The sequence below is a fragment of the Macaca nemestrina genome, chromosome 9 (assembly GCF_043159975.1).
Source record: "Macaca nemestrina isolate mMacNem1 chromosome 9, mMacNem.hap1, whole genome shotgun sequence".
Taxonomy (NCBI): Eukaryota; Metazoa; Chordata; class Mammalia; order Primates; family Cercopithecidae; genus Macaca; species Macaca nemestrina.
In genome coordinates, this window is record NC_092133.1 from 54,090,409 (window position 1) to 54,162,497 (window position 72,089).

Below are 72,089 nucleotides of genomic sequence, written 5' to 3' on the forward strand. Positions count from 1 at the left end.
TCAGGAGACAGAGGTCTCGCTGTGTTGACCAGGCTGGTGTCAAAGTCCTGGCTTCAAGCGATCCTCCCACCCCGGCTTCCCAAAGTGCTGGGATTACAGGCGTGAGCCACTGTATGGGGTTCTAACTTCTTTAATAAGCCCACTGATGTGCTTTAAATGCTTGTCTCCCCCAAAACTCATGTTCAAATTTAATTGCCATTATAACATTGTTAAGAGGTGGGACCTTGAAGAGGTGATTAGGCCAGGGGTCTATGCCTTCATACATGAGATTAATGCCCATTATAAAAGGGTGAGTTCTGGCCTCCTTGCCACCTCTCTCTTTGCCTTTCCACCTTTCTCCAAGTGAAGAGGAAGATTTCCTCCCCTCTCAAGGATACAGCCTTCAAGGAGTCATCTTGGAATTAGAATCACCAAACTTGCAGGTGCCTTGATAAGTGATTTCCCAGCCACCAGAACTATGAGCCAATATATTTCTATTCTTTATAAATTGTCCAGTCTGTGATCTTCTGTTACAGCAGCATGAAAGCAACTAAGACACACACTAGTCCCATTCATGATGGCTCTGCCCCCATGACTGAATCATCTCCCAAAGCCCCACCACCTAATATTATCACCTTGGGTATTAGGATATCAGCATGTAAGTTTGGGGAGGAAGCAAACATTAAGACTGTAGCAAGACCATTGAAAAATGCTTTGTTTAAGTTAATAGACTTTTTAAAGTGGATTTTGGGTAAGCAGTTAAAATCAGAAGTAACTAAAGGTCTTATTTTCTTAAGATGATTCATCATAAGAGCAATTAAAGCCAATTAATGGCCTTCCATGATGGGCACAGGAAGTATACCTACAAATCATGCCCATTTCTTTATTAAGCAATGAACAATTGCATAAATCATTGCCAAAATACCACAAAGTTATGGTAAAATTCCAGGATATAAGAATGTGAAAATTGACCCAAAGAACCACACTAAATCTTTCTGTCTCCTCAGTCTTCCTCACTGTAAGCCATCTTATGAAGATCTGGATTTCTCCCTCCCTTATCTTCCTGCTTGTTCAGTCTTCAGAAGACCACATTATAGTTCATTCATCTACTGGGTACCACTGATAGCGGTTAAGAAAATGAGCTCTGGAGCCAACTTTTTCAGTTGAATCCTATCTCAGCTTTGTGACCTGAGCAATTTACTCAGCATCTCTGAGAATGATACCTATTTTAGGTTTATTGCAAAGATTAAATGAGTTTCTTACATGAAGAGTGTTTAGAACAATGCCTGTCACACAGTAACTGCTGTTGTTGCTGTTATTGTTGTTTTTACTTTATTTTTTAATTCTGCTTGTTATTTCAAATCAAATATAAACCCTAAATCATGATTTTCAAAGTCCTACTCTTCCCTCCATTTATCTTGATCATCTAGTATGCCCTAGCTTAGTAGTTTTCAAAGCAGGGTTCCAGGGAGAAGGTACTTATGGGAACCACCTAGAGTACTTTTGCCAACCACTCATTTTGTGTCCTCATTCCAGACTATGAATCAATGTCTCAAGAAAGAAAAAAATGGCTGGGCGTGGTGGCCATTTTGATACCTGTAACTTTAGCACTTGGTACAGCCAAAACAGGCAGACTTCTTGAGCCCAGAAGTTCGGGACCAGCATGGACAACATGGAGAAATCCTATCTCTATAAAAAATACAAAAATTAGCCAGGCATGGTGGCATGTGGTCCCAGCTATTTGGGAGGCTGAGCTGGCAGGGTTGCTTGAGCCCAGGAGGTCAAGGCTGTGCTCATACCACTGCACTCCAGCCTGGGTGACAGAGCAAGACCCTGTCTCAAAAAAAAAAAAAGAAAGAAAAAAAAATCTCGTGAAGTAATGACTGGATATACGTGTTTTGAAAAAGCTCCTCTGGTTAAAAATAAATGTGACATATTCAATTGGCAATTCTAAGGCTTTGAACAAATAATCCTTTCATGAAAAATAGTTTATCCTCTCATCTTAAGAAATCAGGCAAAGCCTCATTTGAAATGCTTTTAAGCATCACCACTTCTGTGAAATCATCCAAAGTGAAACTCATTTCTACAAAATACTTTGTTTACTCTATTGATTCCCAGGCATTTCTGTTCTATTAAAGCTCACTGTATATACACAATAAACTTTTCCTATGGCAGTCAGGGCTCACAGACTCAAACACCTGCAGGAGCTCTGCCAGTAACGTAAATGAGTAAAATACACCACCAAATTGTGAAAGCACATGACCTTCAGCTTCAATGTCAGAGATGCAGTAGGAATTCTCAGGGATTGTGACAGAATAAAAAATGCAAGAAACTTCTATAAAGTATGTATTGGTCCATTCTCACACTGCTATAAAGAACTGTCTGAGACTAGACAATTTATAAAGGAAAGAGATTTAATTGACAGTTCCACATGGCTGGGAAGGCCTCAGGAAACTTACAGTAACAGTAGAAGGCAAAGGGGAGACAAGCACCTTCTTCACAAGGTGGCAGGAGAGAGAAGAGCAGGGAAAACTGCTCCTTATAAAACCATCAGATCCCATGAGAACTCACTATCACAAGAATAGCATGGGGGAAACCACTCCTATGATCCAATCACCTCCCACCAGGTCCCTCCTTTGACACATGGGGATTACAATTCGAGATGAGATTTGGGTGCAAACACAGAGCCAAACCATAGCAGGACACTACTCAGCTCTAACAATTGTTTACTGACATGTGGGAAGGGGGGTTCAACACTGCTAGAAATTCCAGTTATTGAAGAACTGTAAATCTGGACTATTACATTATTTTTGCATTTTAAAAAGCCATTAACAACTAAATCAAATTTAAAACCCTGTATGGGCAAACACCATAGACTCAACAATGCATACCTTCTAGCAAAAATCAGCCTTTGAATTAACAATTATAATCCGGCTTTACATGTTCTTCTTCTTTCACAGAACATAAGATGCTTAAAGGCTCTCTGGACACTTTCTTCACAACATTCCTCACACTGAACATTGCTGTTTAATAACTGTCTTGCCACTGTTACCATAAGGAAGGAGCAACTTCTGCCTTGTCTACCATTTTACCCACAGCGCCTGTCTCAGTGCTGGGCACAAAAATGGTGCTTGATACATATTTGTTGACTGTCTAATGAAGTCAGGGCCTCATCTTTATCTTCCTTTGTTAATTCAAGAGTATTTAACATAGCATTCTGCATATAATACACACTATAGAAGTATAGAAGGCTCACATCCAAATTGAACATACATGGGACACTCATCAATAATGCCCTCTGGTGAGTATAATGTAAACTTTTGTTATAGGACCAACAGATTTGTATACTCACTGTGCAGTAACAGTCCAATACCGTGAGACAGCAAGGATTGCAGCAGAGAAAGAGTTTAATGATTGCAAGGTGCCAAATGAGGAGATGGAAGGAGATCATCAAATCCAATTTCCTTAACCACAATTTAGGGCTGTGGATTTTAGGAGGATTATGGAGGGTGAGGGGCTGAAAAATTGGGGTTGTTAATTGGTTGGAGCAGGGGGTAAGGAGGAGGAATTTATCAGGATGTGGAAATTTCATTCTTTGTTGAGTCAACTCCTCATTGAGTCCTTCATGGTAGCTGGTGTCAGTAGTTTCACTGGTATGCAGTATCTGAAAGAATACCTCAAATGGAAAACAACATTTCACAATGTTCAAATTGTTATCTACAGAGCTGTTAAGGGGAACTATAATCTTATGACAGAGTTTGCATGGTTCTGAAGCAACAGGCCACAAACAACTATGACAGAATGGGTCAGAAAGCAAGCTGACCTAATGATTAATGCTGAATGTACTGCAAGTCTGGTTTATTTTGTTTTTTCCCCTCCCTTTTTTCCTAATTAATTTTACAAAGTTTATAAGGACAGTTTTACTTTTGGCTATAAAAGCAAACTGGAAACTAGCAGAATTTGAGCAAATACTTGAAAAACCAAAGTCAAAGCTAATCTACTTTGGAGGTGACTTTCCTTGATATGCAAGGAGTTCTTGGGCTCTCCTGCCTCAATTATCAGAACCTTGCCATTTTGTATATGGCAATCCTCCCTTCATCTGGAAAATAGATGTTCTTAATAACTATCAACAAAAGTACAGGGTACCACAAGGATTAAGATGGTATTTTCCTAAGAGACAATGCATGTAAGTCAAAAGGAAGGAAATGAAATAATGAGAAAATCTTCAAAATCTTTTACATCTTGTATTATATCACGAGAACTTTTGGATTTTTGCTTCCTTGTAATAATCTGTTAAGAAAGAGAGAAAGCCTGCATTTGGTGCACCAAATAAAGAATGGAAAGTTGTAGCTGATCTTACATAAAACAGGGAGTCAGGTCATCCCTGTCTGCAAGGAAGCAGTGACCAGGTTATACAAACAAAGCCAAGACTGGAGGTAAAGGGAGAAAAAAATGGGAATAAGTTTGGCCTTTAGAAAGAATTCAAAGACAGAAACCACACAATTAAAGAACTGAAAAAACAGTTTAGTTACGTGTAATTACTAACAATAATATATTAAAATTCTTTTTACTGATGTCCACCCTAGAGTGCTAATTTACAGAAAGGACTAATATTTAATTAAGGACCTGAAAAGAAGTTCTCTTCTGATATTAAGTAAAAAATTTTCCTAAAACACTTGCATTCCCTTTGGCTATAGAGACCTAAGATGATGATAGCTGACATTTATTTAGAACTTATGCCATTTAATTCTCACAACATTCCTATGAGATGGTATTAATCCAAGTTCACCTGTGCTCTGAACCATTCCATTCAACTGTAATTTCTCTATGTGAATTTTTAAAAAGAATTGCTAACAATCTGTTTGAAGAACACATTTAACATTCCTGTTGCCCCAACAAGATAGATACAGCAGTGCTGACATGTAATTCAGCCTGTTTTATAGAGAAATTGAGTTTTCCACTATTGTTTTCACATTGGAGACTTTTCATTGGTATTAAATATTAAATTTAGACCTTTGATAACAAGAATAATACATTCTTTTAAAGAAAAGTCTGCTTTACTCAACTCTACCTTTTTGTAATTTTCCTGAGCATTACTAAAAACTCCCTGCAAATAGGACTTGTATTCATTTGCTGTTGTTATAAAAAAAATTACTACAAATGTAATACCTTAAAGCAACAAAATATATAAGCTCACAGTTCCATAGGTCAGAACAATAAGGCTAGATTCTCTGCTTAGGGTTTCACAAAGGGCTGTGTTCCTTTCTGGAAACTCTGGAGATGAATCCACTTCCAAGTTCATTCTTGCTCTTAATAGAAGTCAGTCCCTTGCATTAAAGGACTGATGTCTCCGTTTCCTCATTGTTTGTCAAACGGGAGCCACATTCAACTTCCAGAGGCTGCCTACAGTCCTCTTCATATGGCCCCTTCCATCTTCAAAGCCAGTAGCAAGAAGTCAGCTCTTTCTTGGCCTTTGAATCTCTCTTACTTTCTCTTCTTTTCATGAACCTATGTGATTAGATCAGGCCCATCTGAATAATCTTCCTACTTTGAGGCCAAATAATTTGGGATTGTAATTACATCCGTAAAAATCACTTCACTGCAGCACCTAGAGTAGTGTTTGATTGAATAGCCAAAGGACAGGGATTTGGGTGGGGGTTGGGCACAGGGGGGCAGGAAGGAGGCATCTTTAGAATTCCATTACCATAGACCTGTGTGTAATTTTCTCAAGCTAAACTCTTTGGCAATAAGATGCTACTCTGCAGAATCTGGTCATCATGTTTAACAAGGCTTTTACTAGAATGAGTTTTCAGATTCTTTACCAAGGAAGGATACTTACTGTGACAAGGTCAACAACTGACTCACCCCATCCACCTTGCCCCTCATGCTGTTTCCCTACCTCCAAGCCATATGCATAGCCTAGAAATGAGGTTCTGCCAGACTAGTGGTACACTGTGTCTGAAAATTAAGTGAGTATTCTACAGAGAGGGCAGCAAGGAGCAGCTATAGTCAGAGCCTCATCCCAGCTCCCATTTCTACCTTCATGGTCTTCTGCATATCTTTGGATGACTTTTTCTCCTTTGGTGCAATATGGTGCCTCTGTCCAGGATTTCTGCCTTCCCTTTCCCTCTCCTCTCAGTTTTCCCCCAGTATTTTTTGCCGTTGCAAGAAGCACTCAGCTTTCTGGTAAATTGTGCAACTGTGCAAAAAATATCTGGGAAGAAAACAATTCTTCTATAGAGCCTCCCTCCCTCTTTCTTCTTTCATTCAATTCTGTATACATTGTATGCGGTCAAAAAGGGAAAATTAATTTACACATCAAAGGAAAACGAGATGCCAGGTATCCTAGAATTTGAACTACATAGTTAGAGCAGGAGAACCTAAAATAAGCAACAGGCATGGGTCCCACAGGTTAAAACATGACATACATGAAAGAAGAGCTAAGAAGGCTGGTACCAGGATTGTGAAATTTGCAAGTACTAAGGTGGGTAGGGAAGCATCAATTTCCTTCCTTCCCATTGCTGCTTTTTCCATCCAGACAGGGCCAGCCCTGCACTGAGAAATGAGGACTAGGAAGGACTTTGTTTTCAGGCAGCATTAGGAATGACAACTTATATTCTCACAAGGAAGTGGATTCATGTTAGCACATCTCTGCTCTCAGGTTCTTAGGAATTTGTTCATGTCTGAAAGACACATCCAGATCAGGGACTGCTACATCAGTCTGGCCTTGTTCAATTTCAAATCAGCTCAATGTTCAAAGGAGGATCTGATACTAGCTCTGTGGTGTGATGAACAAGTATTTTTCTTTGAGGACTTATAAGTCATTTTTATTTTTAATTGATAAATAATATTTTAGATGAGCTCGTAGTGCTTGGATGGTATCTCAAATGTTCCAACTGCAATTATGAGAGGGGAAAAAAAGTGGAAGTCTGAGGTTTATAGGCCACGTCCTGAGAGGGCAAGCAAGCCTCCCATATACCTAGGAAGGTTTTCTATATGTCATACTTCCTAAGATATAGTTCTGTTTTTTTCTAAATGTCATACTTTCTGAGATTTTAAGTTTCTAAAGGACCAAGCAGGTGGCAGTAGTCTTGGACTTCCTGTGGGATCTTACCACATTCTAAAATTCTATACCAGATTTCAGCTTCCCAAAAAAAATTAACACTTTCAGCAACACAAAGTTTCATTTTTCTCCTTCTTTAATTGGCACACAAGAAACCAAAGAGAAAGTAAGCACTCAACACCCAGGCTCCGAAAGAGGAAAACCATTTGATCTGTTGGTTCTACAATGGATAATGGCAGAAAGTGACCCCATTGCTTCTTGGTTCATCTTCACCAAGGGGAATTAACTACAATTAGGGATTCATTTCTAACTGCTTTATTTATACCTAAGCCTATTCATATGAAAAGGCAAAGGTGACTTTTAGTTGTGAGAGGGTGAAAAATAGCGCCAGCACCTGACGGGTAGGCCTTAATGTCTTCAAGAAAACTAAACAACTTTTGTTCAATATGAACAATAATTGAGCAAGGCAAGGCTGTACTGTGAGATAACACAAGACAGAGACAAGGATGCTCCACAAATACAAAAATATCTGAACTTCCCTTTGTGCTGGCTCACACAAGTGACTACTGTTTCTTTACCAATGAATAGTGAACCCACTTGAATCTCTCCACCTCCAGATAAAATTTACCATGATGCTCTTTTACTTCCTGACAGCAGCTTATCCAGAACTAGACTCCACTTTCCTTAATCCCTCCTTACAACTAGCCAGTACAAGCACAAATTCTACAAGACCTACCCCCTACCAACTCCTTACTGAAATACCTAATAGTTCCTCTCATATGCCGCTTCTATGCTGTAGTAAGCTAAATAAGCCTAACATTTTTTGGTTGTCAGTGAATCCCTGGTAGTTTTTGGTTGGTTGGTAGGCCTTTTTTTTGTTTTGTTTTGTTTTTGTTTTTGTTTTTGTTTTTTGACAGAGTCTCGCTCTGTTACCCAGTTTGGAGTGGTGCAATCTTGGCTCACTACAGCCTTCACCTCCCAGGTTCAAGTGATTCTCCTGTCTCAGGCTCCCAAGTAGTCGGGACTACAGGCATGCACCACTACGCCTGGCTAATTTTTGTATTTTTAGTAGAGACGGAGTTTCACCATGTTGACCAGGCTGGTCTTGAACTCCTGACCTCAAATGATCTGCCTGCCTCAGCCTCCCAAAGTGCTGGGATTACAGGCATGAGCCATCCACCGGGCCTGGTTGATAGGCTTCTTCATACAACTATCTGAACTACAGTAACTCAAAGCCCTACATCCAAAGCACTTACTATTATAACGAGAAATTGTTGTGACAAGAGTCTTCAGAAATTTCTAAGTTCCCTACATCAAAAAGATTTTTACACAAGTGTGAAAGATTGTATTTTCTTTCCAAGGATGTTTCCACCAACATTTCCCATCTTATATGTTGTTCTGCAATATGGCCTTGCCATTCCCCTATCACAAGGTAAAGTTTAATTCTCTTTCTTTGAATCTGAACTGGCCTTACTAACTCTAGTAATCAATGAAATGCAATGTAAGCAATGCTGTGTGACTTTTGAAGCTATACATAAAAAGTACTCGTGGCTTCCGTCTACCCAATTTCTCTTATAGCATTAGCTCTCTTGATGATCCCTCCCCAGAGATCCTCTCAGAATCCAGCCATCATGTTATGAAAAACCCAAGACACATGAAGAACCAATATTTGGTACTTCAGATAAAAGACTCAGCTGAACTCAGCCTTCAAGTCGTCTTATTCCAGCCACTAAAACATGTGAACACAGAAACCTCTAAACTATTTCAGTCTTCAGCCATTTTAGTCAGCCTGGCTAAGGCCCCAGACATGGTGGAGCAGAGGCCAGCCATGCTTATATACAATTTCCTGATCTATAGAACCTATGGGCATTTAAAGATGGTTGTTACTTCGTGTCACTAAAACATGTATCATTCACCAGTTTGGGGATTGGACAGGAAATGAAAGTCTGCTAGGCTTCAAGGAAACTATCTATAAGAGGTTCAAGGAAAGTGAGAAAACTGTTTTGGAAGTTGAAGAAAAGGGGACCTTTGTTACATAGTGGTGGAAACTTTAGTGGGACTGTCACCTAGAGTGATACAGAAATTACTTAACGAATTGATGGATCTGTCTAAGATTTCCAGACAAAATATCAACTGGTATATCTTCCCTGAATATAATAAGATACAAAAAAGGAGAAGTGTTAACAAGGAATTATTCCATGTTTGAGAAGAATTTAGAGGTACATAAAGGAAGTAGGATTTGCTGGAGTCAATAATAAAACTGATTCTCAATTCCAGATCCTCAATCTAGATAGCAAAATATTCTCAAATTAGGAAATGGCTTCAATACAAAGATCAAATCCAGGTTGGGCTGTAGGATCCTTGTTAAGACCTCAGAAACTGATCATAAGTGTCTCATGATTCAACTAGATAAAGACCATCTAAGGAGCTTACGGATGTTCCTGAAAAATCCTTCCTATTAAACAATAATTTAGGACTCTTAAGGGTATTGCCCCCCAGCAGCTTCATAGCGATCCCAAGATAGAGAGGGCCCTGACTTGAAGAAAATTGTGGTTGGAGTTTTTGTCAAATGTAGTGAAATTTCACAAAGTCATAGAATCCACGAAATGTATATGGGTATAAGCACTGCCCACTCAAGCCAAAAGGATCACAGATAGTACAAAAGGAAAAGAAATCTTTGTACCTTCAAACTGCTGTGGACAGGAATCAGGCTGAGAAAACAACTCTCAACTGCAAACACAGCTTAATTTTTATAGGAAAAAAAAAGGATGACTCAAAGAAAACTAAGAGACCAGTGATGGAGCCAAAAGCCATAGAGAATCATTACCAGGAAACAGTACTAAGCCCGCGTTAAGAAACTGGCGACACATGATGGCTGAATTTCAGTATTCTGTACACCAACGATGTCCCTGTGCTCCTCATGCCTCTTCCTCCCCTACCTCTTTGAATGGGGGTGTCTACTGCAGTCAGTCTGTCACTGGGTCTGCCTTGTATCTTGGGTGCATAGAAGGGGAAAGGGGCCAGGTAACTTGTTTCTTTAGGTTATTGGTCTTTAGAAGGGGAAGAACTGGATTCAGAGAGGGACCATTGCCAAAGAACCACATCTGCACCTGAACTGATTTAAACAAGAAGATCCTAGACTTCAAGCTAGACGTCATAATAAGCAGATGCATTGCATTTGAGGAAGAAGGCATGTGTTCGATATATGGGAAGGATGTGTACTGCCATGGCCATAGGACAGATTGTGGCAGACTGTATTTTCTGGAGATGGCCACCACAATATCTCTCATCCCACATGCTCTTATGTGTTGAGACCTTATCACACTTATATCAAGAGGTGGAGTTTAATACCAACCTCATTAAATTGCAGTTGACCATGGTGGCTTGCTTGTGATCAATAGAATGAGGCAGACAGAGGTGACAGAGCATAGCCCTTGAAGCTAAGTCAGAATAGGTCATGCAACTTCCCCGGGTTCTCTAGGAACATTCTACATCTGTATGTACTACAGGCCATATCCAGAATGTACTACAGAACCTTTCAGAACCCAGTACCATGATGTGGCAAGTTCATGCCATAAAGAAAGGCTACATGTAAGTGCTCTCCTCAGCAGTCCCGGCTGAACCCAGCCTTCAAGTTGTCCCAGTCCAGGCATTAGACATAAGTGAAGCAATTTCCAGATAATTCCAGCCTGAGCTGTCTGAGTTACCCCATCATTTGAAACTTCCTATCTAAGGCCCCAACGAGTCATCTGTGCTCTGCCCTGAATTTCTGACCTGCTGAATCTGCGAGCAAAATAAATTTGGGTGGTTTGTTGTACAGAAAGAGATAACCTAAGCAGACAGTCTAGATGCTGTATTGTCCACTGTACTGGCTTCTATCTCTTTCTGTGTCTTTCTTTCTTTCTTTTTCGTGTGGCTATTTAAATTCATTTAAATTTTGAACCATTAATCATGTAGTCCTCAGTCACACTAGACACATTTCAAGTGCTCAAAAGCACATGTGGCTAGTGGCTACCATATTAAACAGCAAAGATGTAGATTATCTCCATCATCACAGAAAGTTCTGTTAGAGAGTGCTAATCCAGAAAATATAGCTTTTATGAGGTTTAACATGGATTGTAAACTCAAAAGTTTTCAAGATGCGGGCAGGTAATGTGAACAAATGAAACAGAGTTAGGAAAACAATAGAGACAGCCAGGATTGTAGTAAACTGCAGATAGCGTGCCCTATTTCATGACTGATTATCTTAAACACCTTATGAAATAAAAAAAAACACATACAGTAGCTGGATATGGCCTATAGTACATGAGTTTTTGACCCTCAGATTATATGAACAATGAAGTAGTACATTGTAAATCAGGACTGTCCCTGAAAATTTGGAGAAAATGATCATAGTTGATATAAAAACTCTGTCGTATGCTGATGAGTTGTAGGGATATTTATTTATTGCTCCTTGTGCATTGTACATTTGCCACTAAATTCTCCTACTTTGAATTGAATTTTTAAATTGAAGCCATCAAATACTTGCATCTCAGATCAAGGTAAGAAAAAAAGTTTAGAAAATTCAACAGTATGTATTAAGCAAAAAATTTAAAATTCCAAGATCAATAGATTGTTGGAGTCAAAGGCATCCTAGGGAATTTTAAGTCCAATGCATTTATTTTATTTGTGGAAAAAATGAAAGCCAGAGAGGTTAAGTGGCTTGTCTAATATAAAACAAATAGCTATTAGCAGAATCACTAGGGACCTTCTATCTGCAAACATCTGTGAAAAAATGAGAGGTCACTCATTTGATAATTGATGACTGAGTGTTGAAGTAATAGGTCACTTGCCCATGTCTATTACAACCCTAACGTAGCAAATTTGCATTGGACTGGCTTTCGGTACAAAGCACCTTCTTAATTTAAAAACAAAAAGTCTGATTTCAGGGCTCTCAACAAGCCACTTGAGAAATGGCTTTGATTACAGGGGGGATTTCAGGGATCCTCAAATAACACCCAAAGCCAACCTTGAACAACTGAAGAAAATCAAAATCAAAATATTTTACCCCAAAATATATTTATCTGACATATTTTGAAATGACTGCCACAGGGCCAACAGACACAAGTAGCCCTACAAAGCTGTCTTTGTAGGGGAAATTTGTATCTGTAAAGAATGGCCATTAATGCACCCTTGGCTTCCCTTTCTAAGCCTTTCCCAGATCTTAGAGATTAAACTGAGAGTCTGACATCTTTAAAGGTCTGAAAAGAGACATTTACCACCTATTCTCTCTGAAGGCTGCTATCTATGAGTCTTCATCAACATAACAAGGACACCTTTGCTAGCCAGGCCTCTTCCTTTCTCCCTCCCACAACCTGTCTTGCCACTAACACCTGCTTTACCAACCTAACCTACTTACTTTTGACCATACTCTGAGCCCGCATTCTTTCTATAACCTCAGGATGGTGTACAAGCTTCTGTACCTCATTGGGGGTGGGGCCTTCATTCTGAAGGTTCCTGTCTATACATGTTAAATAAATTTGTGTGCCTTTTCTTCTATCAATCAATCAGCCTCATGTCTGTGATTTTTCAGCCAACCTTCAGGTTTTTTGCTAGGAACCAGGACACAACCAAAAAGAACCTAGAAAAAGAAATCAAACAGAATGATGCGAGATTATTATAATAAGCCTTCAGAAATAAAAGACACTCAAAATAGCCCTGATAGTTTAAAGGCGTTCCTTGTAGTCCCCAGTATGGTTTTTGTAGTTTGTAACCTAAAGCCTCTATGCATCTATAAATACCCACATATTATCCTTATGCTTTATAAATGCAATTACTGCATATAGCTGCTTCAAGAAACACTAGCTGCCTCTAAATTGTTTTCACTTTCCTAGTAAGGTTTGATTCTCTTGTTACCATTCCCATCATGACTCAGTTCCTACAGCAGAGAAACTGTAAGCACAGAAAATATCTAAAAATTGTAGGAAGCAAACGCATGTTACTGTGGTATAATAAAAAATATATTTGATTTTGTCCGGTTCCTGGCACAGAACTTCTAAGCCCCTGTAATTTCCTAGTGACAAGAGTGTCTTTTGTTATTCATAACAAGCCCCCATTGATCACACCTGAGCTTATGCTAATGCGTGACTTAGGGTAGGGTCCCTGGATAACCCCAGGGTGGGACTGATCACCAGAAAGACCAAGTGATTAGAGGGTTGGAATTTAATCCAGAACCGTGATCCTCCGCGAAGGGACTGGAGGTTAAGCTCTATAAAATTTGAACAATGAGACCTGATGAATTTCCAGGTTAGTGAACATATCCACAAGCCAGGGAGTGCAGTGCACTCCAACTCCACGGCAACAGAAGCTCCTGCCCTCAGCACCCTTTCAGACCTCACCCTCGGTCCCTTTTTATCTGGCTCTTCATCTGCATCCCTTGTAATATCCTTTATATTAAACTATAATGTTTCTTTGAGGTTTGTAAGCCATTCTAGCACACTGATGAATCTAAGGAGAGGGTTATGGGAACCCTCAATTTATAACCGGTTGGTCAGAAGTACAGGTGACAACCTGGCACTTGAAATTGGCATCTAAAGTGGGAGGCAGTCTTGTGGACCTGGGTCCTTATTCTGGGGGGTGTTTGCTGACCCCAGGTAGTAAGTTTCAGAATTAAATTGTAGGACTCTTCAGTTGGTGTCCAGAGTATTGGAGAATTGGTTGGTGGGGGGAAAAAACCAAGCATTTGTTTTCTTTTAGTTCTGCTTCAATTGCAAGATATTTAAGGCTCCCTTCTGCCCACATGGGCAATCTAGCAACAACCAAAAAAAAAGTTTCTTTGATATAACTTTTTCAGATAGTAAGATGTTCCATCTGCTAATTAAGGTTCTGTGAGATGCCTGACCTTCCATGATGAGGTGCTTATTAAGCTCCTTTGGTTTCAGCCCCTGACTGTGATAGAACCAGATAAACATCTTACTTAAATGCTAATAAGAAACCATTTTAGTTAAGAACTTTGATGTTACATGTGCACTGCGGATTGGAGACTCTCATTTAATACATAATGAAAAGGTTAGGTTTGTTTTCTTTTCACATGCCCCTCTCTTCCTACAAACTGCATTAAGATTTTCTTCTTTTCTTCAGCATCATTTCCTAAATTTTAAACAGATATGACTCATTTTTATTATATCTAGAAAGGTGGTTTTTTTTTTTTTGGCTTTTTAAAAAAATTATTCAATTAAACAGAGGTAAGTGCAACTTGAGAATTTTAGTATCTAAGCTGAATGATTAAGGAAAAAAAAAAAAAAACCTGATTTTTAAAAGATACTTTGACTCTGAAAAAGATCAGGATCAAATGACCAGATTTAATACATGATATTGAAATTTGTCAGAAACAATACATTTAAGCATTTGCATCATGATAACAATTCACTATTAAAATTATGAAGTTCTAAACATGATGTTTATTTTATTAAGTTTTAAGGACCACTTATATCAAAATTACCACAGATTCTTACTTTTTTTTAAATACAGATCCCTGGGCCGCACCTTAGATTTAATGACTCACTTTCTTTGGAATCTGCATTTCCTTAAGTTCTATAATAGACATAAGGCTTTTGAAAACTACCTTTATAGAGAGACATAGAGCACTATTTTTCTAACTTCCCAAGTAAATTTAATCTGACTTATAGTTAGGGATTTGCTGTGGGGGTAGTAAACCTTTTTTATGGCGATAATAGGAACTAGTCTACCAGATTACCATGCACAAAATAATTCAATAAGTATTATTCATAAATACAGATTTGTTAAGAACTTCAGCCATCTAATGCACTCACTTGACCATTTCCTTCTTTAGCAATGAAAGCAAAGGCAGAAAAGAATAAAAAATTACTTTTTTTTTTTTTTTTTTTTGAGATGGAGTCTAGCTCTGTCGCCAGGCTGGAGTACAGTGGCACGATGTCAGCTCACTGCAACCTCTGCCTCCTGGGTTCAAGTGATTCTCTTGTCTCAGCCTCCCCAGTAGCTGGGACTACAGGCATGTGCCACCATACTCAGCTAATTTTTGTATTTTCAGTAGAAACAGGGTTTCACCATGTTGGCCAGGATGGTCTCAATCTCTTGACTTCATGATCTGCCTGCCTTGGCCTCCCAAAGTGCTGGGATTACAGACATGAGCCACCGCGCCTGGCTGAAAAAATTACTTTATTAATATATTCACAAAACCAAATTACAGACCTCCTAAAAGAGTTTCTAAAGATGACTTTGGAAGAATTGGCTTTACAATGCAGAAGTTAATTAAGTGGGTTGGGGTAATTGTACAAAAAAATTGTCCTGAATGATTATGTGAGATAAAGGCTTATTTGTGAAGAATGAGAGCGTCATTGGTAGAATAAAGGGGAGAAGGGGCAATGGTTTGACCAACTACCTCCCTTCTGGAATCCTGCAGAACTCAATTAAAATTCAACTGGAGTTGTAAATGACATGCTTTATTAATGCACTTCCAGTAACGTTTGCTCTTGACAATCCTAATACAATTTACTGAAAGGGAAGTCCTTACATGAAAAAATGTTGTGTTTCACAAAAGGCTGATTTTTGTTCTCAAGAAATCATTACTGCTACCTCTCCTGGCTGAGAGAAATGTGTTTACTATTGCCTATAAAAATGGCAAGTGTTTCAAAATAAATTTATATGAAACAATTATAGTAAATGAATCATTAGGAACTTTACATGTATCAGCATAGTTTCTCTTAGAAGATAGTTAACAAAATTAACTTTACATCTATGCCAGGAAGTAATGAAATAAACAAGTTACATTAATGTTATAATGTGCTTTTAATAGTCAGTAAGAACTTAGCAAATATCTGCCTCATCAACTTCAGCTCCCAAATAACAAGTCATTGCTTATGGTCATTAAAAGTACATAAGTACATCAGGCAAAATTAGATTAACTTATTAACCAAGATTACATCATAGTCATATTTTGTTGGTTTTTATCAATAAATTAAATATTGGAAGCCTTAGTCTTACTCAGTCGGATGCAATTTTAATTGGAAAAGGACACACAGCTAAGGAGTAGCTGATCTAAACTGATAATTCTTGATTCAACGGAATTGTGAAGTATTGTGATTTATCACCCTCACAAGACTTTTAATAATAGGAGAGTCTTTGAGTATGAAAATGTGCTTCTCACGTTGACTCATATTTTTTCTCCTGCAGTGAGTTGGGAGTAGAGAAAGAAAATAGATATTCTATTGTTATGTCATTGCCTGCCAAGTTTTCCCAATACTGAGAAAATTAACCCTGTGAGATTTCTGGCAGCCAGGTATGACAGCAAAAACCTTGGATTCAAAATTGTCCAACTGGTTATTTTGCGTGGATTGGGCTGCCATTTTGCTCTTTCCATGTGACAAGGTACAATCAGGTTTCACTGAGTTGTTCCCAGCACAGTTCTAACAACAACAAGACCTCATTTTTTTATTTTAAAACCTCACACCAGCATGGTCTATTGGCTTTTGGTGCCATCTCAATTGTTCTTAAGAGTCAGTCTCTTAATGCCAGAGTCAATGTCTTGGTCATGGAAGAGTCAGACTTTAATGTAACAAGTGAAATGAGCACCCTGTGCAGAGACCAGGCAGCTCATGAAAAGCCAGCAGAGAACTTGTTTCCTTGGCAATCCCTCTTGTTTCTATGGGGCCTGATTTCATTATCCGGAAACAAATTCTTATCATTGAGAGAAAGAATTCCTTTAAGCCACGTGTTGCTTGTCGGAGAGCAATGCTACAGCAATGAAATAGTTCTATTTCTAAAACATAGAGAAGTTTGGAGATGTTCAGAGATCAATGACTCTACTGCTGCTCAATCAATTCAGGATCTATATAGTTGAATAAGCAATATGAAATGGCTTAACACTGATTTCTTTGCCATGATAATGTACTATGCTATTAACTTTTCTTACTACATTTATCCTTTAGGGTTAAATCACAATTATGTTGCCATTGAATTACTGCCATCACTTTATAAAATATAACATAAAAAGCATTATTAGCAATAGCCAAAAGATGAATACAACCCAAAAGTACATCAGTGCATGAATGGATAAACAAATGTGGTATACCCACAATGGGAAATCATTCCATCATAAAAATGAATGAAGTATCAGCCGGGCACAGTGGCTCACGCCTGTAATCCCAGCACTTTGGGAGACCCAGGCCGGTGGATCACGAGGTCAAGAGATCGAGACCATCCTGGCCAACATGGTAAAACCCTGTCTCTACTAAAAATACAAAAATTAGCTGGGCGTGGTGGTGTGCTCCTGTAGTCCCAACTACTCGGGAGGCTGAGGCAGGAGAATGGCGTAAACCCGGGAGGCGGAGCTTGCAGTGAGCTGAGATCCGGCCACTGCACTCCAGCCTGGGCGACAGAGCAAGACTCCATCTCAAAAAAAAAGAAGAAAAAAAAGAAAGTAATTGCAACAAAAGCAAAAATTGATTAATGGGATCTAATTAAACTAAAGAGCTTCTGCACAGCAAAAGAAACTATCATCAGCGTGAACAGACAACTTATAGAATGGGAGAAAATTTTTCAATCTATTCATCCGACAAAGGTCTAGTATCTGGAATCTACAAGAAACTTAAACAAACTTACAAGAAAAAAAACAAACAACCCCATTAAAAAGTGGGCAAAGGACATGAACAGACACTTCTCAAAAGAAGACATTTATGTGGCCAACATAAGTTATGAAAAAACAACATGAGTTATGAAAAAAAACTCAGCATCACTAATCATTAAAGAAATGCAAATCAAAACCACAATGACATACCATCTTATGCCAGTCAGAATGGCAATTATTAAATAGTCAAGAAACAACAGATGCTGGCGAGGCTGTGGAGAAATAGGGATGCTTTTACACTGTTGGTGGGAATGTAAATTAGTTCAACCAATGTGGAAGGCAGCGTGGCAATTCCTTAAAGACCTAGAACCAGAAATACCATTTGACCCAGCAATTCCATTACTTGGTATATACCCAAAGGAATATAAATTATTCTATTATAAAGATACATGCATGCATATGTTCACTGCAGACTATTCACAATAGCAAAGACATGGAATCAACTTAAATACCCATCAATGATAGACTGGATAAAGAAAATGTGGTACATATACAGAATGGAATACTATACAGCTGTAAAGAGGAATGAGATCATGTCCTTTGCAGGGACATGGATAAAGCTGGAAGCCATTATCCTCAGCAAGCTAATGCAGGAACAGAAAGCCAAAACACCACATGTTCTCACTTATAAGTGGGAGCTGAATAATGAGAAGATGTAAACACAAGGAGGGGAAAAAAATCACACTAGTACTATGGGGGAGTGCAGGGGAAGTGAGAGCATCAGGATAAACAGCTAATGCATGAGGGCCTTAATACCTAGGTGATGGTTTGATAGGTGCAGCAAATCACCATGGCACATGTTTATCCAGGTAACAAACCTGTCTATCCTACATATGTACCCTGGCATTTAACATAAAATAAATATATGTAAAGGCTTTTGCATCTTAAAAAAAAAAATACTGGGTTAGACAGTTACTAAGAGAGAAGTAATAAGTTTGGAAAATAGAGCCCAAATACTTACAACACAGAGAAATAAAACAAAAAACATGGACAGAAGTGGGGTTTTTAAGTATAAATCTTGTTGGTAATGGATAGGGAAATCTAACCTTGACGAATGCTGTGACACCAGAAGACAGGCTGGATGCTGAGTAATAGCCTGTTAATTCAAATACCCTGAGAAGAAAGCACAGCTAAATGCAAGCTGGTCCCTAGGGCTCCATTTCAAATTGAATTTGGTGATCTCACCCACCTGCTTCATTGTTCAGGTTCCAGAAAACCCTCTCCACACTTCTCCTTCTCTTGTCTTGACTGTGCTGTTAGTCCTATCTGCTGCTTCTGCCTGATACTTTAGATGTCGAATCCATAGGTTTGAGTCACAACTACAAAGCCATAATTTAACCTTCCTTTAAATTCACCTAGAAGGATAGACTGCCCTAAATATGTCCATGAATGCTGGGTTTCAGGGCTGGATTCCATGGACCATGGGTTTGTCCCGTTGCAGCAGTTCTCAGTTTCATCTAACATAAAGAGACTTGTAAGGTCTTATGTGAACCAGCTCCTATAGTTTTTATGTCTCATATTTTTACTCTCTTTAATGAGTCTCAAATTTTCTAACTAGGCATACTTGCTCTGAAAGAAATTCTGTGCCCGAAACTCATTTAGGATGTCAAATGTATTTCTTTTTTTTTTTTTTTTCAAGGTTGGCACAATATAAAATGACCCAACACTTGGAGTCAGATAGTCACATAAGGAAGGGCCAGGTCACATTTTAGAAGGAAACATCAAAGAAAGCAAGAGGCAGCATCTTGTATCTATCAGTCTGCTTGCCAAGAGGAGGCAGGGAGCCTGTGAAGATGCAGAGATGCAGGATTATCAGCATTAGGACCAAGAGCATTGAATTGTTCTGCTTTGGAGAGGCTCAGAAGATGTCACAGTGTCAGCAAGGTATCAGAGCCAACAACACGCATCACTTTAGGACAGGTGACTGGCATCCAAATAAGAGTCAACAGGCACCCAGCAGGCATGCCCCTGGATTACTCTTCCTTGGCAAAAACAGGCATAATTAATGCATCACAAAAATTTCACATAATCCCAATATATATGATTCAGGGACCATGAGGAGTGATAGGGAAGTTAGGTATACCTGGGTATATCCATTGTGCAAGATGGGCTTTTTTGGTGGGAAAACTGAAGTTCGCAGCCCAGTGCTCCAGGTAGCCATTGTCAATCAAGCAACACAACTGTGCTGTATGATACTAAATTGCCAACCAGGATGGATCTAGCTCTAATCTGATAATGTAGAAAAATACAACCAGCAAGTGAATGTGACTTTAGATAGAATACCTCTTTGAAAATCAAAGCAAAGAAAATGTATTGTTAATTGGAAAGGGGAATTATAAAAATTGAAAACACTCCTTATACTTTTATTGTATTTTTTAGTTTTAAAAATGATTTCCCATGCATGTTCTCATTTTATCCTTCCAACAACTTTGTGGTAGGTACAGAAGTGTTATCTCATTTTGTTGATAAGTAAACAAAGAGACAGAAAGTTTCCATGAGAGGACAAAACTTGGAAGATTTAGCAAATGGTTCTGCATAGCTGGGGATGGTTCAGAATCATGGCAGAAGGCGAAAGGCACATCTTACATGGCGGCAGCAAGACAAGAAAAGTTCAGGTTTAAGAATGATGTTTTGTCTACTCAGATGCTCTGCCAAGGTTATTAGAAAAAAAGAGAAGAGAGGAGATGAAACATAACTGAAATGTATTATTCCCCACTTCAATCAGATCTCCGTACAAATGTCACCTCAGAAGAGACACTGTGGCTTAAAATGGCAGATTGAGGCTTTTCGCCCTCCATCGCTTTCCCCTGCCTTCTTTCTCTTCTGGCATCTGTGATCTCCTGATACACTGTTGGTACTGCTGTTAACTTGTCTTGTCTTCCTCAGTGGAATGTAAGCACCTTGAGAATTGGAACTTTTTCTATTTTGTTTACAGATGTATAGCTAGTCCCTAAAACAATGTTTTAAGAGGTGGATAAATATGTGTTAAATGGATTAATGAGTAACTTGAGGGGCTTCTATGTGCCAACTCTTTTAGGCAGTATATTAGTTCATTTACACACTGCTGATAAAGACATACCTGAGACTGGGGAGAAAAAGAGGTTTAATTGGACTTACAGTTCCACATGGCTGGGGAAGCCTCAGAATCATAGCAGGAGGTGAAAGGCAGTTCTTACATGGTGACAGCAATAGAAAATGAGGAAGAAGCAAAAGCAGAACCTCCTGCTAAACCCATCAGATACCATGAGACTTATTCACTATCACGAGAATTGCATGGGAAAGACCGCCCCCTATGATTCAATTTCCTCCCCCAAGTCTCTCCCACAACATGTGGGAATTCTGGGAGATACGATTGAAGTTGAGATTTGGTGGGAACACAGCCAAACCATCTCATTCCACCACTGGCTCCTCTACATCTCATGTCCTCACATTTCAAAACCAACCATGCCTTCCCAACAGTCCCCCAAAGTCTTAACTCATTTCAGCATTAAGCAAAAAGTCCACAGTCCAAAGTCTCATCTGAGACGAGGCAAGTCCCTTCTGCCTATGAGCCTGTAGAATCAAAAGCCAACTAGTTACTTCCTAGATACAATGGCGGTACAGGTATTGGGTAAATAAAGCCATTCCAAATGGAAGAAATTAGCCAAAACAAAGGGGCTACAGGGCCCATGCAAGTCCAAAATCCAACCAGGCAGTCGAACTTTAAAGCCCCAAAATGACCTCCTTTGACTCCAGGTCTCACATCCAGGTTATACTAATGCAAGAGGTGAGTTTCCATGGTCTTGGGCAGCTCCAGCCCTGTGGCTTTGCAGGGCACACCCTCCCTCCTGGCTGCTTTCAAGGGCTGGCACTGAGTGTCTGTAGCTTTTCCAGGCACACAGTCCAAGCTGTTGGCGGATCTACCATTCTGGGGTCTGGAGGACAGTAGCCCTCTTATTACAGCTCCACTAGGCAGTGCCCCAGTAGGGATTCTATGTGGGTGCCCCGACCTCGGATTTCCCTTCTGCACTGCCCTAGCAGAGGTTCTCCATGAGGTCCCTGCTCCTGCAGCAGACTTTTGCCTGAGCACCCAGGCATTTCTATACATTTTCTGAAATCTAGGCAGAGATTCCCAAACCTCAATTCTTGACTTCCGTGCACCTACAGGCTCAACACCACGTGGAAGCTGCCAAGGCTTGGGGCTTCCACCCTCTGAAGCCACAGCTTGAGCTCTACGTTGGCCCCTTTCAGCCACTGCTGCAGCGGCTGGGACACAGGGCACCAAGTCCCTAGGGTGCACACAGTAGGGTGACCCTGGGCTCAGCCCACAAAACCACCTTTTTCCTTCTGGGCCTCCAGGCCTGTGATGGGAGGGGCTGCCCTGAAGGTCTCTGACATTGCCTGGAGATATTTTCCCCATGGTCTTGAGGATTAACATTAGACTCCTTGCTACTTATGCAAATTTCTGCAGCCAGCTTGAATTCCTCCTTAAACAAAAAAAAAAAAAAAAAAAAAAGGGCGGGGGGGGGGTTTCTTTTCTACTGCATCGTCAGGCTGCAAATTTTCTGAACTCTTATGCTCTGTGTTCCCTTTAAAATGGAATGCTTTTAATAGCACCCAAGCCACCTTTTGAATGCTTTGCTGCTTAGAAATTTCTTCTGCCAGATACCCTAAATCATCTCTCTCAAGTTCAAAGTTCCACAAATCTCTAGGGCAGAGACAAAACGTCGCCAGTCTTTTTGCTAAAACATAATGAGAGTCACCTTTGCTCTAGTTCCCAAAAAGTTCCTCATCTCCATCTGAGACCACCTCAGCCTGGACCTTATTGTTCATATCACTATCAGCATTTTTGTCAAAGCCATTCAATGAGTCTCTAGGAGGTTCCAAACTTTCCCACATTTTCCTGTCTTCTTTTGAGCCCTCCAAACTATCCAACCTCTGCCTGCTACCCAGTTCCCAAGTCGCTTCCACATTTTGGGGTATCTTTTCAGCAGTGCCCCACTCTACTGGTACCAATTTACTGTATTAGTTCACTTTCACACAGCCGATAAAGACATACCTGAGACTGGGAAGAAAAAGAGGTTTAATTGGACTTACAGTTCCACATGGCTGGGGAGGCCTCAGAATCATGGGAGGAGGCAAAAGACACTACTTACATGGTGGCAGCAGGAGAAAATGAGGAAGAAGTGAAAGCAGAAACCCCTGATAAACCCATCAGAATTCATGAGACTTATTCACTACCACAAGAATAGCACGGGAAAGACTAGCCCCCATGATTCAGTTACCTCTTCCTGGGCCTCTCCCACAACATGGGGGAATTCTAGGAGATACAATTCAAGTTGAGATTTGGTGGAGACAGAGCCGAATCATATCAGGTCATTCATGAATCATCCCACCCAAAGGAACCAGGTCTCTGAACAATAAAGAAAGGGTGTGCCAAGTCTTCCGAGGTCAGATTCAAATGGCTAAGACAATCCTATCCGTGTTTAGACAAAGAGCATTTGTGGGTCTGTTTCATGGATTGTGGAGTAGAGGAGAGCTGAGTCTGTTATGGTTTATTTGTTGGGGGGAGATTGTTCTGCAAATGAGGCTAAGACCATTCCTTTCTCTCACTGATTCTCAAGAGGAAGCTTATGCCAGAAAAAAGAAAATCTTCTTTGTATGGACTGTGAGATTATCTCTGGCTACTAAATGTTAGGACACTAAACTACTGAGAACTAATGGGCAAACTTTTGTTCCATAGACTAGAAATTTAAAACGTACCATGGTGCAACAGAACAAGCATGGATTTGGACTTACACCTATGTGATCCTGGAAATCCTCTTACTAATAAATGTGTAACCTCAGCATCTCTCTGTAAAATGGCAGTAAGGAGGTACTGTAAGGGCTAAATGAGACATTTCCTGTGAAAGTATTTTGAAAATCAGAAAAAATTACACCAATGAAATTTGTGTTTGTTCATTTGGAATCAAACACAGTAAGTATATTTTATCAATTACTTGCCTTTATGGTAGGACGCAGGGTAAATTTAATTCAAGGGAATAAAACAATTAGAATAATTTAGACTTAACCATTTTTTTCTCTCCCTTCTTTCTTTCTGTCTGTCCTTCCCTACCTCCCTTCTCTCTCCCTTTTCTCTCTCTCTCTTCTTTCTCTCTCTCACACAAACACACTCATACACCTACAAATACACACTCACACACATGCGGGTTAACACCCACAGCCACTGAGAGGGAAAGAACTGACTCTTCTACACAGTGTCTGCCCACACACCTGAAACCTTCTGACCACCTGCCTCTAATATCTGAATTCTTGGTTAATGAGCTCTTGTCTTCAGCCTCAAAAGAAAGAATCAGACGTTTTGTAAATATGATGACTTTGAATAAAACTTTTAGGACCTCAAACTCTTTTCCTGAATGCCAAAACCACTACCTAGTCACCCCTCAGCTGTGCCCACAGGTTCCTACAGAGAGTCTGAGTCCCAACCACTCCTGACCCCCAACCTCCTAGGTGAGTCTACATTTTCAAATAGCAGAAATTTCAATGTTTCCCTTAGAATTCAGAATCTTTCCAATTTATTTTTCTAAGCTATAGTTTGTCCCCTAAGATATATATATTTACATTTTTAAAATAAAATTTGGTCATCTCAGTCCGTTTTAGTCCAGGCTTCATACAGAAGAGTTTCAGCCTGAAATGACTGAAAAATCTGTGTCCCATAAAAATGACAAGCCACTCAAGATCTTGCATGGTCCCAGAGTGCCATCTAGTGACTGCTAGTTGAAATAACAGCCTCCAAATTTTTACTGACACTTTTCTGCAAAAAGCCGTGCAGAGAAAGCACGCCTGTTCTTGCTCTTATCAGAGTATCAGAGTATTAAATTAGGTGGTCACAGCACCCACATACATGATGAACTATGTGGGGTGGTTGTGGGAGTTAAACTGTGTGTGTGTGTGTGTGTGTGCGCGCGCGCGCGCGCGTGCGTGCGTTTAGGACAGAAGGATGAAATGGTTTAACTGCTTATTAAAAGAAATCCTCTGGATACGGTGTGTAAAACAATACTAACAGTATACAAGATGGAGTCCGGGAAAGCAATAAACATAACAACAATTCAAGCAAGTGCTAATGATAGGTTACACTAGGGTGGCAATGGTGAGATCCTGGATATATTCTGAAAAATAGCTGGCAGGATTTGCTGAGGGGCTTAATGTAGAGTGAAACAAAAAGAGGAGTCGAGGATAACTTCCAGGTTTTTAACCCGAACAATTAAGAGAATCGTATTGTCATTTATCAAGTTGGGACAGATTGGGTGAATCTCAGTCTACACGGTAATCCTCAAGATCTGCATAAATAAAATCCTGTTTCCAGGGGTTTGGACTGTGCCATTAACTCAAAGCACCTTTCACTAAAACAAGGGCTGATTGTTGAAGAGAAGATGGCTGAGGCTGCGCAGATGGATCCAAAGAAACCCATCGGTACTGTCAGACGTAACCAAGACCTTAGAAGATTTTTTCCTCAGCAACCACAGCACACTGCTCAGAAAAACATGCAGGAGCCCTTTACAAAGGCATGCCAAACAAACTCAGCCAAGACCAGAGCCCGATAGGTTAGCCTGAGTTCCCAGCGTGCAAGGAATTAAAAGAAAACAAACATGTAAATCTCAACAATCTAACTCCCCACAGCCACTGAATGAACTACAGCCAGTATCCAGGAAGCTGGTTAGTGGGCTCGTGGTAGTGGCTTAGTTTTTCAGATACTTGTCCAGGACACTCTTCACAAGTCCTTGGTACTCCAAATTATTTCAGGCCAATTAAAAGTCCCCCTTCTCTTCATCCCACCTTTGATTATGACCACCATGCAACAGAGGTACTTCTAGCAATGATGGATCAGTTTTTAAAGATGCCCTCCTTCTAAGACTTATTGTTCCATTTAAAGCTTAGCTGCTCCTAGTAACATAGATGCCCTAGAAATGGGTCAGTTGTGTTTTTTCCCAAAAGAACCTGCCTGAAGAGCTCACTCACTCCTGTGTGCTCCAGGCAGGGCTAGAGCAGGTGCCCTATTTGCAGAAGAGATAAGTTCAGATGTTCATTTGTCGTAACCTATTATGTGTCTGTCACTCTGCTAGATTCTCAGGTTTAATAGTGACTAAGACATCCCTCCTCCCAGAAATCCAATGGAAGAGAAAGCCAAGATGAAAGAAAAACAAATCTTTAGAACTGTGTAATAAGATTTTATTTGTGAGATATAATGAAATTGTATGTGCTTCATACTCCGATTAGCACATAAGCACTCATTAAATATTAGGTTCATCAAAAATCTTAATTTAACATATTTTACCAAAATTTAAAAGATGGTGGAAAGACAGGGCCTCCTTCCAGCCCTGTTTCCCTCATTGGTGGCCCATTCTCAGTACTCCAGGGGTTTCAACTCCCTCTTTCCTGTGTCTCCTGCATCATGTCAGTGGCCTGGTCCTTTGGTTCTATCTCTACAGTGTCTCTTTCACCTATTCCTACCTGTTTTTGCTGACTCCTGTGAAATTCAGTGGTACCCCATCACCCTCTAAATCAAATGAAATCCTCACCCTGACATCCAAGGTCACAGTAAAGCCATGTTTTCAGTCCCATGGCCCACAACTTCCCCAACCATCCTCTGCCTCAGCCAAACTGGATTCCCACTGATCCCAAAGCTACCTCCTGCTTTACTCTTGCTTTGCCATGACCGGGAATCCTCTTCCTGCCATCTTAACCAGCAAAGGTTCTATTTTATTATTTTTTTTTTTTTTAAGAGGCAGAGTCTCACTCTGTCACCCAGGCCAGAGTGCAGTGACTCTGTCATAGCTGACTGCACCCTTGAACTCCTGGGCTTAAGCCATCCTCCCACCTCACCCTCCCGAGTAACTAGGACTACAGGTATGCCATCACACTTTAAAAATTAGAAGATTTTTCCTGATGTTTTACTTTTTGTAGAGATGGGGTGTCCTATGTTGCCCAGGCTGGGCTGAAACTCCTGGACACAAACAATCCTCTGGCCTCAGCCTCCCAAAGCACTGGGATTACATGCATGAGCTGCCACATCCAGCCAGTTCTATTCATTTTTAAAGATCCAGTCTCCTCCATGAAACATTTCCTTGTTTCCCAATTCAGATGTTTTTTGAATCTGCCTAGAATTTTCTTGAGATGCCTATTTCATTATTTCATGTCTTACAGTTATTTAATTAGTTTTCAACTCCTCCCTACTAAATTGTAAATTTCCCAAGGGTGTGTACTGTGTTTCATTTATAAGACGAAGCAGAGTAGTGATTAACAGCACAGGCTACAAATCCAAATTATCTGGGTTTACATTTTGGCTCTGCCACTTGCTAGCTGAGTGAAATTTGGCAAGTTACCTTGCTTCCTTGTACCTCATTTTTTTCATCTATAAATTTTCTATATTTTAAAGAGTTAACGCATGGAAAACTGAGGTCAGTGTCCAGAACACGGAATGACAGACATTAAGGTGACTTTTCCTCCCATGGTTTTGGTTACCTAAAGACAGTAGATGCTATATTTCAAAGTAAAGCAACCACACAGGACTTTCTAAAGAGAGGTGGCAGAAAACTGGTTTTGCAACACTTAGCTGACCACCCACCTCCAGCTATAAAAATGTCTGGAGAAATTAAAAGGAAGATAATGAAGACAGAGTCTTTGCAATGAATAGTTGGTATGCCAAGTGAAAAGAACAAAGGTGCCAGATGTTTTTTCTCAAGTCTACAACAGAGGGCTCCAAGGAAACCACTCAGAGAGCTCATGAGTTCCCCACAGTGACTGGTCGCCCATCTGAAAATTCTGAAGCCCAGCATTTGTTCTTGCCAGGAGCTGATGATAGATGAATCAAAAGAGAAGAGGTTTCATTGGTGAGACAGCAGTCTCAGTGTTTGTGAGGGCAGAGAATTATCATCCTTGGAAGACAAGCGGGTTTGGGAGGCTCAGTGGGGAGAGCAAGAGAGCCAACTGGCACTGGATTAGATCCAGCCTGAGAAGATCACCTGGAGGGGTAAATAGACCTCAGCAGAGAGAAGCTGAAAGTACCACTGGATGGCCAGGTGCTGAGGAAGGATTAGCAAGAAGTTTTTAAAAAGCACATCACCCACTGCAAGAGAACTGCAGGCAAGAGGCTCCAGCTACTGCAGGCAGGACAGGATGAATGGGTAGACTACAAAGAATCTACAAACCCAGTCAGCCTGAATACCTGCCTTGCCCCGAGAGGAGGAGTTCTGCTTGTAACAGTTCTGGCCAGGTAAGCACATTCTTGTTCCCCTTTCTATTCTGGTCAAGCCAACCCTGGAGGTTAAGAAACTACAGTTAGCAAGATAACTGAAGGAGATAGGGAAACATCAGATGAGGAGAGGAAGCCAACCACATTCCCATCTCCAACTGCTTCTTTTCCTCCTCTCTGTCAAGTCTGAGATGGAGGAGGATAAACCTCAATGTCGAATCAAGTCCAACGTGTTTACTATAACATAGAAATGGGCATTTTAGTTGCCTGTCTTACCTAAATGTAACCAATGACTTGGAGGGATAAAGAGAAGCAAAAGTCAAGGTGTCTTATAATTACATCCCGTAAGCCATGCTTATTCAAGGTCGAAGTTAACACAAGGTAAACAAATATTCAAGAAGTGTTCACTATTTGTATCATTTTTGTTGCCCCTTGTGTTTTATAGTGTCTTGAACATACCGGGTGTTCATTTATTCAACCTTCAAACTGTCAGTAAGTACTGCTATATGCAAGCATATTGACTGGGGGCTAGAAGTTGAGGAATGACAATGACACCACCACTGTCCTCGACAGACACAAAAGACTAATGAACTGATAACAAGTAACTTAAAAAATGGAAATATAGAGCATGAAGTGATCTATAGATATGGACAAAGTGCCATTGGGACAGAAAAAGGAGTGTAATGTCTGGGATGGTGGGGAAATGACACATGAAGGAAACAATTGAGCTGCTCAAGACTTGCTTATTAACTTTCAACTATTTACCTTTTGCTCCCTTGAAAATATTCAGCTTTAGAAGCACAGGAAATTTGGATGTTTCCTGTGGTGAAGGCCAAGGAAATGGTGGGGGGGAAAGCTGAATTTTTGTCTTCCAGTGTGCCAAGAGTAGGGCTGTAGCTCTCAGACTCAGACTCACAGTTGGGTGCAAGGCCAGGACAAGCCATTGGCTCCTACAGCAGAAGCAGCCTCAGCACCAGCAGACCACGTAGGGGATGGCCTGGATAGCGCCTCCTTTTGTGCACCAAGAAGGACTCCCCCACTTAATGTCCTGAAATTTTATAAAGAGCAATTTATTGCTCCATCCTCAAAGGTTTGGCCAGTTAAAATGCAAATACTGCTGAAGAGGGAGGAGATTATTACATTTACATTTATATTTTAGCATGAAGGAATTGTTAGACTATTTCCTGAGGGCAAGTTCTGACACAGAAAAGAAGGAAAATGCATGACATCCCAGGGTACCAAGAAGAATAAAAAGAGCACTTTTCTGAGGTTTTCTAGAAAACATACTCTAAGATGATGAGATTTGCATACAGGAGGTTTATAAGTGATTGCCTTAGAGAACAAGAGCTGTGAACGAAGATTGGACAGAGATGGAGCTAAACTGAACTGCAGTTCCAACAGAGGCATCAGCAGATCCTACCAGAAGCTCTAGAACTGGTATAGCCCTTAAAAATTGTCCCAGTTGAGGTGAGGGGGCCAGGCTTTTGTACCCAGCATTGCTTGGTGTCTCTGTTGTGAAGGAGGGCCTGAGGGGACACGACAGTTCTAACACCTTGGAAATTAGCAGAATGTAGAAAACAGAAATTATGTCTACAGCTGAACACAAACTTCCCCTACTCTGCCATTCAGCTCATCTTTATTTCTCCAGTCATTTGAAGTCCTCCCAGTATTAACTGTAATTTCTCCTAGATCCTAAATATTCAAGTCTCTGCTCAAGAAAACAAGTAAAAAATGTTATTTACACATCATAGAAATCACCATGCTGTCTCAGTTTCTCCAATGAGCTCAGGAGAGCTCATCAGGAGATCAAAGAGAAAATGACTCTGAGATTAACATAAGCATTAAGCATAAGGCTTTTTTGGCTCCTCTGCTCAGAAGTACGCTTCTGAGGACTGACCCATGACTTGCCAGGGAACAGCTGGTGCTCAAAATGCCTTATTATACCTCACCAACATGCTTTTAAGTTTTTATTTCTAATCCTATAGGCCCCTGGATGTAGTTAAGAGGCTTCATGGGCCAGAAATTCCCATTTTACATATTACAGTTCTCTAATGCTAGGAAATTTGCCCACTCTATGGGCCAGCTCTATTGGGCTTGGCAGAAGCTGATATCCAAAGCCCCTCTGTGGATAAACAATGCCTGCATCCATTTGTTTGCCAAGTAAACATTTCCTTTGTGCCTACTATGTGCCAGGAAATGTGCTTGGCATTAGGAATAAAGAGATAAGCAAGACAGTACCAGCATTCTAGGGCCTCAACACGTTCTCATAGAAAAGTGATAGATGAGACTCCATGCTATCAAGCAGGGCACTCCTGACTTGTTGGACAGGAAACCACGCACCAGGCCAAGGTAATCCATTCTTTCAACAACTCACTGAACCCTGCCAAATTATGCTATCATCCCTCGCCAAAAACTCAGCAGGAAAAATTATCACCAAGCCGTGAAGTGATTCCTCTGAAATAGGGCAATATTTAAACTCCTCTTGTGTTAGCAGGGGGTTCTTTGCGAGTCTTATAATTGGCTCTATGATGGTGGTTTTCCATTCTCAAAACTATAAGGTAAGTTGTACCTTCATGCCAGGCCCTTTTCCCCATCCAGGCCAAGCCCCTGGAGCCTGCTCCAGTTTAAGCGAGAGCGCTGGCATTTGGCAGTGTCTGACCAGGAGCACTCCCATGTCTCAAACTCTGGCTCCCCAGGAGAAGGGATTAGGATGCACAGCTGCCGGTTCACCTTTCCTAATTTTCCATCAATAATTCATCTGTAGCTGCAAACAACATAATTAATAAAGGGCACAGAAAAGGTAATTTTGTGCTATCCAAATCACCAAAATTGAACACTGAAATTGTTAAAAATCCACCGTTCTCTAAGAAGGGTATTTTTTTAAGTTCCTTTTTTACTTCCATATGTGTTGTTAAAGAAATGGCTAAGTAGCTTTTCTATGTTAGGCCTATCAGTTACCAAATTCTACAAGTATTTATTGGGGGCTGCTCTTTGTGATTTGGTGTGCTAAGCTCACAATAGGAAATGAGACCAGCTGGTTCAGATGAAGCCAGATGATGAAAGGCCCCGGAAGCCAGGGTAAATGATTTACACTTGATTCTCTTGGAGGTGAAGAGCCAATGAGGCTTTTCAAGAAAGCAAAAGGCTCAATGAAAGTAGAATTATGGAAAGCGCAAATGATAGAGACGATGCAAGGTGAACTAAAACAGAGTTTGCGCAGAGTCCAGATTGTGACTTATTTCCGGTGGACAAAGATGGTGGAATGTAAACAGAGATAGAAACAAAGGAGAAAAAAAAGGCAATCAAAGAAAGAAATCCAATGTATCTGAATTCTGATCTTTTTTTCTAAAACTTCCTTAAGTTTCCATTCCTGCTCTACCACTTATTAGCTGAGTGATCTTAAGGAAGCTATTTATTTCTCTAGGCCTCAGTTTTTTTATCTATAAAATGGGAATGCTAATAGAACCTATGGCATAGAGCTCTTATGGTATTAAATGAGATAATATATTGAGAGAGGAAACAGAAGAATGCCTGCTACATAGCAAGTGCTCAGTAAAATACAGCTAATGTTACCATTACTATTAATCATAATACAAATGAGGGAAACCTAATTTTTACCTTTAGGTAATATTCATCCTGTTGTATTTACCTTTCTTTTTTGACACGGAGTCTTGCTCTGTTGCCCAGGCTGAAGTGCAGTGGCGCAGTCTGGGCTCACTGCAAGCTCCACCTCCCGGGTTCACGCCATTCTCCTGCCTCAGCCTCCTGAGTAGCTGGGACTACAGGTGCCCACCACCATGCCCAGCTAATTTTTTTGTATTTTTAGTAGAGATGGGGTTTCACCGTGTTAGCCAGGATGGTCTCGATCTCCTGACCTCGTGATCCGCCCGCCCCAGCCTCCCAAAGTGCTAGGATTACAGGCATGAGCCACCGTGCCCGGCCATATTTACCATATTTTTAAAAGTTCCAAGTAGAAGAATATTCAAACAAACATATTTCTATGTGCAGAACATTTTGGAAGGTGTACTAGAAATGGTAGTAATGATAATCTCATAGAGGGTAGAAAAGACCAGAGGACTGAGGAACAGAGATGGGAAAGCAACATAATTTTTTCTATGCACCCTTTAGTATGGTAGAATATTTTCCATGTGCATGTATTACCTATTCCAGAAAATAATTATTTAAAAGGAAGTCATCTGTGACCACACAGGAAAGGAATTTATACGAGAGCTGGATGCTTACATAGGGTGAAGTAATGACCATAAAAATCACGGTTAACATGCACTGAGTATTTATCATGTGCTTGGCACTGTTTTTTAATTCATATTGTTTTTGTTTTTATTTTTAAGTACTTCAATTTTTAAAAACTTGTTTTGTTTCAGTAGCTTTAGGGGTACAAGTGGTTTTTGGTTACATGTATGAATTGTATAGTGGTGAAGTCTGGGATTTTAGTTGACTGGTCACCTGAATAGTGTACATTGTACCCAATATATAGGTAGGTTTTTCAGTCCTCACTCCCTCCTAATTTTTTATTTTATTTTATTTTATTTTATATTTGAGATTGAGTCTTGCTCTGTCACCCAAGCTGGTGTGTAATGGCACAATCTCAGCTCACTGCTACCTCTGGCTCCCAGGTTCAAACAATTCTCCCACCTCGGCCTCCTGAGTAGCTGGGATTACAGGCAATCGCCATCATGCCCGGCTAATTTTTGTATTTTTGTAGATATAGAGTTTCACCATGTTGGCCAGGCTGGTCTTGAACTCCTGACCTCAGATGATCCGCCTGCCTCAGCCTCCTAAAATGCTGAGATTACGGGCATGAGCCACAGCGCCTGGCCCCTCCATCCTTCTGAGTCTCCAATGTCCATTATACCACTCTCTGCCATTGTGTAATCACAGCTTAGCTCCCACATATAAATGAGAACATGCAGTATTTGATTTTCCATTCCTGAGTTACTTCACTTAGAATAATGGCCTCCAGCTCCATCCAAGTTGCTGCAAAAGACATTATTTAAATCTTTTTTAATGGCTGAGTAGTATTCCATGGTATGTATATATGCCACATTTTCTTTTTCCTCTCGATTGATGTCCATTTAGGTTGATTCTATATCTTTGCAATTATGAATTGTGCAGTGATAAATATATATATGTGGGTGTCTTTTTGAAATAATCTATTTTTCTTTGGGTAGATACCAAGTAGTGAGATTGTTGGATCAAATGGTGGATCTATCTTTAGTTCCTTGAGAAATCACCATACTGTTTTCCATAGAGGTATTTAAATTTCCACCAGCAGGGAATAAGCCTTCCTTTTTCACCAAATCTGCACTAACATCTATTGATTTTTGACTTTTTAAGAAAATGACCATGCCAGATATGGTAGCTCATGCCTATAATCCTCACGCCTGTAATCCTAGCATTTTGGCAGGCCAAGGCAAGCAGATCACCTGAGATCGGGAGTTCAAGACCAGCCTGGCCAACATGCTGAAACCCTGTCTCTACCAAAAATACAAAAAATTAGCCAGGTGTGGTGGTGTGTGCCTGTAACCCCAGCTACTTGGGAGTCTCAGGCAGAAGAATCGCTTGAACCCAGGGGGCAGAGATTGCAGTGAGCGGAGATTGCACCATTGCACTCCAGCCTGGGCGACAGAGAGAGACTCTGTCTCAAAAACAAACAAACAAAGGCCAGGTGCGGTGGCTCAAGCCTGTAATCCCAGCACTTTGGGAGGCCGAGACGGGCGTATCACGAGGTCAGGAGATGGAGACCATCCTAGCTAACACGGTGAAACCCCGTCTCTACTAAAAAATACAAAAAACTAGCTGGGTGAGGTGGGGGGCACCTGTAGTCCCAGCTACTCGGGAGGCTGAGGCAGGAGAATGGCGTAAACCTGGGAGGCGGAGCTTGCAGTGAGCCGAGATCCGGCCACTGCACTCCAGCCTGGGGCGACAGAGCAAGACTCCGTCTCAAAAAAAACAAAACAAAACAAAACAAAACAAAAAACCAAACAAACAAAAAAAAAGAATGACCATTCTGGCGGGGTAAGGTGGTATCTCATCGTGGTTTGCACTTCCCTGATCATTAGTGATGTTGAGCATTTTTTCATAGGTTTGTTGGCCTTTTGTATATCTTCTTTTGAGAATTGTCTCTTAACGTCCTTTGCCTACTTTTCAATGGTATTATTTGTTTCTTTGTTCCTGATTTGTTTGAGTTCTTTGTAGATTCTGGATATTAGTCCTTTGTCTGATGCATAGTCAGCAAATATTCTCTCCAATTCTGTAGGTTGTCTGTTTGCTCCGATGATTATTTCTCTTGCTATGCAGAAGCTTTTTAGTTTAATTAGGTCCCATTTATTTATTTTTGGTTTTGGTGCATTTGCTTTTGGGGTCTTCATCATGAATTATTTGCATAAGCCAATATTCAGAAGAGTTTTTCCCAGGTTTTCTTCTAAAATGCTTATGGTTTCAGGTCTTAGATTTAAAATTTTGATCCATCTTGAGTTAATTTTTGTATATGGTGAGAGACAGGGATCCAGTTTCATTCTTCTACACGTTGCTTTCCAATTTTTCCTGCACTATTTATTGAATAGGGTGGCCTTTCCCCAATTTATGTTTTTGTATGCTTTGTCAATGATCAGTTGGTTGTATTTGGCTTTTTTTCTGAGTCCTCTATTCTGTTCCATTGGTTTATGTGTCTACTTTTATACCAGTGCCAGGCTATTTTGATTACTATAGCCTTATAGTAAATTTGAAGTCAGGTAATGTGATGCCTCCAGATTTGTTCTTTTTATTCCGATGCATTTTTTGATAGCTATTATAAAAGGGATCAAGTTCTTGATTTGATTCTCAGCTTAGTCATTGTTGGTATATAGCAGTGCTACTGAATTGTGTACGTTGATTTTATAACCTGAGACTTTGTTGAGTTTATTTATCAAATCTAGGAGTCTATTGGAGGAGTTATTAGTGTTTTCTAGGTATAAGATCATAACATTGGCAAATTCGGATGCCCTTTCTTTCCCTTGCCCGATTGCTCTGACTAGGACTTCCACTTGGCATTGCTTTCATCTCTTTCACATGAACTCACTTGATCAATCCCCACAATACCATATGAGGTTAATGTGATTACTTGACACTCAAGTACAGATGATGTATTGTTACTATCCCCAAGTTACAGATCATGCACAGCAAGGTTTAATAACGGGCTAAATTTACCCAGCTAATTAGTAGCAGAGCCATGACTGGAACCCTGAAAATGTACTGGCTCTGAAAATGTACAAATTTACATCCACATCACCTGAAAAGATCTTTTTAGATATGTGTATGGACTAAGTAAACATGCTGACCAAATTCACTGTAGGACCTTGGATTGGATCCTGGGACAAGGACAGTCATAGAAAACTGAGGAAATCCAGATGAAGTCACTACTTAGTTATGAGTATTGTACTTATGACACTTCCTTAGTTTTAACCACTATAGCATGGTTATATAAGATGGACACATGAGAGGAAACAGGGTGAAAGGTATAGGGGAAATCTCTATACTGTCTTACCATCATTTCTATAAAGTTTACATTATTTTAAAATAAGTATTTAAAAAAAAAGTCTGTATAATCATAGCTGCCAAGCATGACTACAATTTCAGAAAGATGCTTCTGTGAGGGAAAATGCTCACTGGTTTTCAAATTCTGGTCTGTTCTTGTGCTTCACCAGCCTAACACCATGGCCCAGTGCCTGGCAACATCTCAACAATCAATTGATATTCCTGATATTTGAGAGGAATCTACAGATTGAGACCATTTTGCAAGAGAAAGAATAAAAAACTAACTCATCTTTTAATAAAATAATAGCAAATACCTCTGTTGCCAAAATATACTGGAACCACTGATCCTCCTCATTTCCAAATTAAATGTTAGAATTCAAGAAAGAGTAAACAGTAAGTACTTTCCTTATTCTTCCAAGATGTTACAATTCTTCTTCAGATGTGTCTACCCTGCACCTGCCACATGAATTATTGAATATATGAGGGTGACTCTAAGCCAGAGCTACTGATCAGTGAAATTGGGTGCAATGGGTGGAAGAGCTGCACTGCTGAGAACTCCAGCAAATAACATCACTCAAAGCCTGCAAGATTCTGCTGTGAAAACATTACATTACTTAGATGCCTGGATGCATAAGTCTCAGGGGAAAGGTTACTTTAGGAGCCTCATGAAACTTCTATATGATGCTGGGTCTGTTGCTCACCAATGAAATAAGGAAGAAGTATGGCCTAACTATGGAACTAGACTTTGTCAAGATGTTGTTACATCAAAGCCCACTCTCTAAAAAAACAAAAAATCATGAAGTATATTTACCTTTTGAGAACTAATTTCACAATCTTATATTTAACCAACATCATAAGCAGACTCTAGAGGCAAAGCAAATGTCATAAATGTGTGCACAACTCTAAAGTGGCAAACTATGACATCCAGCAGGGGTTAATGAAGGATTAAATGCATAGGGTTTCTCCTCAACTTTGTATAATCCTGAGAGGCACTCTAGAGATCATAAGCCAAGCCCCTAGGAAAAAAAATCTTGATCCATAACTGCTCATTTTGCTTTCAAATTAACACAGTTAAAGGTATATGTTTTGGTTCAGAGTCCTGGATACCTGTGAGATCTCCTACAGCCAAGTACAAGTATTTATTTTTATATGAAGCTAAAGACTTCTTACTTGTAACATGCTATGTCAGTTATGAAAAGGTCTTAAATCATCTTCCCTAGAAGCAGGCCCTGAGATGAGAACTCTTGTAAAATGATTCATTTAAGAAGTACTTCCAACAGTAACCAATAAGGGAATGGGAGAAGCAAGACAGGAAAGTAGAAGAGGCCAGGCAAGGATGGAATTTCAGACAAAGTCCCACAAAGGGTAGCTTCAGTTTGATACCATGGGGGAATGCAGAAGTGTAAGCTGTACTTCTGAATTTGTCCTGATTCAAGGCAGGATTGCTGGACTTTTGTGCTGACTGGGAACCAGTCAGTCACCGGTTAAAGGCCACCCTGGGTGCATGTTGATTCCCAGGCATTTCTGTACAACCAGGCAAAGCAGCTCCAGTACCTAAGGGTAGGCCTCCAAAGAGAATCACAGGTTTGGGTCAACAGGAGCAAAGGCACACAGAAGACAGGGAGGGGATGTACAGAAAGGAAAAATTATGCAAGAAGCTCTAGGCAAAGCTGGCGCCATAATTTCTGTTGTCATGACAAAATTTGATATTCCTAGGATGTGTATTTTAACAGTTTACTGAAAAACACAATTCAGTACAGCAAGACTCTTGCTAGCCCCCTTCATGTAGCTTGAATTCCCAAGTTTCTTATAAAAACTGATGACCATTGTGTTGTTTTTTATTGTTTTCAGTTGTTGCTCCTTTCATTTTAAATGATAAATTAGTATTAGCTTTGTATCACTGCTATTGATTTAGTTTGCAGTCATTAGCTTGGTGAACCCGATGGCATATAGAAAAGGATATTTGCATCAACAGTTCTTTTGGCTTATAGTTTTCCAATATCTAGATTTTATAAATTGTGTATGTATCAGGAAGAAGTATATGAATTATCATATGCCTATTGCTAAGGCACATGTTTATGTAATCTCTCAAAATGTATTTGTTCAGTCATACATCAATATTATTAATATATTTTCCAAAGAGTGGAACTTGGGTGAGGGCATGGTGTTGACAGGAGCCCAGCATCTGCTGCCTCTTAAGGGCTTGAAATCTGCTCCTGAAGGACACCACATTGAGCCCCTGGCCACCAAGCTACCAATTTACCGTCACCATCTGCACAAGGGGATATGCTATCCACTCTGTCAAGAAATCCGTATTTTTGAAAGGGAAGGACTGGTTTTGACAAATTACCACAGGAAAAGCATTCCCCAAAGGAGGACAATAGAAACTTCTGTTTTCCTCTCTAAAGTTTTGTCTGTTCAAACTAGATGACAAACATAATTCTAAAAAGCTTCTAAACCAAGAGCAAGTATCATCCGCCACTCCCACCAAAAACATCCGAAGCTATTATTAGGTTGGCACAAAAGTAATTGTGAAATAATTTGCCATTACTTCTAATGGTGAAAACCACAATTACTTTTGCACCCACCTTGTACCAACAATTTGTAAAATATTAAAATGGAAGGTATTGTAGGCTTTGTCTATTTAACCTCTTCAATTCTCAGTGAGAAAACTGAGGCTCTAGAGTTGTGACTTGTCCTTGATATAGTTCTATGTATTTCCAAAGAAATAATTCCCATATAGTACATTCAAAATTAAGCTAGTAATTCCATCTTGCCAATGACACAATTAATCAAAGAGAAACATACAATGATTAGCAAGTCAATTCAAATATCTTAGTTGCATCTCCACAAAATAAGGCTATTACACAAGAGCTATAGTTAAATACTATTAACAAGTCCTTAGCATTGTAATTCAGCTAAATGCCTTATCCAATAAGTTTCCAACATTATTTTCCACTCGCATTCCCACCATTAGTCTAAATTTACCATTTACACCTGCTGTCCCATTTACTGCAAGCAATTCCTTTAAATTGGAACTACTTCTACCCTTCACTTATTCCTCAGAATTTTTTAATGCAACAAGAAGTGAAAAGTATAACACATTAAACCTAGACACTCAAATTTGAAAGTCAAATGTTTTGGATTTTTTTCTGGATATTTCTCCCTGAGGAAACAGAAGTTATGTTTTGTAAGTTTCTGATATATTCCAAGACATGGTAATTTATTCAAGCAATTGTATCTATCTGTTACCTGTAGAGTTTCTTGACAACCAAGCTAATCCTGGAGCCTCAGACTGATTTATTGTAGGATCACAGGCTCCACATTCATCCCATTCTCCATGACCATGCACTTTGAAGCATTGGTTTTAAATTTAAAGCCTGTATTCCTAGAGACACTGTGTGTACCCACCTCCTTGCATTATGAAGTCTTAGCAATGCCCAATTAAATGACAAGAACCAACATCAGAGGCTGTCTTATAATCAGGCATTTCTTTGTTCAAATCCCACATATGCCAACCATTGACCATGTTATATGGCAGATGCACCTGACAGCAATAACTTAACTAAGCGTACCCTCAGAATGACCCGGTGGTCTAAGAAGAATGTGTTAAGAGTTGTGAACTAAGGAAAAGAGGAGTGGCTGACCCAGAGATTGAGTCCTTACCCAGGAAGAACATCTGAATCCCTGGTTCATCTCATGGAACCCAGGCAGTACAGGCGATTGAGGCCCTTTGTTTTTGGTTAAATGAAGGTTGCTAGGTGGAAGTTGCTAGAGAGAGGGTGCTAAATGAAAATGCCGTATAAACTGCATGTTTTTTACAAGTGGTTGCTGTTCTGCTGTCCAGCTCACCACCACCGGACTGCCCTGTATGTAAGTCCCCTCAATAATCCCTGAGTCTCGGTTGCTGGGTATCTTCTTCAGCCTTTTGAACATGGTGCCGTCCCTATTGAAGTCAATAGGGGTCCATCCAGCATAACACATGTAACCCCTCTCATCATCAATATCTTCATGTATACAATGGAATTAAAATTACCTACTTGACAATATTATGATTAGAATTAAAAATAACAAGTCAAAGTTGTCTTATAAATGTCAGTATATATTATACAATCAATAGATGGAGTTTGGTAGCAGTGACTGACTCAAATGTTGGTGAGGTAAAGAAAGGGAAAGTGGTCAGAGGCTACTGGGATTCCTCCCTCCTTGCTTACTTTGGGTACCTTTGACCAGAAGCCACCATGGTGGAAATGCTAGCAGTTCCCAGCATGTCCACTTCCACTTTGCTTCAACTGGTATCTTGATAAGACTTAACTGCCCACAGATGACTGTGCTCTGCGGTCAGAAGCACCACCCACTTCAGTCCTACAAATAGATTCTGTTTGATACAAATAAAACAAAGAGAAAGACTGTGGATCCTGCTATAAATAAATCAATGACTATGACCGGGACCATGGCATGCCCATATTTCTATTCTGTTTCTAATACTTATCAAATTACTCCTGCAATAAGTCTCAGAAATCTTTCTTAGTGAGTAACAGAGGAGCCCCACACCACACGGGGGGAAACAGAATGCTGCCAGGAGAATCTTTGGCTTCAGAATCAGAGATTGGCCCAATAATGACTCTACCACTTAGCAACTCTCAACTTAGTTTAGTGTTACTGACATTTTCTATGCTAGTATACCATACTGGCCTGTTCTTTAACCAAGTTATTAAGATAGCAGAACTCCTTTAGTGCTGTTACTTATCCTCACTGACCCTTCATGTTCTCCTCTATAAAATGAAGAGACATGCCCCTCATGTTTGTTGTATGAGGTAAATGAGATCATGTATAAAGCAATCAATATAGTATTGCCCTTGGTTTAATAACCATTATTTTGCTGTCCTTATTCAGTATTATAAAACTCTACATTGGCCAGGCATGGGGGCTCATGCCTGTAAGCCCAGCACTTTGGGAGGCTGAGGCATGCAGATTGCCTGAGGTCAGGAGTTCATGATGAGTCTGGTCAACATGGTGAAACCCATCTCTACTAAAAGTACAAAAAAATTAGCCAGGCATGGTGATAGGCACCTGTAATCCCAGCTACTTGGGAAGCTGAGGCAGGGGAATTGCTTAAACCAGGGAGGTAGAAGTTACAGTGAGATGAGATCGCGCCAGTACACTCCAGCCTGAGCAACACAGCAAGATTCTGTCCCAGAAAACTCTATCTTCTCTCATATGCTAAAATATTCATTTTGCTCTTCTTTCTAATGTTTGTGAGGCAGAATCTTTGCTATTGTAGCTCTCCTAGCTCAGCATCATAGATTCTCCACAGAGCTGGAAATCAGGAATGCTGACATTACAAACATTCTCCTGTGATATGCTGCAGCCAAGAAAAATGCCAACCCATTGCCTGCATCACCCACAGGTCAGTATTCCGCTAGCTCCATTCAACCTTTGCCACTAAGTCAATTTAACTGAAAACCTCAGCATAGGAATGAAATGCATCCTGTTAGTTATATGCTTCAATTATCTATTAAGGCTTTTCATTTACCATGGCCCCCATATCCAGAGTCAATGAATATTTTTTCCTTATCTCAGGATAAGGCTAATTTCTCTACAAATCTGGAGCACCTGGGTGCTAGGGCTATAGAAATAGAGATAGTTAAAACGGTAATACAACCTCCATATTCATCTGACTTGCAGTAACTAAAGAAAAATGTGTCCCAATGTACTTTTCCAGGCTTGAGGTAGCCCCTTAAAAATGACTGAATTTCAAGGCTAGGTGTGGTGGCTCATGCCGGTAATCACTTTGGGAGGCTGATGTAGGAGAATCACTTGAGCTCAAGAGTTTGAGACCAGCCTGGGCAACAGGGCAAAAACCCATCTCTACAAAAAATACAAAACTTAGCTGGGTATGGTGGTGTCTACCTATGGCCCCAGCTACTCAGGAGGCTGAGGTGGAAGGATGGCTTGAACCCAGGAAGTCAAGACTACAGTAAGCCAAGATGGCACCACTTCACTCCAGCCTAGGTGACAGAGTGAGAACCTGTCTCAAAAAAAAAAAAAAAAAGATTGGAGCTAAATTCACATTGATTAACTACTAACTGCAATATTAACAATTACATCTATGCAGTACTTACTATGTAGTATGCTTTACTTATATTTATTCATTAAATCCTCACAAGAATCCTAGGGCTATAGATACTACTAACATCTCCATTTTACTGATAAGGAAACTGGAGGAAAGACAGTTAAGCAATTCGCCAAGGATATACAGCTGGAATTTGAACCTTTTCCTTTACTATGTTATACTGCCTCTCAAAATCACAGGAAAAAAAAAAAAAAAAACATGAAAATAATTCTTTCAAGCTGGGCCTACATGGCACTGAAAAGCTGTTTAAAGAGTCATAGAATGGCACTGACTCCTCCACTCAACAGTCAAGGAATGTTTGCTGAGCATATCTACTCTGCCAGGTGCTAGTTGTTTACCATCATTTCTGGTTAATCTTTCATTAAATCCTGGCTCAGATCATCGAGTAGATAGAGTGCTGTGTAGGCCTAATACAATGGAACACCTGTGTCAGTACAGCCTTCCATGAGTTCCCTTGGCAGTTGGTTTCATGTAATATTGCTTTTCCTAAAATGCACTAACACACAATCCTTTTCCCATCTCCGACCCCCACCAACCTACCCAGGATTCTTGAGAGTATATGAGCTCTGGGTCGGGCATGCTTGTCTAATTCCTTGACTTATTGCAAGAAGATTGGAAGAGTATTGGGACAAAACTTAATGAACAGAAAATCACGTATAATACAGAATCAATCAGCAAATAATAGTAGTAATAGCAAGCTACACCTCCTTATGTCATCAAAAGCTAAACATTCCTTCAATTATGGCCATTCTGTTAACCTACACTTGGGAACATTATGATAAGGCCTAGAGAATCATTCCTTCCTGACCAAAGATTATTCTTTTCATATGAATGAAAAATTGGATCCATACACTTCAGTCTCTCTTTCCCCTGGAACATTGGATTAAGCACTGCCACCTTCTGCATCACTGGAAATCTCCATTCTTTGAAGGCCTTTACTGGGGCCATAGGGTTTACAATGGCTTAAGGTAAGGAGGTCTTCTTGGTTGGGTTGCATCCTTTCTAATGCAGCCATATAACTCCATGTAGTTCTTCCAGCCATTCATTCACCCAATAATTACTGAGAACCTGGCAGAACCTGTGCTGGTGCTAGTGATCTCTACCCTTGAGGAGCGTATAGTCTATTGGGAAATATAGACACTAAACAATATAAATAAGTATAGAACGTAGTCATTCATTGCTTTCAATAGTTCCGGGAGCCACAGAAAATCCTATCATTGTAACTGTCACATCTCTTGGATTCAGAGATTATCATAAACTTCTCTACCCTCCCTTCATGTCCTATATTTTCTTTTACTAAAACTGCTGCAAATCTTCCATTCTCCCTCAGACCCACTCTCCATCTTCTCTACAAGCCTATGTGTCTCAGGATGTGTAGAGAGGGTAACAGAAGGCTCCCTTGTCCTTGGCTTCCTGTTGGGCTCAGCCAAAGGGGTGTGCCGACCAGAGATTTTTAAAAAGAAAAATAGAGAGTAAGGTTGAGGTGTGTTTTTTCATCAAATTCCTTTCTGTGGCATCATTGTGGGGTGGCTACAACCTTCAACCAAAGACCACAGCCTCTGTCAGGCCACCCTCCCCACACAGGTCTCTTTCCCTATACCCTCTCCTATCCCTCACCCCCATGCAGGATCTAGTTAGAATACAGGCTCCCAGATTGTGCATTATCCTTTGAGTTTTTAGTAAATTTCCCCACAACTTTACAATTAGTCTTTTATTAGACTCTCCACAAATCACCCATTTTGAATGTGCCATCTGTTTCTTGCAAGGAGCCTGATTGATACAAATGCCTTGAATTTCTCCTTCATCATGGCTTTTTCCTGTACAAGAATTATTTTTGATATTTTATGAAATATTTTAGGTCAATCAGTAAACCTTTAATGAGAACCCACCATATGCTTCACTGTCCAAAATGTGCTGAGGATAGAAAGATGACCAAAACACAGGATTTGCCCTATAGGAACCGGGTCTAATGGTAGAAATAGGTACATAACTAGGATACCCCCAAACTTTATTATTAGAACTGCAACCATTTTCAAAAAGAAAGAAGCTGTTATTAACAGTTTCTTTCTATACACCAGGATAATAGGCATAAACTGTAACAGTCCCAACTTCATCCTATACATAAGCAGATTATTGTGTTATACAATAATGAGCATTTGGATTAATGTGAATGAGAGATAATAGGTGAGCAAAGGTGGGCCACCTAACTGACCTCTGAAGAGGATGTCAACAGAAGGCTTCTTAGAAGAGTCTTAAATCCATTCCCCCAAAGACCCCACTTGTCTCTAGTACCTCTTTGGCACATTGTCTCCTCTGCTAGAGACTCATTTTGACTAGAGCAAACTGCTTGAGAAATCAGGGTCAAAGGCAGACTTATTTAAACATGAAAAAAAATATTTACTCTCTAACCTCAGAAACAAATGTTTTTAAAAGTATACATGTAAATATACACACAATGACAAACATCTGTGGCTTGTATATACCTCAGTCCACAAATTGAGGAGTGTATACGTTGTTAGTTTTTAAATCTTTTTAATTCCACTTGAGGCAATTCAGGTCCCCCTGAGCCTCCTCAGGATTTTGAGGTGTCTGGGCATGTGGGTGCACAGAAAATCTTACTGACAGTTACAGAACAACCAAGAGAAAAGAGCAGTGGAGGAACTGACAAAACAGAATTGCTGCAACCTTTGCTTTGTGTGTTGGGATGCGGTTTCATCATTCTAAGGATGTAGAGACATCCGGTCCCTGATGCTGTGGCCTGGCCATCACTGAGTGGTGTTTGATCTCCATGGGTCAGCTGTGATTTCCTTCCATTCCTAACTACGGGGAGTCCTCGTCCTCTCACTCAGTCTCTGGACTATGTCTACTCCCCTGTCTCATTTGTGGCCATCATCTGGGGCTGGATGAGGGGAGGACAGGCAGGGCATGAGATTCCTTCTGTGGATTGTACTGATTTTGAAGTACTGGAAACTCCAACCAAAGTCAGGAGAATCTTTATTGTGACTGGGATGCTTTTATTTATTTTGTATTCTTCCAAATATTATCATATGTGTCTGGGCCTATGACATTGAATCTCAAGACTCAAAGATTTTTTTCTTTGTTATCATGACCTCTCTCATCATTCCTTCAACGAGAAAATTAAGACAGGCTGCTCAGCTGCCCAAGGTAAGGAAAGGTGGAAGTAACAGGTCTCCCTCACTGGTGGGGGGAGAGGGAAAGGCATCCATCAATACTTACACATTTTCCCACCCAGATTCTTTGAGTGCGATCTATGTGCCAGGTACTGAAGACACAGAGCTGAACGTGAGAAAGTGCTTGCCCTCTGGAAGCTCAGAGCCTATTAAGGAATTGTGGAACCAAACAAATAATCATTGCCAAGGTAATAAGTGATTTCAGAGAAATACATTCCAGAAGATTAAAAAACTGGATTTAAAAAGTTATTTATGGATATATGAACATTGATATGGTTTGGATTTGTGTCCCCATCCAAATTTCACATCGAATTGTAATCCCCAATGTTGGAGGAAGGGTCTGGTGGGAGGTGACTGAATCATGGGGATGGACTTCCCCCTTGCTGTTCTTGTGATTCTCAAGAGACCTGGTTGTTTAATAGTATGTAGCACCTCCCCGTTTGCTCTCTCTTCCTCCTACTCCAGCCATGTAGGATGTGCCTCCTTCCTCTTGACCTTCCACCGTGAGTGGAAGTTTCCTGAGACCTCCCCAGCCATGCTTCCTGTACAGCCTGCAGAACTATGAGCCAATTAAACCTCTTTTCTTTAAAAATTTCCCAGTCTCAGGTAGTTCTTTAGAGCAATGTGAGAATGGACTAATGCAAACGTTAACTCTGCTCTCTCCTGCTGATTTCTTGAAACTGAAGCCCATGAATTACCAGAGTTAAGTTTTGTCCTAAACAGTCCATTAAACTGTTGAGTGCCAGCCATGTGCTTTGCAGGCATATGTAAGGCTCAATTATTGGTCTGGCAATAATTGAGGTTTCCAGATTTGGCAAGACCTGCCACACACAGTGTCACCAGCAGTTCTCAACCTTGATGATTTACTACCTTGCTGGCCTTGAATAAGCATGTTCTAGATGAGATCAACTTGTCCTGGCTTCTCTGTTGAGGAATGAGGATTCTACTTCTGTAATCATTTTAGGATGGATACTCAACTCTCCAATATCTTCAAATAATACTTCACTTACAAAAGAATAGAGCTAGGAAAGCAACTTGAATATCTCTGCTGCGTTAATTAATAATGAAACTATTGTCAACATATGGGAGCAGTATCAGCCAGTGTACTGGGTGGGGAGAGATCTGAACTCTCAGTTTGGCCCGTGCTATTCCATTTCTCTTACCGGTTCATTTTTGAACTGCTACATTTTGAAGAGTGGTGAATATGTGGCCATTTTCCCTTTCTATCAAGAAAATCACTAAGGACTAATGTTATTCTGTTTAGAAGGCTTCAACACACTTCATGCTGCAATAATTTGACATGGAACCTCAGAAGTGCACAAGGGGAGATGTGGCTATACTTTCAGATACAGAATTTCTATTACCCAGTCAATCTTTAGAATTAAATGCCCCATAGTCACCAATTTATATACATGATAGAATCTGCTCTCAGTCATAAAATGACAGTAGCAGCTTATCCCCCACATAATCCCATCTGATCAGTAAACCAGCCACAAACCAGGCATCTATGAAGCTTCTGCGTGCCAGACCAACATAGCTGGACATGATACCCGAGCAAAAATGGTATTTTGAATATTGAGAGAGTTTATTTTGTGGTAATAGGATTTTCTAATAATGCTATAAAAATATAAATTATTAACTTGCCATAAGTTTGAAATGAATAGGAACAGCCTAAACTTATTGCTCTGTCTTCTGAATTGCTAGTGTTCTCATCAGGCAAAAAGTTGACAAGGGCACTTGAATTTTATCCACACATATAAGTAGAGTTTTAAATATAGGATACAAAAATTAATCAGGATCATGCAGGGGGAGAAAAAGGCCTGTGGTCATCAAACCATTGAAATATCGACTTATTATTAAAAGTATCATAAACAACTGGAAACATTATGTGGAAATCAACTCCAAGATAATAGAAAGACCAAGAACAGAAGCAAACTATGGGTTAATAAAAAGCTTTGAAAGAAAAGTTTTTAAAAATTTTCGAAGTGAAATGCTGGCAGAATAAACTCAGCACCAATTATTGACAATAGAAACTCTTAGCAAAGTATGTAGACAAGAAGAATTCCTTTATATGGCAACAGTATCTACTAAATGCCTGCAGCAAACTGAATAATAACTTAGTAGCAGTGTTCACTTTAAAGTCCGTAAAAAGATAAGAAGCCTGCTATCATGCTTTATCAAGCACAAATGGAGGTTGTAGGTAAAGCAGAAAAAAAAAAAAAAAAAGGAAGGCAAAGAGGAGAAGAGAAGAAAGGAAGGGAGATAGGAAAGGAAGAGGAGTGGAGGGCAAGGTAAAGAGGAATGAAAGAAGGAAAGAAAGAGTATAGACATTGGGAATAAAGAATAGCACCATTTTTTTGCAAAAAGTGTCATCTTTCACACAGAAAATTCAGGAGACTCTGAAGACCAAAAATTAGACACAAAAAGAAAGTTCAGATAGTTTGTCAACCATAAAAGTAATACCAAAGAAAAGTCAATTATATTCTCACAAATAAATCACAAACTATTAGAAAATGTAATTTTTTGTGGATATTACATAAATTATTTAAAATAACCTATAGAAATAAATCTAGCAAAAGATGTGCCATAATCTTATCGAGAGAAAAAAAAGTTCTATTGAAGGATTTAAAACTTAAGTATTTATGGATGGTAACAAGCAATATCTTGAAGATATCAAGTATTACCAAATTAATCTATAAATTAGATGTAACTGCAGTCAAAAATCTAACAGTTTTTCATGCAACTTGAAAAGCTGCTTCTCAAATTTATATGGAAGCTACCAGCCAATTAAAATCAACAAGGCAATTTTGAGGGAAAAAGAAAATCTTGGTAACTCACCATATCATATATAAATACATTATACAGGGATAGTAATTAAGAAATTAGAGTATTTGACAAGAATAGACAATTAGAACAATGAAAAAATAACTCAGAAACAAGTTCTTGCTTATATGGACACAAAATTATGTGATATAACAAAGATAATGTCACAGATCACAGGGAGTAAATGAACTATTTAATAAATATTGCTAGGACAGTTAATCTGGTAGACACTAACAGTGTTCAACAATGTCCAATTTTCCTCTCTTTCCAGACAGCCTGAAGTCCACACTTGCACACCACTTTGCAGTTGGTCTGGCCATGTGACAGTGAATAACCAATGACCATGAGCACAAGTACTAGGAATGGCAGGTGAAAGATGACCCACCCCTTCCTCCGCATTGCTAACAAAGGAGACTGTGTATCCTGGAAGGTAAAGCTACAAAACTGCAGTCACTTCTGCCTGAGTCTTTTTACAAGAGCTGTAGAGCAAAGAACCAACTATGCTCACCCATCCCCAACAGCCACAAATGGTGGACACTTATAAGAAAGAAACAAATCTTTGTTGTGTTAAGACATTAAGACTTAGGGCTTAATATGTTACTGAAACATAACTACTTTATCCTGATAATACAATTATCCTATGAAAAAATTAAATTAGATCCTTACCTTGCAACACAGGTAGGTTCTAACTTAATTTACACCTAAATATGAAAAAACAAAACCTTCCAAAACATTTAGAAGAAAATATACAAGAGTATCCTTATGACCTTAGGGCACAGACGATTTCTTAAATAAGACATAACAAAACTCAAACCATAAGGACAAATATCTGTAAGTTTGAATGCCGAGACCAGCTTGGTCAGGGAGACCCTAACCCAGCAGCACTAGAGGAATTAAAGACACACACACAGAAATATAGAGGTGTGAGGTGGGAAATCAAGGGTCTCACAGCCTTCAGAACTGAGAGCCCCAAACAGAGATTTACCTACATATTTATTAACAGCAAACCAGTCATTAGCATTGTTTCTATAGATATTAAATTAACTAAAAGTATCCCTTATGGGAAATGAAGGGATGGGCCAAATTAAAGGAATAGGTTGGGCTAGTTAACTGCAGCAGGAGCATGTTCTTAAGGCACAGATCGCTCATGCTATTGTTTGTGTCTCAAGAATGTCTTTAAGCGGTTTTCCACCCTGGGTGGGCCGGGTGTTCCTTGCCCTCATTCCCGTAAACCCACAACCTTCCAGCGTGGACGTTACGGCCATTATAAACATGTTACAGTGCTATAGAGATTTTGTTTATGGCCAGTTTTGGGGCCAGTTTATGGCCAGATTTTGGGGGGCCTGCTCCCAACATTTGACTACATTAAATTTTAAAAATTCTCTACAACAAAAGACATTATAATCAAAGTAGAAGATCAAACTACAATTTGAAGAAGATACCCGCAACCCACATAACTGAAGAAAGAGTAGTATCTGGCCTGTTGCTCCTATAAAACCATAATATATCACTCCTTGAATAAAAAATATAAACAAATATTTCTATTCCAATACATATAATTCTAGATTATGTGTATCGTAATAAATATAATATAGTAACAGTCTAACTAATTAAGTAGATGTAAATGGCTGTGATGAGGGAAACATTTAAAAGATGTGGTTTGTGGCTTGCCCAATAATTTCCTCTGCTTCTTGGTGCTGCTCAATCCTGGAGTTCTATGGAAAAACAGGTCTTTTTCAATCCAGTCTTTAAGAGACCTGTAGAGCAAAGAACCAACTGTGCTCTTACGTATCTGTTCCCCTAATGAGATTACACACTCTCAAGGCAGGAGTTGAAATTTTGGGCTTACTGGCATGTTTGTGCAAAAAGTTTATTTGAATGTCTCTAGATGAAGCTGTAAAATTCCACCATTCACAATAGGCGCCATCGTTCTCTACAGTCTTATAAGCCCAAGTCACATATCTGTTACCTATTTGATCTATATATGCATTCAAGTTATGACTTCTGCTTATAAGCAGTGATTAGCTTTAATTTTTTAAAACTGATAAATCGGGCCAGGCACAGTGGCTCACATCTGTAATCCCACCACTTTGGGAGGCTAAGGCAGATGGATCGCTTGAGCTTAAGAGTTCAAGACCAGCCTGGGAAACATGGCAAAACCCTGTGTCTACCAAAAAATACAAAAATTAGCCAGGCATGGAGGTGGACCCATGTGGTTACAGCTACTTGGGTGGCTGAGGTGGGAGGATCACTTGAGCCTGGGAGGCAGAGATTGTAGTGACCTGAGATCATGCCACTGCATCCCAGCCTGGGTGACAGAATGAGACACTGTCTCAAAAATAAAATAAAATAAAAAACTGATAAGCCTATAAAGTTACTAACGGCCAGATCGTGTGCTGTTTGCTGGAACAATATAAGTAAATAAGTACAGCACTTGCCTTCATTGGAGCTCAAGGCCTAGAGACAGACCTATAAATAAATAAATAAATAAATAAATAAATAAATAAATAAATAAATAAATACACTAGTTAGTGCAATTAGAGCTATATAGCAGGTAGCACCAATAGCAAGAATAGACTGAGTAAAGCCAAGACTTATGTGATGTGGGGTGGTTGAGGGGTTAGTTAGAGGCTATTTATAGAGGTCTCTCAGAGGAGACAGTACCTGAGCCACAATTTGACGAATGAATTCCCAATCAAAAGGGAATTCCTAGCAGAGGAAACCTCAAGTCTACAATATCAGGGGCAAGAAACAAGCGAATCTAGTATGAGGAGTGTGAGAGGGCCTTAGTTTTTTTGGGCTCCTATGACAAAAATATCATAGAATGGGTAGCTTATAAACAATATTTATTTCTTACAGTTCTGGACGCTAGAAAGTCCAAGATGAAGGCACTGGCAGACTTCACTTCTGGTGAGGGCTTACTCCACATAAACACAATGAGAAGGGTGGTCTTCTCAGTGTGTCCTTACCTGGTGGAGGACTAGCTAGCTCCCTGTGGTCTCTTTTATAAGAGCAGTAATTCCTTCATGAGTGCTCTACCCTCATGACCTAATCATGTCTCAAAGACTCTACCTCCTAATATCATCACCTTGGAGGTTAGGATTTTAGCATATGAACTTTAAGGAGGAGATAAACATTCAGAACGTAGTAGTGAGTTATGGGAGATAAGGCAGCAGCTAAATTGCAAAGGACCCCATATGATTATAATTGAAACCATGGCTCTATCAGTTGTTAAATGGGTGACATTGGACAAATTACTTAACCTTTCTGTTTCTCAGCTTCCTCAAGTGTCAAGTACAGATAATATTTTCTTCCAGTGCTCTAATGAGGATTAAATGTGATAATTTGGTTAAGTTCTTAGCATAGCACCAAGCACATGAGAGATGCTATCATGAAGTGTGAGTTTAATCAGGCTGTATTAGTCCATTTTCATACTGCTATGAAAAAATGCCTGAGACTGGGTAATTTATAAAGAAAAGAGGTTTAATTGACTCACAGTTCTGCATGACTGGGGAGGCCTCAGGAAACTTACAGTCATAGCAGAAGGTGAAGGGGAAGCAAGGCACATCTTACATGGCAACAAGAGAGAGAGAGCATGTGAAGAATAAACTGTCAAACACTTATAAAACCATCAGATCTCATAAGAACTGACTATCATGAGAGCAGCATGGGGGAAATGGCCTCCATGATCCAATCACCTCCCACCAGGTCCCTCTCTTGACACATGGAGATTACAATTCAAGATGAGATTTGGGTGGGGACACAGAGCCAAACCATATCACTGACTCAAACAGCAGCTCTTTTGGTCAATTTAACGGCATTTCCATGAAGGTCCATTATGTGTTTCTTCTTAATGTTCATCCATGTTTTCCAAATCTTCAGTGATGAACAAATGTCTCTTCTAACAAAATTAAGCCTTTTTAAAAATGTTTTAATTTTTTTGCTGATATATAACATTACAAATATTTATGGGATACATGTGATACTTTGTTACATGCATAGAATGTGTAATGATTAAGTCAGGATATTTGGAGTATCCTTCACCTTGAGTATTTATCATTTCTATGTGTTAAGAACATTGCAGGCCCTCTTTTCTAGCTATTTTGAAATATACAGTACATTGTTGTTAACTATAGTAATCCTACTCTGCTATCGAACATGGGAATATATTCTTTCTAATAGTTTGCACCTATTAACTCACCTCTCTCCATGCCCCCCCAACCCCTGCCCCCCACACACACCCTTGAAGACTTTGGTATCTGTTATTCTACGCTGTACCTCCAGGAGATCAACTTTTTTAGCTCCCACATATGAGAAAGAACTTGTGATATTTGTCTTTCTGTGCCTGGCTTATGTCACTTAACATTATGACCTCCAGTTTCATCCATGTTGCTGCAAATGACATGATTTCGTTATTTTTTATGGGCAAATGGTATTCCATTGTGCATATATACCACATTTTCTTTACCTATTAGTCCATTGATGGACATTTAGGTTGATTCCACATTTTTGCTATCGTGAATAGTGCTGCAATAAACATGAAAGTACCGGTATCCTTTTGATATACTGCTTTCCTTTCTTTTGGATATACCCAGCAGTGGGATTGCTGGGTCATATAATAGTTCTATTTTTAGTTTTTTGAGAAATCTCCATACTGTTTTCCATAGTGGCTGTTCTCATTTACATTACTACTGAGGGAAATCAAAAATATATTTTTGATATATTTACCCCAAAAATATATTTCTCTGAAATATTTGAAATGGCTGCTACAGGGCCAACAGACACCAGTGGACCTACGAAGCTGTCTTTTGTGGGGGGAAATTTGCATCTGTAAAGGATCTCCATTAATGCAGCCAGGTCCTCCCTTTCTAGGCCTTTCCCAGATCTTGGAGAGATTAACTGAGAATCTGACACCCTTAAAGATATGAAAAGAGACATTTATCCTCTCTTCTCTCTGAGGGCTGCTATCTATGAGGCTTCATCAACATAACAAGGCCATCTTGGCTAGCCAGGCCTCCTCCTTTCTTCCTCCCATAACCTGTCTTTGCCACTAACACCTGATTCACGAATCTAACTTGGTTTTGGCCATGCACTAAGCCTGCATTCTTTCTATAACCTCAAGATGGTGTATAAGCTTCTGTACCTCAATTAGGGGATAGGAGGGGGGTCTCATTATGAAGGCTCCTGTGTATACACTTTTTTAAATTTTAGGCTTTTTCTCCTATTATGCCTTATGTCAGTGATTTTTCAACAAACCTTTACGGGGCCAAGGGCCTTGGCCCCCACACTGCCAAGTTAAGTATGAGTTAAGACAAAGCTTTTTAAAATAATGCATGACTTTTTTGGTAGATGTAGGCAAGTTTATTCTAAAAATTATATGGAAAGGCAAGGAACTTAAAATTGACAAAGAAAAAAACCATTTCAGAAAATAAGAATAAGGTTGGAGGAATCACTCTACTTAATGTCAAAGTTTACTACATAGGTACAGTTACCAAGAGAGTATAATATTGGTGAAATTACAAACACATAGATCAATGGAACAGAATAGAGAACCCCAAAATAGACCCACAAAAATAAGTCTGTTGAAGGCATTCGAACCAGACTGACTCCATCTTGAATAGGGGCTAGGTAAAATAAGGCTGAGACATGTTGGGCTGCATTCCCAGGAGGTTAAGCATTCTTAGTCAGAGGAGGAGACAGAAGGGCAGCAAGGTTGATTTTACAAGATACAGGTTACAAAGCCCCCACTGATAAAACAGGATGCAGTAAAGAAGCCAGCCAAAACCAAGGCAATGACAGTGACCCCTGGTTGTTCTCACTACTCATTATGTGCTAATGATAATACATTAGCATGCTAAAAGACACTCCCACTAGTGACTTGACAGCACACAAAAGTCATGGCATGTGGAAGTTACTCTATATGGTCTGAAATGGGGAGGAACCGTTCGTTCTGGGAATTGCCCACACCTTTCCCAGAAAAGTTATGAATAGCCCCTCCCGTGTTTAGCATATGATCAAGAAATAACCATAAAAATAGCCAACTAGCAGCCCTCAGGGCTGCTCTGCCTATGAAATAGTCACCCTTTTATTCTTTTACTTTCTTAGTAAATTTGCTTTCCCTTTACTCTGTGGACTTGCCCTGAATTCTTTCTTGCACCAGATCCAAAAGCCCCTTTTTGGGGTCTGGATTGGGAGCCCTTTCTGGTAACAGGTCAAACTGATCTTTAGCAAAGTTACAAAAGCAATTCAGTGAAATGACAGTCTTCAACAAATGATGCTGGACATTTTTTATTTAAAAAAAAAAAAAATGAACCTGAACCTAAACCTCACACCTTATACAAAATTGACTTAAAATACATCAAGGAATCAAAGGTCTAACATGAAACTATAAAACATTTTAGAAAGAAAAATTATAGGCAAAATCTTCAGCACTTAGGGTTCAGTGAAGAGATTTTAGAATTGATTCCAAAAGCAAGATTTATGAAAGGAAAACTGATAAATTGAAACTCACTTAAATTTAAAACTTTTGCTCTGCAAAAGACCACATTAAGATGAAAAGACAAGTTATAGACTACAACAAATCATTCGCCAACCATATATTTGACAAAAAACCTCTATCTAGAATATATAAGGAACTCTCAAAACACACCAATTTAAAAAAAAAGCCAGTCCAATTAGAACAGGCAAAAGGCATGAACAGACATTTCACCAAATGGACATACAGATGGAAAATAAACACATGAAAGGTATTCAGTAATATTATCCATTAGGGAAATACAGATTAAAACCACAACGATATTACTATGCACCAGTAAGCATGGCTACAATAAAAACGTATGACAATACTAAATGCAAGTAAAGTTGAGGAGAAACTGAATCAGTCACACACTGCTGGAGAGATATGAAATAGTATAGCCACTTTAAAATATAGTTAGCCAAGTAGCTTTAAAAAAAAAAAGAAAGAAAGAAAGAAACTAAACATGCACTTATCGTAGGGCCTAGAAATCCTCCTTATAGCCATTTAGCCCAGAAAAATAAAATTCATGCTCACACAAAAACATACACAAGAATGTTCATAAAAGCTATATTAGTCAGGGCTCTGCAGATAAATAGAACCAATAACACACAAGATGTGTGCACACATGCACAGAGATTTATTTTAAGAAATTGGCTCACATGGTTTTGGGGGTTAGCAAGTCTAAAATCTGCAAGACAGGCCAGTAGGCAGGAGACCCAGGAAAGAGTTATTTTAGTAGTTTTGAGTCCTAAAGTCATCTAGAAGTAGAATTCCTTTTCCTTGAGAGATCTGTCTTTTCTCTTGAAACCTTCAACTGATTAAATGAAGCCCATCCATATTGTAGAGGGTAATCTGCTTTACTCAAAATCTACTTATTTAAATTTTAATTATACCTTTAAAAAACCTTCACAGCAACATCTAAACTGGTGTTTGACAAATACCTGGGTACCATAACCTAGCCAAGTTAACATATATAATGTCATGATAGCAGCTTTTGCTGATAGTCAAATAATAAAAATAACCCAAACGTCCTTATCATGGTAATGGTTAAACAAACTGTGATACATCCATGCCATGGAATACTACTCAGCAATAAAAAGAAACAAGCTCTTGATGCACACAACAGTATAGACAAAACTCCAAGGTACTGAGTTTTAAAAGGAGCCAATATCAAGGTACTATATGATTCCAGTTATATAACATTCTTAAGTAAAATTATACAGATAGAGAACAGATTAGTGGTCTCCAGGGGTTAGGAATGGGGAGGGGGTGGGCATTGATATGGCTGTGATGACTGGAGGAATACCAAGGTCCTTTGTCTCAAGCTGGTTTAAATAAAACAACACAGACACACGTGGAGTGGTTTTAAGGAGTGGAGAGAGTTTAATACGCAAGAAGGAAGGAAGAAGTTCCCCCATACAAAGACAGAGGGAGGGGGGCTCCAGGCCAAGAGAGGGAACCCTAAGTACAGTAGAAAATAGACAGTTATATTAGGAGGCTGGAGAAGGTGGTATCTGATTTGCATAGGGCCCAGGGGATTGGCTTGACCAGGTATGTCATTCATATAGCCCGCAAAAAACTGGTCTTCCCATGCTAGCCCTTTAATATGCAAATACAGGGCACCATGATGTTCTACACAGGTGAGGATTATCTGGGGGCAGCCATGATGTAAGGCACTTGTGATAAGAAGAAGAAGGCAGGAATCACCATATTGAGTGGACCCAGTTTCTAATGGCTGGCATTTGCATATCAAAGCTTGCTGGCCTGGGTCTAAGAGTTGCTTTTCTGTTGACAAGAAACGTTTCTGGAGCTGCTTTAAAAGAAAAGAAAAAAAATCTTACCAAGGGCCCCTTTTCTTCTCTATCTGCCTAACAATAATTTATTAATAACTCCCATAACAGTGTAACTACAAATGGATGGCAGGAAGGAATCTTCTGGTGATGCAACAGTTTGGTATCTTGGTAGTGGTGGCTGTCATGGGCATTCATGTGAAGAGACCACCAAACAGGCTTTGTGTGAGCAATAAAGCTTTTTAATCACCTGGGTGCAGGCCGGCTGAGTTCAAAAAGAGAGTCAGCAAAGGGAGATAGGGGTGGGACAGTTATAAAATTTGGGTAGGTAGTGGAAATTTACAGTTAAAGGGGTTGTTCTCTGGTGGGCAGGAGCGGGGATCACAAGGTGCTGGGTAGGGAACTTCTGAGACTCATTGTCCAGGAGAAGGAATTTCACAAGACAATGTCATCAGTTAAGGCAGGAACCCAGCCGTTTTCACTTCTTTTGTGATTCTTCAGTTGCTTCAGGACATCTGGATGTATACATGCAGGTCGCAAGGGATATGATGGCTTAGCTTGGGCTCAGAGGCCTGACATTCCCATCTTCTTATATTAAAAAGAAAAATAAAACAAAACAATGGTGAATTGTTGGGGCAGCAAAAATTTTGAAGGTGAAATGGAGAGATGATGGGTGATGTTTCTCAGGGCTGCTTTGAGCAGGATTTGGGGGCCGTCGGAACCTAGAGATTAAGTTGAAGGAAGATTTTGTGGTAAGGGGTGATATTGTGGGGTTGTTAGAAGGAGCATTTGTCATACAGAATGATTGGTGATGGCCTGGATGCAGTTTTGTATGAATTGAGAAACTAAACAGAAGACACAAGGTCCGAATAAGAGAAGGAGAAAAACAGGTATTAAAGGACTAAGAATTGGGAGGACCTATGACATCCAATTAGAAAGTGCCCAAGGGGGTTCAGCATGATTATTTGCTTGGTTGGCCCTCTGAACAGCTTTCAAAATATGTGAAAGAAGTAAAACTTGGGGATAAAATACTTTTATTTCCTTTGCAATCCTTTAGTAATTGTTATAGGGTAGGACCTGCTAAAATGGAAAGGTCTCCCTTTGCTGGATTAAGAATGGCCCTGTCAAGTTCTTGCAGTAATGAAATAGTCATTAGTCTTTCTCTCACTACTCAGAAGATATGTCTACAAAACACTTGAGTTGTCTTTTGAGGGCACTGACCCCGTTTTTCATATATGGAAAGTGAAATTGTTTCAAAGCCAGACAGAGACTAGACACAAATTTGCAGGAAACCCCCATTGTCATGACTGACCCGTCCCAAGTACAAAACAAAATCATTTGTGGTCTCTGGTGCTGCATTAATGTTTAATTTAACCCTACAGCTCCGTGTCCAACCAAGGACAAAATAGATATTGGAGTGTGGTGAAGCACAAACTAGGATACATTCACAGCCTCATCATCATGCTGTGCAAGGAGAGGCCAACATTCCCTGGTTCCCTTGCAAGCTTATGTCCTCTCATCTGTGGCAACCTCGCTGAGGCTGCTTCCCTCACTGGCTTAGGTGGCCTCAGTGGGATTCAACTGACCCAGGGTACTCTCCTTCTCTTCTTTTACTCATAATGTCCTATCCACCTAGGGAGGAGGGCAGGGGATTTCATCTGGCTGGCTTGGTATTTGGCTTATTTTGAGAAGGTAGCTGCTAAGGAGTGAAATTAGTGCTGAGCAATTTAGAGATGCAAACACCAGTGTGCAGAGAGAGAGAAGGACGTGCCTGGAAGACAAAGATTCCTGTTCAGATCTATTTCTTGCATACAATGCAAACTGCAGTAAGGACTACTATTATTGTACAGTGCTAAGTGGGAAGGGACATAGTTTTTCTGTTTGTAAAACTTAGCCACCAAGAGGGTCAAGCACTCAAGGTATAGGTGAAACCACCTTTGCAAAATTTATGACAGTAAGAAAAATATGACGTAAGAAAATTAGGACAGTGAAAGAAATCTCACATAACTGACTGCATCTTGCTTCTAACCCCCAAGCTACCCTTATTAATTCCTGGGCATAGGCCCAACTAACTACAGGAGGAATTTAGTTTATAGTTTAACTTTGAAACAAAGATGATAGTCCCTTCTCCAAACAAACCCCCTCCTTGCTTGGGGACCAGACTGCCTTTGTAAAATGAAAAAGTTAGCCACAAAATTAGAAATTATGACTCAGGAGTCAAGCAACTAGAAGCCACAAGATTCCTAACCTCCCCAGTTTTTCCTATAGATAACATAACTATTGTCAAACCAATGACTGGTGTTTGAGGTATTTTTCAGATGCTGTATTCTGACGGACCAGCTGGCACCACCCAGATTGGTAAACTGGCTCATTGGGTCTTATGGTGCCTGACCAGGAACTGATTCAGTCCAGGAGGAAAAGCTCTGACTCCCTGTGATTTCATCCCTAACCAATCAGCTTTTCCCATTTCCTAGCCCCCTGCCTACCAAACTATCCTTGAAAAACCCTAGCCTCTGAATTTTCAGGGCGGTTGATTTAAGTAATAATAAACTCCTGTCCTTCCATTTATCTGGCTCGGTGTTTATTAAATTCCTCCTCAATTGCAAAACCCTGCTGTTCTCAGTACATTGGCTTTTGGGGGCAGCAGGCAAGATGAACCCATCAGGTGATTACAGAAGGATGGTGATAAAAGGAAACTCAAAATTAATTATGAGTAAGCATCAAAATCAAATTATAAGATTAATTTTAAATGTTGATAAATTTTTCAAAGTCCTAGGCGAGTATTCTGAAAATGTAAGATATGTAAATAAGTGTTTACATATATATGTCTATATGGTTCCCCAATTAGATTGTAAGTTCCTTAAAAGTAGGAACTCTCTCATGTCTAGCCTAGCTTGCTGCCCAGACTAGCATTCAAAAAATTAGAGAAGGAAACTAATATTTGCTCTGCACCTAGTCTTTTCTTTTGCGTATTCAGACTCGTCAGTTTAATCCTCACAACCATGCCCTTAGCAAAAACTATTATTGGCATTTTGCAGATACGGGAAGATGCTAAGAGAGTTTGAGTGACATGCTCAAGGGCTTACAGAGAGTAAGGGGAAGACTAACACCCATATCCAGGTCTATGTGTCTGACCCAGAGGGCCCTGTTGTCTCAAGAGCACCATTCAGTTTTCCAAATATGTATTATTTCATTTTGAATGTGTGTGAAGTGTGTATGTGTACATGTATATTTTAAATGTTAAGGTAACCAAAAGTAAATCTTTACTAAGCAGCACACACTGATGTACAGCAGGTTCATGTTTTATAGTTCTAATGACACAAAAAGATTCTTGAGTGCTTTCCAAATCAAGCACTTTTAAGAATTAACATGAATATTAATATTAAGAATATGAATCACTAAAACAATATAAAACATTAATATAGACTAATTTTAATATAGAATAATATATTGATACATTAATAACATGTTAACATAGAATAATACATTATTAATATAGAAGAATATATAATAGTTATTCTATATTAATAAATATTCTGTATTAATATGTTCCATCTTGTTTTAGTGATTATTAAAAGTGGGGCAATCCATGTACAGTGACTCTTTATGGAGAAGATAATTTGTCTATGGTGGTTAAAATGATATTAATAAGTAGAGAAGAGAGAGGAAGAAATTGAGAGGATAAAAGAAAGGAAGGTTGATTCTTTTTATCTTCAAAGAGGAACTTAGTCTAGGTTGCAGAGAACTGGGAAGTTAGTACCAGTCTGAATTACAGCAGTTTCCAATTACTAAAACATTTTTGTGACATCTCAGTCTCGTAAGTAGCATTAGGGATTTTGTGTTGGAGGACAATATAGGTTTCTTGCAACAGCTACAGAAGTTACAAGCTCTAACCCCAGGCAAATTTTTATTTCCACCCACCAAGGAATTCCAGAAGACATATTTTTAAATGAAAGGAAAATATAAAACAAAACAAAAATGTCTGATACAGCTTCTCAAATAGAGCACAGCATTAGAGCCTACAGTTGAGAGCTATAGGGGAAAAATCACCCACATACATTCTTAGTTGGAATGAGCTCCTGTTACAAAGAAAGATTAATTTCAAAAAATTAATATGGATTTTTCACATATATATGGGAAATACAGATATTTCATATATATATATCTATATATATATATCTATCTATATAGAGAGAGATAGATATATATGGGAAATACCCAGAGAATGAGTAGTTCTCCAAGAGGTGGCTCTGAATTCCCGCTTATATAGCATCTTCAACAAAGAACAGTGAATTTTTAGAGAAGTAACAAGGCAAAGGCAAAGAACTTTGAGCCTCTAGGGACAGCAACTTGAGGAAAGGTAAATTAGTCCCAAATAAAGGCTAATTAGTAGAGCCTGATAATGTAAATTCCTCTGGAATGTTCTCCAGTCCAATGAGGGTTTGAAGTCTTCAGTGTTTAACCTTTGTTCTCCCCAGTGAAAGAGGGGACAAGATAGCTTTGTAAATCTGTTATATTTCTAGGCAAATAGAGAGAAGGCAGAGAACTTCCCTGAATCTGCTTCTTCCTAATTGTCTTCTGCTCAACAATCCTTCATATTTAAGGGCAGCATATTCTGGTCTCCCACAAAAGAAAAACCTAATGTAAAATATAGCATAAACTGCATTAGTTGCTGAAAATATGAAACTTTACCTGAGCCCTGGGCTCCTGGAAAAACAGTCATGGTCAAGAAATCCCACCACCACCACCACCACCACGAAGGAAGGCAAAGCGTTTCACCCCAAAATAGATTTCCTTGACATAGTTGAAAATGACTATCCACAAGGGCTGGAAATACAAGAATAGCTGAAAAGCTGTCTTTTGCGGGGTGATTTTCTCTGCATTGACACAGCCAGATCTTCTTTGAGGGCTTTCTTTTGTCTGATCATGGAAAGATCAACGAAGTCTGACACCTTTAAAGGTCTAAAAGAAACATATCACTATATATTCTCTCTAGAGCTGCTCAGAGAGATTTCATCTACATAAGAAAGCCATCTTTACTAGCCAGCCCTCCTCTTCTTCCCCTCCCATGACTACTTGTTTTGTCATTATAACCTGTTTTGCCACAATCCAAGCCCCAATTTTTCTTGTAACCCTCAAGATGGTGTGTATATATATATATGTATATATACACATACCATATATATACACCATATATATACACCATATGTACACATATACCATATATAAATATATATACATATGTAAAAAAATATATATGGTGTGTATTATATACACACACACACACATAAGCTTCTGAACCCCATTGGGGGGTTGGGGTAATCACTCTGTGGTTCTCTCCCATGTGTGTTAATAAATGTGTATGACTTTTCTCCTATTAATCTGTCTTTTGTGAGTTGATTTTTTAGTGAAACTTCAAAGGGTAAAGGTGAAATTTTCCCTCGACCACTACAACCACCATCCTTTTGTATTTCAGAAAACAGCTTACTGTAGAGAATCATCCTGCATATAACTTAAAGAGGCCCATAGATGATGTAAAAATAAGTAATTCAAAATCTAAGTTCTTGGAACTCTAAATTATTCTGAGCCTTAAATAAATATGATTGAGGGGCCTGAGTCATGTGACAGGCAGCCATTACCTAGGAAGTTGTAACCTTTATTTCTCCGTTAAATTAAGCCTTCTTTGTTTCGGGAAATGATGTAACCAGCTATAGGGGACTAGGAAAGACTCCATCCTCCTTCACTGTTGATCTTCATTATAGATTAATTTCCTCCTTACTTTCTTTTTTTTTTTAATTGCTTCTAATTTTATTTATCTTGCTCTGCAATAAAAACGAATGCATTTAACAAATACCATATGTTACACATTTCCATATATGGCACAGGATACAAATTTGATTAAGATATAATTCTGCCCAGTAGAAGGTGGGAGACAGGAAAGGAAGAAGAAATAGAAAATATAAGTTGAATCTGATCCTTAATATGATTTTTACTCCATATATACTTTTACTCAAATGATAGCTTGTGCACATGCAAGGATGGACTATGCTATTTCAAGGTACTTTCTATGGGGGAAGGAAAGCAGGAGAAGGAAATGAAGATGGGGAGAAGGCCATGTATCTCCACTTCCTGAAGGAAAAAGCACTTCGGTCCCAAAAGGTGGGAGAAAAAAAGTCAAATGAGTGGGAGGAATATTACACAGGTGAGCAGAAGGATGTGTTTTGCATGGAAGCCTCATTTTAGCAACTTTTTGCCCTTCTGCTTCCAAATCTTATTTGCCAATTTAATGGCTTTATATAAAGTTCTTATGATGAATGAAAAACTGTCTTTTTTGGCTATTTTTTAAATTTTTACTTTAAGTTCTGGGATACATGTGCAGAATGTGCAGGTTTGTTACAATACATGTGCCATGATGGTTTGCTGCACCGATTCTCTCTTACCTTTTTATACGAAGACTTCATGATGATCACATTGTCTTAAGATACAATGTTAAATATAGTCTTTTAAATTGGTTAAAAAAAAATGAAAACAAGCCATAAGGAAAATAAAACAAACTAATTAAATTATAATGACTCATAAACTAACCACATATAGAAAATATTATAATCCTGTTAAATTTCTTCACTTTCTGCCAATATAAGAAGAATTTAACGTTTAACTTTGGAACACTGACCACATTTCTCTGGAGTCTGTGTCTCTCAAATGGCTATTCCCAGCTTTTTGCTTGAATAAACTCTTTAAAATTGCATTCTGATCCCTTTGATTGTGTCAGATTGACAATGACTCCCTTGTCTACCTATAACAAAGCCAAACACAGACCTTCTAAATTGTCTTTTTTTTCTTACAAATGATTAGTTGAACGCTGAACTCCACTGACCAATCTGTATAAAAATACCCAGTAACTTGACCAAACCTTAGAGACTTCTCTCCTTCCCCAATGCCCCTGAACTTTGGCCCACCCTTAAGCTTAAGCATTGGAAGCTAAGGGGACACTGGAACAAGTAACAAAACCTCCTAAACAGCCCCTCTTGAGAACCAGCTAACTACAAAAAAGGACATTTTCTGCTCAACTCTCCACTGCTGATCCCACTTCCAACACCTGGTTCTTTCTAGCCTTGTTTACTCTTCCCTATAAAAGAAAAGCTCTTTCTGCCTGATTATTGAGACACTTGTAGATAATATAGTCAATGCATTCTCCCATTGCAATAGTTCCTTTCCCCCAGTGCGGTAGTCCACCTTCCCCAATTGTAATAGTCTCCCCTTACTAAGTCTCAAATTTTATTTATTTATTTATTTATTTATTTATTTATTTATTTATTTTTATTTTTTTGATTGAGACAGAGTCTCACTCTATCTCCCAGGCTGGAGGAGCACAGTGGCTCAATCTCACCTGACTGCAACCTCCGCCTGCCAGGCTCAACCAGTTTTACTGCCTCAACCTTCTGAGTAGCTGGGACTATAGGTGCAGACACCATATCTGGCTGATTTTTGGGTTTGTTTGTTTATTTGTTTGTTTTAGTACAGACAGGGTTTCACCATGTTGGCCAGGCTGGTCTCGAACTCCTGGCCTCATGATCCACCAACCTCAGCCTCCCAAAGTGCTGGGATTATAGGCGTGAGTCCATTTATTTTTTGACACTGTGTAAATAAATAGTTTCTAATAGTTTTTAGAAGTATATTTTTCCTGTATCATATTTGCTTTTATTTATGATTTCCCTTTAATGGATTTTATGTGTTCATCTGAATCAGAAGCCACATAGGCAGAGAGATCAAACCCTTAAAGGGTATTAACAAGATTCCCACATACCTCTTACGTTGAAATGGAAACAAATAGGTAGGAGGCCCACTTCTATTTGCAAACACCTCCAGATAATTAATTCTATTCTAATAGCTTGCTGGCTGCAGAATCACTGTTTCTAAGGCCTTTCGATTCATTTCCAGCTAATGCCTGCAGTGCTAGTGCATAACGAAAACGAAAAGTAAACTAAAATATTTTATCAGATCACAGCAAGCTAAAAGCCTGGCCAACTCCAAGCTTCACAGAGTATCTCGCCATTTTATCCCTGAACTGGCCCAAATAAATGGTTTGCAAGTGTTTACAAACTATCAACATTGCACCCTTGCAAATATTTATGCGATCCTCTGAGGTTCAATAACATGATTTTCAAAAACAAATGTGGCAATATGATATGCAGACTGGCAAAAGATTTTTTGACTTATGAACTTAGTAATAGGTAAAATTATACATGAGTTAAAATTGTAAATCACATTTAATTATGCATATTTAATGAACTGCTCACTAAAATCACAGTTGACATTAAACTTCCAGGATACATGATGTATTAGTCGGTTTTCACACTGCTATAAAGAAATGCCCAAGACTGGGTAATTTATAAAGAAAAGAGATCTAATTGACTCACAGTTCAGCATGACTGGGGAAGCCTCAGGACACTTACAATCATGGAGGAAGGTGAAGGGGAAGCAAGACACGTCTTACATGGTGGCAGGTGAGAGACAGCCTGTGAAGGAGAAACTGTCAAACACTTATAAAACCATCAGATCTCCTGAGAACTCACTCACTATCATGAGAACAGCATGGGGGAAACTGCCCCCATGATTCAATTACCTCCACCTGGTCTCTCCCTTGACATGAGGGGATTATGGGGATGACAATTCAAGATGAGGTTTGGGTGGGGACACAAAGACTAACCTTATCACATGGTGCCCATAGTCGCAGGGTACATTTACTGGATTATTTTTCTGAAGTTTCTGGTGTATGCTGTCATTGTTATCAGAATCAGTAGTGTGCTGAGAAATGTTTAATCACTGTCTGGGGGTTTCGGGGGGTGCAGGAAGGTCCGGATGTGTAGCACTTGCTAGTCTCTATGGTGTAAATACTCCCACCGTGGATGACTTCAAACTGTCAAAATGACTGCACTGGGAGTTGAAGAAGAGATCCTCAGTAACACACCATTGTATATAGCATTTCTACCATACATGCGGGGATCTGTCCTGAAGACCCCAGCTGCACAATGGATGAGACAAGTACTCAGACACCAATATTCAGTGAAAGAAAAGGCCAGGGGGCTGCCGGCACCAGGGACCGAAGAGAGTTTGCTGCCCCTCTAAGCTGGCAAGGCTTATATTTATTTAGTACAGATTTAATTGACAAAGGCTTTGAGTCAACATACCTGTGGGTAATTAACCTGGTCGCCCCCACCCCAGAGAGGGCCATCCTGCCCGCAAATGATCAAAGGTTGATTTTAGGACCACATGAGTAAACAAGCTATTTAGATAAACTCCTCCATTACTACGTATCTACACCCTAAGCTTTTAAGAGAATTCAGCTGCCTTCAGCCAAACACTTTATGCAAACCCCCAGGCCTTCCAAGAGGGTTTCTTTCCTATAGTTTTACAGTTTCTCCCACCATCCTGACTGAACCCCCACACATACAATAGATGTAAAATAACCTTGGCACAGATACTAAAATTTAGTATCTTATTAAAATTTAGTAAGATCATAAGGAAGTAATGAACTTTGATTATATATTACTTTGCCTTAATACGACTTTCACATTTATAGCAGCTTTATTCATAATCACCAAAAAATGAAAACAACCTGAATATCCTTCATTGGGCGAACAAACTGTGGTACATCCATAAAATGGAACACCACCAAAAAGCAGCAGTATGGATTAATCTCAAAGACATTGTACTCAGTGAAAGAAGCCAGTCTCCAGAGGTCATGTTATGCATTATGACATTTATGTGACACCTCGGACAAGGCATATCCATAGGGAAGGAGAACAGATCAGTGTTTGTCAGAGATTGGGGTAGGGTGAGGGCTTGCCTAGGAAGGGGAAGCATGAGGGAATATTTCAGGGTGATGACCCTGAATTCTGACTGTGGTTATGGTTACATATAACTATACATGCGTCAAAACTCATATAACTGGACATCCAAAAAAGTTAATTTTATGGTATTTTAAAATGAAACAAAGAAATGATAGACAATGGAGACTCTGAGTGATAAGAGGGGTAGGAAGGGGGTGGATGATGAGATGTTGCTCGATGGATACAATGTGTGTTGCTCCCGTGATGGATGCATGGAAGGCCCTGACTTCACCACAATGCAATATATCAGTGTTGCAAAATTGCACTTGTACCCTATGAATACACACAAATAAAACAATGTTAACTTAAATTTTAAAAGGTATTTTTACATTTTAAAAAATTAAGCGACATGTAAATTTATATATGTATATGATAATCTTATTTATATATATTTACTATAATGTTATATATAATATATATTATATACATAACTTTCTCTTTAAAAGTGCTTTAAATTTTCTATTTAGGTTTCTGCCAGAAAAGCCACTTTGAGGAACTCTGCCACATCTGTGTTCTCTCAGCCTGTTTTTCCATCTCTAAAAGCAAAGGATCAGTCTAGAGCAGTGATTTTTTTTTTTTTTTTCATTCATTTTTCCTCCCAAATGGTGTCTCTGGCCACTCCCCTTGTGGAAGTGGGTGTGTTTGGAGAAAAAGTGCCTTCAGCCTTCACTGGGCTCTGGAGCCACAGCTTCACATCAATCAGAGCATTTGTGCATTTGTTTTGTCTCACATATTGTCTGCAGACCTCCAGATTCCAATAGCTGGTCCCAAACTGCATCCCCAGACATTCCAGGAGTTTGAACCCTCCCGATTCCAGTGCCCACTGCTGAGGCCAGCTCATTTGTCCCTTGGGCAAGTGCTCCTGTGGCTTGCCGTGGTTAGCCAGACCAGGGCACTGGCTCTGATGGTGAGAGATTCTAAAGGAAACATTTTGAGATCGAGCTGGCAGGAGCTCCTTGCTTCATAACTTTTGGATTAAACTCAATGAGAACTCTGAAAAGGTTGCAAAAATCTAGTCCTTCCTGATGTAGGGTCTGAAAGGATCTTAAATCGTTTTTTCCCCCTTCCACAGGATGACATTTGGAAGCCCACTTTATAAAAATAAAGGGATATGCACAGATGAGGGAAATGATGTGGATGGGGATGATGAGCATGCTTCCCCAGGACCGGCAGAGCCCAAGATTATCATTAATAATAAGAACTGCTCTTTAAGCATGCGCCATGTTCCAGGCCCACTGCTAGTGATCATTTCATCCTCACAACAACCCTGTGAGAGAAGGGCTGTCATTGCTTTGCCAGGTGAGAACACCAGGCCTCCAGGAGGCCTCATATCAAATGCAGCGCAGGTGACAGAGGTGACAGAGCTGGGTCCCAGCCCGCAGCTGCAACCTTCCAAACCAAGGCCTGCAAAATAAAACCCCAAGGACTGACAACAGGCCTGCCCTTCTCTCAGCACATGCCCCAGACAAGGAGACTTAAGCCATTTTTCCTCAAAGGCTGGTGGAAGGTAGCTGCAAACACCTTGAGACCTTGTCACCTGACAAAACATTATTTTTAAATGTTATATAGTTGATTTGATACGGTTTGGATCTGTGTCCCCACCAAATCTCAAGTTGAATTGTAATCTCTGGTGTTGGAGGTGGAGCCTGGTGGGAGGTGACTGGACCACTGGAGAGGGGTTCTTATGAATGGGTTAGCAGGATCTCCTCAGTGCTGTTCTCCTGATAGTGAGTTATTGTGAGATCTGGTTGTTTAAAACTGTGTAGCACCTCCCCTTCTCTTTCTTCTTCCTGCTTCTGCCATGTAAGATGCCTGCTCCCATTTTACCTTCAGCCATGACTAAAAATTGTTTGAGGCCTCCCCAGAAGCAGAAGTCACTATGCTTCCTGTACAGCCTGCAGAACTGTGAGCCAATTAAACCTCTTTTCTTTATAAATTGCCCAGTGTCAGGTGTTTCTTTATAGCAATGTGAGAACAGACTAGTATAGGAATACTTTGTTCAAACGCTTTTTTATGCTTAAGTTCATATAGGAAACCAAAGTTGGGCTGCTCTGGTTAGAGATGAGAGCAAGGGTGACCTGAGGTGGTCTGAGACTCCCTGGGCCCCCAGAGAACCATTTGAAGGCCCGTGTTTTGTAGGTTGCCACTCATTATGAGAGATACTGGAGGGCCACAGTGCCTATGGCTCTGTGGCTTTGGGTTCCAATGAATGAGCCAAGATTCTGGCTGACTTGCTCCTGCATAGACAAGCTGGGCAGGGTTGTAAGATTCCAGGCCTAATGCATGGCTTGGGTGCTGTTGTCAGGTCCCCCTGAGTGGGTACCACCTGCTTCACCTCCCTGGCCAGGCACTAGTGGTCATGACTTGGCATTCTCAGGGTAGGAAACTTATATTCATCTTCTATTTAGTGAGTTTTACTCTACAAAGATATATGAATTATAAAGTCAAAACCTGCAGCAACTCTCCCTTTTTTCCTTCCTATTACAGAAGACATCATGTGAGTTTCTGAATAAACAAAAGTATTACACAAGCTCAAGTTTACATCTTGGTGGCAGATCAACAGCCCACCAGCACCTGGGACCCCACAGGCAGGGCTGGCTAGGATGCCCCTCAGTTGGGCTACCCATTAAACTGACCTCCTTCTCATGAATCTCAGGGATCACACGACCCCTCAGGGAGCTGACCATGTGTGCAATATTCTTGCCAAACCACTGGAACTCCTGGTAGATGCAGGGATCCCCAAAGCCATTGTCAGGCTGATGGGTGTCTGGCAGGGATGCAGCTGCTCTTCCCTGGGAGAGGGCGCGAAGGGGCAGCCCTGCCTCTCCCCCAGACCATGGATGTGATCGGCGATGCGACCCAGCAAGTTGCGCAGGCGCGAGATGTGCGCAGCGGCCACAAGCACCTGCGCATTGAACGCCACTGGAAGATGGCGTCCAACGCCCCCACTGAGACATTGACGACAGTGGTGATATGGTTACCAGACAGCATGAGCGTGTTTCTGGGCCACCCCTTGAATATACAGGTTGTTGGTGATCTGTGAGAGGTCGGTGGCCAAGGCACTGGACAGGAGGGCCCCGGGAGTGTGGTCACCCAGGCAGAGGGTCGGCGGCCAGCGAGGAGCGAGGTGCGCATCTTTCTGCAATGCTCAGCCCACTGACGCTCTCAACCGTCAATGGGCGGGTTCATTCAGCAAGCAGCCGCTGCAGAGTCTTCGGAAGGAGTCTGCGGGAGAGAAGACGGGTCACGATCTTGGAGCCATAAGTCCTGCCCACCCTGGGCTCTGGTTTCCATGGCAGGCAGGAATCAGCAGTGCCTGGTCTTCGGAAAAACCCAATCTGACTTCTTGGCTTCCCTGCCCAGGCTCACCCACTAACACACCCACAACTGCCACCGGCCCCTCTGCAGCCCTCGTTGAAAAGTATGCATTTAATTTTGTTGAGCATTTAAAAGAAAACTTGGTAATCTCCTCCCTATTTCTTACAGAGTTTAAAATGCAGTTCACTATCTCCTCTAAGCACAAATAGAAGAAAATCCATTTCGTCTGCCATATTAGATATTAAATTCAGAACAAAACTACTGGAAATACTTTTTAGCATCGGAGTACATCTTAATGGAAATGCCCTGTCTGGAAAACTGTAGGATGGGATACATCCCAGTTGCCTGGAATCCTTTAATGACTACCTAAACAGTTCTAGGAGATTTAAGCCCCAAAGGCCAAATGAAGAACTCCCAAAAAAAAAAAAAAAAAAGAACAGTCTAGAAGTTAAAGGAGATAATGTCCTCAACTACTTGGAAGGCTTTACCGATTTTTCAAGAGACATCCATGTCTCCATAAAACCCAATGCAGTGACTAATCACTCTCAAGTGTCTAGAGAGTTCCTTACTCATGACCGATGTTACTGTTATTATTTAGGATTCGTGATTCACCAAACCACAGCCTAGAGACTTCAGAGGGAGCATGATTCTGCCAACATCTTGATTCTGAGCTTATAGCCTTCATAACTGTGAGAGAATAAATGTCTGTGTTAAGCCACCTGGTTCATAGTGCTTTGTTATTGCAGGCCTAGGAAACTAAATCGCCTCTCTCCTGTTTCACTCATGAAAGCATACCTCAATGCAAGCAAATAAGAGAGACAATATTATAGGAACAACTTTGAATTCACTCCTAAACTACAAAACCATTTCCCAAACCTACGTTACATGTTATCTGTAACAAATTACTTCCAACACACTTCCCAACCAATCACAATACACTCAAGCAACCAACTGTTCGGGCTAGGAACTGTTCATCTCACCCAACACTTTTATTTTTCTGGAGAAATGAAGACCCAAAGAGGCCAAACAGCTCACCAAAGGTGACACAGCAACTTGACTGTGTGTTTCTTCTTGTAGCTAGCTCACTTTGTTCTAGCCAAGTTTTTGAGCACAGGTAGAAAAAAGAAAACCAGAGGCACGTAAAGGTTGTCTCATTTTTCTTATATCAGTCCTCAGACTTTGCCTTCTGGCTCCAGTTTAAATCACTTTATGCAGGATGGCTGAAGCCTGAAACTTCCATAAGCAATTCTGTTTGTAACTCTGACTTTGAAGGCTGATACAGGGACCCATTTAGCCTACTGGACAAACTGAATGACTGTTCAGTGTATGGAGATTAGGATGTAATACAATATCCATGTCAGAGCATAGATCATGGACAAAAGAGGAAGAGCATCAGCGCTTCGATATTACCATTAAGTGGCTCAGATTGATTTTTATTTAACCCTACTTGGATAGAAAGACCAATGGTGAATCCATCAAGAGACCTGAATTATCATTTTCAAGTGAGTGGTTTCTCTGCATCTCAAACAAGGGTCCTATACAGTCCTCAAAAGTAGCCAAGATCAAATGTCAAAAATTGGAACATGAGAAATTTATAAGTGCAATTAACTAATATCTTGAGTCTGTAAAGATGTGCTCCCAATGCCCTTCCAAAAAGATGGCTTTGTTGACCTAGATTTCTCAGCATAATGATCCTATTTGCTTCCTCCGTGTCTCAGTGCTAATTTACTTTTCGTTCATGTTCCTGAAAATAATAAATCTCCTTTTTGTTTTGTTGTTGTGGTGGTGGTTGTTGTTTTTGAGATGGAGTTTTGCTCTTGTTGCCCAGGTTGAAGTGCAATTGTGCGATCTCTACTCACTGCAACCTCTGCCTCCTGGGTTCAAGCGATTCTCCTGCCTCAGCCTCCTGCCAAGTAGCTGGGGTTAGAGGTGCCCACCACCACATCTAGTTAATTTTTTGTATTTTTAGTAGAGATGGGGTTTCACTATGTTGGCCAGGCTGGTCTTGAACTCCTGACCTCAAGTGATCCACCCTCCTTGGCCTCCCAAAGTGCTGGGATTACAGGCATGAGCCACCAAGCCCAGCCAAATCTCCTACTTTTTAGACATAACCAACAGAGTTGGAAGAAACTAACTCCTCTGCCAGTAAAAAGTTCCCATTCACCCTTCTTAGAAAGGAATTGGAGATTCACATAAATCAGCTAAACTTTCAAATGACACTTCAAAGGGGACCCAAATACTCACCAAGGAATCTAATACTAAAGTTTGCATCTAAAAATATGAGTTACAGCAGAATAACCTCCCTGAGACATTAGAAGAGGAAATAGTCAGGGAACACTACTGGGAGATGTCCAACTGTAGCCTAAAGGGCTGCAGTGGTATCTATAGGGGAGAAGGTAAACTAGTAAACTGAGAATAGAACTGGGAGAAAGCAAATAGGATCCTAGACAATTGCTTTTAATGAAGCAAAATGTCAGAGGGCTGAACTGGATTAAAGATATGATGAGGTATTTTTCTTAATGCAAAGAGCTGACTCTTATATATAGATTAAATCAGAAGGGTGATTTGAGGTCTGTCAAAAAATCTCTCAAAACCACTTACCTCATAATTGTTCCTATTATTTTTTTTAGCCTGTAAATGTGCCTGCCCTTCCCACAACTCTGTAAGAAACAGTCTCAAACGCACGTGTTATCTGCAGTATTACTATGATTGATTGGATAAATAGTGGACACTTGATGCAAGACCAGGCACTCTATTGTCTCACCAGCACCCAATTACAATACTTCCTCAAGAATTTAAATAAAGAGAAATCCCAGTTGTACTCAGTGGGTAGAACATAATTAACTAAAGGGCCTAGTGGATTGATGGACTCTGACTGAGCTTGCCATTTTGATGCAGACAAATGTATAAATAGACTGATGTGCAGAAAAAGAATGGAGCAACATAGAGAAAGAGGCAGATACGTAAGAC

General features: G+C 39.9%; 1 long non-coding RNA gene across 3 annotated transcripts; it reads left to right on the forward strand.

The window, feature by feature from the left end:
- Window positions 1-24,676: 24,676 nt before the first annotated feature.
- On the forward strand, window positions 24,677-48,367 carry LOC105466207 (uncharacterized). 3 transcript variants are annotated; one of them, XR_011607769.1, is made up of 4 exons: window positions 24,677-25,530; window positions 27,103-27,939; window positions 44,841-44,966; window positions 47,873-48,367. It is a non-coding gene; the product is annotated as an uncharacterized lncRNA (long non-coding RNA). The 3 variants fall into 3 exon arrangements; XR_011607770.1 differs by lacking the exon at window positions 44,841-44,966; XR_011607771.1 differs by lacking the exons at window positions 44,841-44,966; window positions 47,873-48,367 and adding an exon at window positions 35,622-37,271.
- Window positions 48,368-72,089: the final 23,722 nt, after the last annotated feature.